This window comes from Myxine glutinosa, chromosome 8 (genome assembly GCF_964187855.1).
Source record: "Myxine glutinosa chromosome 8, kmMyxGlut1.1, whole genome shotgun sequence".
Lineage (NCBI taxonomy): Eukaryota > Metazoa > Chordata > Myxini > Myxiniformes > Myxinidae > Myxine > Myxine glutinosa.
In genome coordinates this window covers 120,997,180-121,058,127 of record NC_136268.1, presented here as the reverse complement: position 1 = coordinate 121,058,127, position 60,948 = coordinate 120,997,180, and the positions used below count along the sequence as shown (strand labels likewise).

The 60,948-nt window shown below is 43.7% G+C and overlaps 1 protein-coding gene across 1 annotated transcript; it reads left to right on the top strand.

Annotated features, from left to right (window-relative positions):
• The first annotated feature begins 230 nt into the window (after window positions 1-230).
• On the top strand, window positions 231-53,208 carry LOC137432891 (transmembrane 9 superfamily member 2). Its single transcript, XM_068125197.2, has 17 exons — window positions 231-508; window positions 9,248-9,315; window positions 15,559-15,652; window positions 16,466-16,596; window positions 20,325-20,454; window positions 20,546-20,673; window positions 22,669-22,780; window positions 24,135-24,214; window positions 24,613-24,721; window positions 25,006-25,138; window positions 35,255-35,374; window positions 42,111-42,168; window positions 45,615-45,774; window positions 48,369-48,520; window positions 49,724-49,835; window positions 50,859-51,030; window positions 51,204-53,208. The coding sequence occupies exons 1-17, from the start codon at window positions 383-385 to the stop codon at window positions 51,269-51,271; spliced, it is 1,953 nt and encodes a 650-aa protein (XP_067981298.1). The 5' UTR covers window positions 231-382; the 3' UTR covers window positions 51,272-53,208.
• The last annotated feature ends 7,740 nt before the right edge of the window (window positions 53,209-60,948 follow it).

Sequence of the window (60,948 nt, the reverse complement as noted above, 5' to 3'; positions counted from 1 at the left end):
ACTTACTTTGAAACAACAACAACAACAAAGAATATTCTGAGTACGCACTGGTAGCCCCACACATTGTGCTCCAAATAGCGTGGCAAATGGTGCCAAAACAACAGCAAAATCACTGATGTTGAGGTCCGCAGGTTTTGCTTGTATACTTTGCTGATTAAAAACGAACTGAGGAAAAACTAAAATTTATTTTTAAAGAAAATATCGAGGAAGATGGAGGTGACGAAATTAGCGAAGAAGAAGAAAACCAATTATGGAAGGAGGAAGAAGAACTCCAAGGAAATCACCGAACCAGTTTACGTACGTGACGTACCGTTGCGGACGTGGAGGTTTTGGTGACTTTAGGTTTAGGAGCACCTGAGGTCGTTGGACGTGTTGGTTCGTCATGATTAACCGCGTTTTTCATCTCTCCAATGTGTTTCTCCTCCTGGCGTCCTGTGAAGCCTTCTATTTGCCCGGATTGGCGCCTGTCACCTTCTGCGAGCCAAATAAAGAGAAGAGCAGTTGCCCGGTAGGGATGTAGTCGCGGCCCGTGTTTTTAGGCTTCAGGAAGTACGTCCTGATAGTTGCGGCATCGACCTCGGCCTTTGCTTGTGTCCTGCCTGTTTGATAAACATTGTTGCTCTATATATTCCCAGACAGTAAATATGACTATGAGCGACGACCACTCCCGCTTGATATCTCAAATATTTATCATCTATCCACGGACCATTGTGTTCAATTTGGTGGTACTTTTGGTAAATGCTCATCGTGTGTTCCTTTTTGAGAAGGTGGACGTTTAGCACAGCATGCCTGTGTTGTACTTTATTACTATGAGGCCCCGACCCAGAGACGACTGTAGGTTTGCCGTCCGATCATCCGTCCGTTTAACCTGTGGTTTTCTGCACTTTTTCCCCACACCCTTTAAGTTTAAGTTTAACATATTCAACTGAAATTTGGTACATGACCTTGTAAGTTGCATAACAAGTTTGGGTTCTGGGGCGTTTCAACCCTTTTTTTTTTCTTTTTTTTTTCAAGGAGTTATGTCCTCTTTGAACTTGGAAAATATCACATATATTATATATGGGTCAGTTCCCCAGACTTAACCCCACTCCCGTCCCCCTCCCCCCCCCCCCAGCCCTAAGAACAACTAGGGAACATGTATAACAAAGCAATTGTCCCTCTTGTTTATCAGTTTACTCTTTTTGCCACGAACCCCACTTTTGCTATTTAACTTGAGTTGATCTAACCTATTACATACACTTTATTTTGTCATTTGGACTTTTCAAACTTGTTTAATCTCTGAGCAGGTTAGACAGGCAGGACTGGTACAGAATGGTTTGCCTTTGCCCTTTGAGCTACCGGATGATCCCTTGACTTACATGTAATAAAAACGTTTTTAAGAAATGTGAAGGGATGTAAGGATGAAGTATGTAAACAAGGTAGGGATGATCACAAGAAATGATCATGTGAAACCATGCCGACAACTTTCTTTGGTGTGTGTGTGTGTGTGTGTGTGTGTGTGTGTGTGTGTGTGTGTATATATATATATATATATATATATATATATATATATATATATATATATATATATATATATATATATATATATATGAGATGACATGCCCAAGACATATGAATACAACATGTCATGCATAACACGTGTATGCAATGCAACATGTGCACAGTATAAATATCTGCCCTATAAAACAGTGTATTTCTGTGTTTGTCCCTCTTAATAAGGGTAGGTTTTAAAGGCTTTGAGTCGTGCTTTAGAAGGGATTTGAGTGGGGTTTTAATGGGAAATCTTTGAACACGACTGTGTGTCCACTGGTTAAAAGACAACCAAAATACCCCAAGGATCGAAAAGACCCAAACAACCTCGAGGATCTAAACCAACCCAGAGGACCCAAAAGACACCAAAGACCCAATGGACCCAAAATTTCATAGGTAATATTGTCGTGCCTGCCCTGGGGGAGCCTTAAGTGTCAACTATAAAGTGTGGACTGGTGCTGTCTGTGGATCAGACCATGTGAGACCTCTGGGTTTTATTGTTGAGCCCCCTGGGTTTTACTGATAATGTGTTGGTAGCATGGTAGTCGTTCTTCTGCATCTGGTTCATTTTGGCAGATGTTGACACAAAATCCTTCATACTTCTGCCCTGATTTGGATCCAGTGTCTTAACCAGTTTTTTTTTTGTTTTGTTTACAGAATCGAGGCTCGTGAAAGAGCTAACATTTTTTTTTTTTTTTTTTTTTTTTTTTGTATACAAGATCGAGGCTCGTGAAAGAGCGAACATTAATCACACAGAAAGACAAACAGACGCATAAAACAAATAACATCGGGAGCGGTAGACAAGATGGGGAGAGAGGGGGAAGGACACAAACACAACATTTGAGAGCAGGGACCGAGAGACACGGAGACATCGAGAGATCTGTGGGAGGGAGAGGGCTTTGGGGGGGAGGCATGTGAAGGGGGGGAGGCATGTGAAGGGGGGGGGGGGGTGGGAGAGGTATAAACATATGGACACTGCCAGGATTTCCAGGAAAGAAGTTGGAATTTCAAACAAGGTGGATCTGGGGTGAATTAGTGGGGGTAGAAAAGATCAAGGTTATGGATGGGGGAAGATAAGAGATGGTGGTGAACAGCTGTTTTAAAGACCTGGAGGGAGGAGAGGGATTGAAGGGAGTGTGGGAGTTTGTTCCACAGGCGGGAGAAAAGAGGAATGAAAGAGTGAAGGTGAGCAGAGAGCCGAGATTTCGGCAGTTTAACCATCAGAGGGTTGCAGGCAGATCTTGTGTGACCTGTAGGAATATTTGGGGGACAGAGCCCATAGAGAGCTGAGGGAGCAAGGCCAGAGAGGAGTTGGTAGAAGACGGAAAGACCACCAACCTGCCTGCGGTGAGTGAGTGAAAGGCCCTCAGAGATAGCTTCATCGCGGGAGATTCCAATGATTTTGAAAGCTTTGGATTCAACAGCGTGAAGCCATAATGTGAAGCCACAACACATCACACAAACAAATCAAACAGACAAACAAAGTATATAAAAAGGGGAGCGGTAGACAAGATGGAGAGAAGGGGAAGTACACAAACACAACATTTGAGAGCAGGGACATCAGGAGATGTGTGGGAGGGAGAGGGCCTGGGGGGAAGCAGGATAGGTATAAAACGCAAGGACACCAAGGACTTCCAGGAAAGAAGTCAAAAGTCACCTCAAAAAAGTGGATTTGGGGTGAAATTAGCGGGGTAGAAAAGATCAAGGTTTTGGATGGGGGAAGATAAGAGATGGTGGTGAACAGCTGTTTTAAAGACCTGGAGGGAGGAGTGGGATTGAAGAGAGTGAGGGAGTTTGTTCCAGAGGTGGGTACAAAGAGGAATGAAGGAGTGAAGGTGAGCAGAGAGTCTTGATTTTGGCAGTTTAACCATAAGAGGGTTGCAGGCAGATCTTGTGTGACCTGTAGGAATATTTGGGGGACAGAGCCCATAGAGAGCTGAGGGAGCAAGGCCAGAGAGGAGTTGGTAGAAGACGGAAAGACCACCAACCTGCCTACGGTGAGTAAGTGAAAGGCCCTCGGAGATAGCTTCATCGCGGGAGATTCCAATGATTCTGAACGCTTTGGTTTCAACAGCGTGAAGACGAGCTGGGTGTGAGGCAGGAGCACCAGCCCAGAGGGGAGAGCAGTATTCCATTGAGCTGCGGATGAAAGCCTTGTATGTGGTGAGGAGCTCAGGTGTGCCAAGGAAGGACTTCGCACGACGGAGGATGCCCAGTCGGCGACTGGTTTTGGAGGCCAGATTTGAAATGTGGTTTTCCCAGGAAAGGTCATGGCAGATAGTGAGACCCAAAAGCTTGAGTCACAGAACTTCTTGGAGAGGATTATTCAGAAAGTGGATGGGAGGGTTGTCCAGTCAGTCTTTTCGGAGAGACATCGTAAGAGTGTGAGATTTGTCAGGATTGAAAGACATGTTCCACTTGTTTGACCAGTTTGTGATTTTGTCCAGGTCTGCAGAGAGTGAGGAGGCTGCAGACTGCCGATCTAAGGGATGAGGAATGGAGCAGCAGAGAGTGGAGTCATCAGCAAAGAGATAGAGAGATCATTGATGAAGACCAGAAAAAGCACAGGGCCCAGAACACTGCCTTGGGGAACTCCAGCCAAAACAGGAAGAGGAGATGAGAGAAACCCATTCAGGGCCACACGTTGACTATGATTGGAGAGGAAGTCCACCAGCCATGCGTGGAGATTTCCATGGATACCAAAGGAGGAGAGTTTGGTGAGCAGAGCGGGGTGCCAGACCGTATCAAAGGCACGTGATATGTCAAGGGAGACGGCTCTAATTTCCTGTTTGGCATTGAAGACCTCCATCCATTGTTGAGACAGCAGAAGCAGCATGTCTAGAGTAGAGTGACCTAGTCTGAAACCAAATTGATGATCAGAGATCAAGCCATTGGAGAAGAGGAAAGATTTCATATCCGAAGCAATGATGGATTCCATGACTTTGCTGATAATTGGAAGAAGGCTGATTGGTCTGTAGTTGCTAGGATCTGTTTTGGCACATTTTTTGTGTAAAGCGTTGATGTTGGCTGATTTCCAAGCAGATGGCAGATGACCTTGAGCAAAAGAGAGGGTGAAGAGACCAGAGAGAGGGAGTGAAAGAGCGGAAGAACACGATTTTAGGACCTGTGGGCTGATGCCGTCATGTCAAGTTGCAGAATCAGAGTCGAGGGTTGACAGAAACTTTTCCACCTTGTCAGGAGGAAAGGACACAGAGTCCAGGAGCAGCTGGGTACGACTGGGTATGGTGGGTACAGAGAGGGATGGGTTTGGGACACAAGATTTAGAGGCAAACACAGAGTTGAGGCATTCAGCTTTTTCACGTGCGGTGTCAGCCGTTAAGCCGTTTGAGGTGAGGGAGGGGATGGAGGGGGAACAAACACCAGAAACAGATTTGACCAGACGCCACCAGGATTTGGAAGAGGGAAACAGATAAGAGTTCGGTCTTGAGAATGGAGAGATATTGTTTCCTGACTCTCCTGAGGGTGGACACACACTTGTTTCGGGCTTTGTGAAAGGAAATGAGATTTCTATCTGTTGGATTTGCTTTCCAGGAGACAAAGGCAAGTTGTTTCTGGGCAACAGCCTCACCACAGGATTCCGTGTACCATGGACGGGAGGAAGGGTATGACAACTGAAGACGAGATGGGATAAATCTGTGCATGAGAGAGAGCAATTTACTTGGGAAGAATTCCTAGGATGAGTTGATGTCAGAGGCGGTAGAGATTGGAGACCAGTCCAGATGATTGATGGCTGCTTGAAGACCGTGCCAGTTGGCCTGAGTGAAATGCCAGACTCATCGACGCTGAGGAGGCTCTTTGAGAATTGTCAGAGAGATGTCCACTTTAATAAGCACATCAGATGAGCCGATTGGAGCAGAAGAAGAGCTGCAGACATTTGCAGGGAAGTTAGTCATAACCAAGTCCAGAAGAGAAGATGCTCCGTTGAATGAGATCCGGGTCGGGAAATTGACAGATTGTGTCAGTCCCAGTGAGTCGCAGAAGTCCTTTGCTGAGGAGCCATGGCTGGTGAGAGAGGTACCCACACCCAGCCAACTGGCATGGTGACAATTGAAATCACCACATATGAGGAAGAGAGAGTTGGGATGAGTCGATAGAAGTTGGTCCATATTATCAGACAGCGAGATGTAGATGGAGTCATCACTGTTTGGTGGACGGTACAACACACATATGAACAAAAGGTGCAAGCGAAGGGGAAGCCGTAGTGTTACGGATTCGTCACTTCCGTTGTGGTGGTTTTCATCCACTGTGAACATTTTTGATTCCATGTACTATTATTGTTTTCAAAAGGTTTATTGTTTATGAACTATTTTCAAAAGGTGAAAAAGTTAGAGTTAAAAGAAACAGGAAACTGGATCGGGAACCGGACGATGACGAAGAAGAAGAGGAAGAAGAGAAAGAAGGCGGAGCGAATGAGTCGGAGAAGAAAGCCGAGGTGCTTTGCGGTCCGGAGCGAACATTGGCGAGCAAAAGTCACGAGTGAACTTTGGGTTTCCCAGGAAAGGGATTCCTGCGACAGAGTTGGTGTCGCTGTGACAGATCAACCTGCGTGCCAGGTTTTGCGGTGGATTCTGAAGAGAATCATCGTGATCATCGTCGTGCCGTTGCGCCACGAGACCGGGCCGTCGGCCATTTTGACTCGCGCAGGACTTGCGCTTCGCTCAAGGTTTCGTCTCGTTTCGACCATTTTCACCGCATTCAGACATCGATCTGGGGTATGTGTGTGTGACGTGGCTTTCGAGTGGAAAGTCTGCGTGTCGCCGACTGTGAGCCTTGGAACGTCCATACCCGAGGGTGTGACTTCCCAGTCGCCGGGAGGGTGCCTTTGGATTTCCCAGTTGCCTTGAGGGCGCCTTTACGCAGCTTTGGCCACGTGACTGTGACTGTAATCCGAACGGGATTCTGATCGATTGGACATCGTTCTGACGATCGAGGTTCAACTTGGGTTTGAAGCCGGGAAAGAGACATTGGGAATGTTCTTGTTTCACTCACTTGGAGCACAGTGAGTTATATATTATGAAACTGATGGTACCATCATAGGATATTGATTGTACTTTGGTTACTATTATTGTTGTACTGTTATTCTTGTGTGATCTTAATACAATATTTGTTTGTGAGTAACAATTGGTGTGGCTTCACCATTGATCTTTAACATACAGAATAACACATTTTTCTGCCATGACTCCTCTCGGGGCTCGGAGGAACACTGTGACCAGGGGGTCGGGGAGGAGCACGTAACAGTAGCCAGAGGTATTCCTGGGGGTGAGGTGGAGAGAGGGCAGTGCAGGGCGAGTGAGGAAGAGAGTTTTTGATAAAGATAGCAACCCCACCTCCAGGACGAGGCTCAGGTCTATCATACCGGAGAAGAGAGTAACCCGGGAGAGATACTAAGGAATCAGAGACATCATGAAGGAGGAAAGTTTCTGTTAAGCAGATCACGTCTGGTTTGTCAAAAGCAACCTGTATGGAGAGATCAGTCAAGTTTGAGGGAAGGCCCCGGATGTTTGAGGTCCATACCGTTAATGAAGAGGAAGGGGGAGCATCGGATACAGAACAAGGTGGGGGGGGGGGGGGGGGTGGGGGAGGGGTAGGGTAAGATGTGGAAGAGGAGGAAGAGGTTGGGAGAGCTGTTGAAGGTGTGTCAGAGATTTCAGAATAGCTCGGAGAAAGGGAAGGATGGGGCGGACAAAAGGTTTGATGGTGATTGGGTGAGGCACATTGAGGTGTTATTTGAGGAGGGGAAGAGCGAGGCAGAAGGTTGGGGGAGATGGAGGTGAGAGTTGGAAGGGGGAAGAAGCGGGGAGGACACTTTGAGGAGGAGGGTGAGAGGGGGGAAATGGAGAAGAAATGAGGGTGGGGAGATTTGAAGGGGAGGGGCGAGGGGGAGTTTATGAGGGGAGGGGCTAGGGGGGGTTTAGGAGGAAAGGGGCAAGGGGGTAGATTTGAAAGGGATGGGTGATGGGGAAGATTTGGAGGGGCAAGGGGGTGGATTTGAAAGAGATGGGTGATGGGGAAGATTTGGAGGGGAGGGGAAAGGGGGGAGATTTGGAGGGGAGGGGTGATGGGGAAGTTTTGGAGGGGAAGGGTGATGGGGAAGATTTGGAGGGGAGGGGTGATGGGGAAGATTTGGAGGGGAGGGGTGATGGGGAAGATTTGGAGGGGAGGGGTGAGATTGGATTTTAGAAAGTGTACGATTAATGGGAAACGAACATTTATTGCAAAATGAGTTGCTTGTGACCTTCGAGTCAAAAATACATATAAGGACGCTGGAGAGGGGGGGGGGGGGGGGGGCGGAGTGCAGGTGAGTTTCGGGAATGTAGGAAAGAGGAACTGTAAGAGATGGAATTTTTTCTTTGGAATGAATAGGTTTGGTGAGCAAGTCGAAAGCACCCTTTTAAAGAAGAAGAAGAAGAAGAAAAAGGTGTTATAATATACGACAGAATACAGTACTTCAGGGGAAAGTTTAAACATTTTAAAATTTAACCGTGAAAACTATCTGGGGAAATGGGGGTGAAACACGTGGTCGAAGAACGAACGAACGAATAAGAACAGAGAAAGAAATGTTTTTTTGGTTTGTTTTTTTTGAGTTGTGATTTTTAACAAGGAAGTATGGGGTGAAAAGACTGGGAAAAACTGAGAGAACGAAAGTAATTGGAGCACAATCGACGGACCGCTGAGAGAAAAACAAAGCCTCAAGGTAGGACACGGTACAAGGCCTCAAAAGACGCGGCACGAATTAACCGACGATTTTCTATACAGGTATGAAAGATGAACACCGAGAATCCTCCTAGGGACACACCACAGGCACACGCACCGAAAGATAAATACAGTTTCGACAAAAACACAATTGTGAACAATTACTTAACTTCGAAAGTGTGAGAGCGTGGACAGCTTCGAAAAGACGTGACCTCACCAACAAAGATCTCGCGAGATCTCTCTGTGCTGTGCTGTTCCCATTAACAGAAACAGCCCTGTTCAGGATCGCTTTGAACCAAATTTTTGAATGTCCGTATGACGTTTGCACAATGTCCCTTTTCGGTGGCGTTCCAAGGTAGTCCACTCTGGATATCTTGCCTCGTCTGACTAGATTATATTCCATAATGTGGCTGCTTGACTCTTTCTATCCAACTTTTTTATTCCTTCCATTAGCTTGCAAGCCAACTTGGCATTTTGTTTTGAGCTCTTAACAGTAATGCCCGTTTTTCTGTCTACAAATGAATGGGCGTCACTACCTCCACCACCGAAGTTGTTTTCACCCCTGTTTGGCTCCATGTCTGTAAGCAGGATATGTCAAAGTTGTGGATGGATTTTGACAAAACGTGGTCGACAGATTGGGTGTGTGACAAGGACGAATTGATAAATTTGATTTGGGTGAAGATCCAGATCTGAGGATTTTAAAGTGATTCTTCACCATTGAGAAATAGTAGTAGGGGTTTCAAGGCCCAGAATCTGAAGGGGTTTCCAGGAAAGAGCAGGAGAGGAAGCCGTAGCCAGAGGTACTCCTGGGGGTGGGGTGGAGAGAGGGCAGTGCAAGGAGAGTGAGGAAGAGTTTTTGATAAAGATAGCACACAAGATAGATATTCGATAAAGATAAAGACAGATCTGAAGATAAAGATAGATACAAGATAGATAAAGATAGATATTCTTCATTAAAAAAAAAAACTTTTGTTGCGCAACAATGTTTGCTTGTCGTTTGCAGAGCGTCATCGAGTTGTTTGTGAACAGGCTGGACTCGGTGGAATCGGTGCTTCCCTATGAATACAACACGTGAGTAGATACCTCCTTGCAAAAGTTTTCTGGCAACAATTATTATAAATCCGACTTCAGACTTCCACTTCCGGTTCCTCCTGCAAGGAAGCGTCCTTCAGGCTCTCCACGTCATTAAAGTTTAGTATTTTCCCATTTGTGTCTTGTCAAATTTCCACTTGTTATTTTACTGTGTATGTGTTACTGTGTGCTTCTTGTTAGTTTCGGTGTTTAATTCGTGCAAACTTGTGTGTAATTGGTCGATTTCTGTTCGTATTGCCTGCGCGGCCTGGTCCCTCTCGGCTTCCCTCCCCACCTCGGCTTCCTTTTGTAAATGCATGTTCTTTTCTTCGCTGTATTGCTTTTTTTCTTTGATTTTCTTTTCTCCCCATACCTCTCCCTAAACATCTTACCCTTGGCCTAATGTGTTAAATACAAAAAAAAAAAATACAAATTATTATTACCTTCTCTCCTTGCAGTCCCAGCCCATGGCCATGTGCGTGTTGTCTCGCCCTGCCCCCTTTATCTCCTTTCTCTTCTACCTCTCCAGCCGATACTCACCTTTCCAATTTTAGTTTCCACCATACTCATTCAACCCTTTCTCCTTCTTTCTCAGATCACGCCCTCACTTCAGGGACCTTTGCCAGATTGTTTTTCACGGTTTTGTTTAAATATTATTTATGTATGTTTAAACTTCCATCACAAACAAACCTTTTTTCCTCCTCATCCATCCCTTTTTCCTTTTTCTGACACACCATCAACTGCTCTCCCTACCTCCCCCTCTCAACCTCATTTTACCCTACCTCTCCCCTCCCCTGTTCTGTACCCGCTGCTCCCTCTTCCTTAACAGTATGGACCTCAAGCATTCGAGCCCTTCGTTCAAACCTGATTGACCTCTCCATGCAGGTTGCTTCTGACAAACCAGACGTTATATGCTTAACAGAAACTTTCCTCCTTCAAGATGTCTCTGATTCCTTAATATCTCTTCCTGGTTACTCCCTCCTCCAGTATGATAGACCTGAGCCTCGTCCTGGTGGTGGTGTTGCTATCTTTATCAAAAACTCTCTTCCTCACTCTCCTTGCACTGCCCTCTCTCCACCACACCACCAGGAGTACCTCTGGCTATGGCTTCCTCTCCGCCCCCACCTTTTGTTCATATGTGTTCTGTACCGTCCTCCACACAGTGATAACTCCATTTACATCTCGCTGTCTGACAACATGAACCAACTTCTATCCGCTCATCCAAACTCTCTCTTCCTCATATGTGGTGGCTTAGACTGTCATCATGATAGCTGGCTAGGTGTGGGTACCTCTCTCACCAGCCATGGCACCTCAGCAAAGGACTTCTGCGATTCGATGGGACTGACACAATCTGTCAATTTCCTGTCTCGGATCTCAGTCAATGGAGTATCTTCTCATTCAACGGAGCATCTTCTCTTCTTGACTTGATTATGACAAACTTCCCTGAAAATGTCTGCTTCTCTTCTTCTGCTCCAATCGGTTCATCTGATCATTTGCTTGTTAAAGTGGATATCTCTCTGGCCATTCTCAGAGAGCCTCCTCGGCGTCGACGAGTCTGGCATTTCACTCAGGCCGACTGGCATGGTCTTCAAGCAGCCATCAAACATCTGGACTGGTATCCCATCTCTACTGCCTCTGATATCGACTCTTCCTGGGAATTCTTCCAAAGTAAATTGCTCTCTCTCATGCACAGATTTGTCCCATTTCGTCTTCAGTTACCATACCCTTCCTCCCGTCCATGGTACACTGAATCTTGTGGTGAGGCAGTTGCCCTGAAACCAACTTGCCGTTCCGTTCCTTTCTCCTCCTGTTGCCCTTTGCGCGTCCCTGTGCCGGCGGACCTCTCATTTTGGTTCCGGACGGGGAGGCGACTCCGGTGGACGAGTCCTGGCACGGCCGGAGGAGCGAGGCTGCACGCGACTCGTTCGGGTCGTATGGAGGGCCGGTGGAACGCCAGCAGACGGGCCGAGCGGTTCGCACCAACACCAGAGCCACGTCTGACGGAGTCTGCCCGACCTGACGACTGTTCGAGCTGACGTACAAACATAAACACAACGATTTATTTTCTTCATCCTTCCATTGTTCTGTATTTGAAGTGAGGTGTGGGGACGTCCCAACTAAGGATTTAGTTTTTACCATCGCATCCTTTGTTATCGGGCACCATTTAATAAATGTATTTTTTTGTACATAATTCCGTTTTCGTTCGTGAGTTACTTTCCTCAGGTTGAAGACGCCTGCGGGCGTGAAGGTAAGTTGGCATCCTTCACTCCGTCTCGCGTATGATCCGCCATTGAATTGGATAATGCCTCATTCAGCTCGTTTCCATCCGCGATTTCCCCGGTCTTAACCGAGGGGGAGTTTCACGACGATATTTTGTTCATAAATGTGAGGAATGAAAGATAACCTGTTTAAAAATAAATCTATCTGTACACATGGTTTTAAACACCGTCTAAACCAAATACTGAACTTAAACCAATTAGGTTGTCATAAGAATACGAAGAATTGCAAAATGGATATTTTGTGTCAGTCAGTTTTGTAGTTTAGCTATGCTGTCAAAAAGTCACATGAGTGTTATTGGTTGTATTAAAGACTGGTAGGTATTGTCGCGCGATTCCCCTGGGTTAAGACCAGGAATCGCGGATGGCCAGGCGAAATTTAATGGAGGCGTTTATTCAATGACGGATTTGACTATGCAAGCACGGGAGGAAGAAGGGGAAGAGGAAGTAGCGGGATTTTACCTGACGCGATCCGAGCAGTCTTCAACCCTGCAAATTAATCTCACACGAACACAGGATTTGGAATGAAAGGGAAAGTAATAAAAGGGTTTATTCAAAATATATATCGGGACAGGGAAACACGATGATCAAACCAGAACCTAGTTTGGGACGTCCCCACTCACACTTCGGATACAAACAATGGGAGATTGAATAAAATAAATGTCTCGTCGTGTGTGTGAAATGTGGTGCGTCTTATCTGTGTCTGGCAGTGTAGCGTCGGGTCGATCAGGCACCGTCCGGTGCGGCTCTGGTCAGCGCGAACCGCTCGGTTCCGTCTGCTGGCGTTTCACCGGCCCACCCCCGTTCACCAGGCCTCTCGCGCCAAGCGAGCGAGCTTGCAATGGTCTCCAGGCTACTGCAGCTCGTGCGCTCGCCGTCCGCACGTCAACGCCGGGGAAGATAATCATCGGCGCTCCAATGTCTTTCCACCGTCTTTCGAAGCGAACTCCAACCGGGAAGGAAAGCAAGGGCAGAAGGGAGGTCCAAGCGGGAAGGAAAGGCAAAACAGAAGGAAGGTCCGGTCAGGAACGAAGCCAAAATGAGAAGAAAGGTCCGGCAGGAACGAAGCCAAAAGCGAGAAGATCAAAATGCCGGCGAGCCAGTTGTTTTGTCGCTCGCAGTGTGACGTCAGCCCTCCTCTCCCCCAACCAGCGCGGTGCCCCTCGACTTCTCGAATCCTCTAATCGCGTTTGTGTCCTCCCATTGGGCGAGCGCTTGGCTCCCTGCTCTCATGCCATTGGTCGGTGGCCAATCACAAGTCCTTCTTTACCCTCCAATCACGGGGAAGCTCTCTGCCCTTCTGTTGACCAATCACTCGTCCTCCTCTACTCTGCCAATCGGTGCCCTGCTTGTTGCTCGCCCTTCCCCTTGGCCAATCAATAGTCCTCCTGGGCGTGGCTCCCAGCCTGCCTGTGCAATGTCTGAAAGCCATGGTGTACCACTGCGCGGCCGCTGCCTGCTTGTCTTTCCGGTCAGTTTTATCGTAAGGGAGGGGATTTAATTAATGTGGTGCACTAAGGGCTTATCTAAGTGTCTATAAGAGTGCATTGCCATATGGGACAAAGGAATGATCACCAGGTCTGACAAACGATGGAGTCTTATCTTATCCCCTAGAACTATATATCACAGGTATACACTTACCCCGACAAACCGGGCTAAACACAGAACTACTTATGGTACATTGAGGTGGTTCTAGCTATCACGACAGACGAAGCATGATACCTATACAGATCTACCTAGATCTACAAATGCCTATCCCAAAATTAATATCAGTATGTTATGGGTTGATAAGTTTGTATCTTGGTACATTCTTTTTTAGGATTTGTGTTGTAATAAACCTATGGAGTGTTCGTGCCATCCTGACATGGGAAGTCCAGAAACTTCCTGATTAGCTGTGCTCCTAAATACCTAGAGGCTGCTGCCTTTCTAACCTTTACGCTTATTTAAACTCCTAATGGGAGGCTAAATCCGTTCCTCGTTGGAGATAGAAATGGCACACTAATCCAGGAAACAGGTTTGCAGGAAGCGACTTTCTGGGTTTGCTTCACCACCTTTTCCCGTCAAAGGCACATCACACGTTCACTGGTGACTTGAAGGTCATGTGCGAACTTCCAGAAGCAATGTGCCAGGAACATATTTTGTTCATAACTGTCAGGAATAAAATATTGTTTGTTTTAAGAAAAATATAACCTGTATAGCTCTGGTTTTAAAGCTTTTAAGTATGAAATTTGCACTAAATGCAGGGGATGGTTTGTTGGCAAATATTTTGCTACTTTTCTTACACAATTTAGTGTATTTGAGGTATTCCATTAAACCCTAACCTCTTCCCCTCCTCCAAACCCCCATTATGCCCTGCCCCCTCCACACCACCTTGCTATTATCTAATCCAAAACCACGCCCTCCCTTTCTTTCTCTTCTGCCATACTCCCTTACCCTCCCTTCTATCTCTTCCATAATCTCCTTCCTCTTTCCCTTTTCACTTCTCAATTGTTATTTCTTTTTCTACTCCCTTGTTTCCTCTATTCCATGCACACATGATGAATAAATTTATCTGGGCAAAGCTTTTCCTCCTTCATATTACTTATTGATTGTGAATAAGTAACTGTTACCATTAACCAGTTTGCTCTGAATTTGTTTTGTATTCCCTTTTTAAGGGAATTAACAATTTTATTCCTTAGGAATAAAATACATATTTAATGAAATAGGTTAAATGCGACAGGTAGTGCACAAAATAAAAATTGAAACACCAACAGAATGTCACTTAGTAGTGTGTTGGGCCACCAAGTGCATCCAGGACTACAAGGCATGGAATCAACAAGGGTCTGGAATTGTTCTGCAACAATGTGGCATCATTGTTCCACGAGGAAGTCCTCCAATTTACATTTGTTCGATGCAGGCGGAAACCACTGCCTTAGGCGCCTCTCCAGACAGTCACGCAAATGCTCTATCGAATTGAGGTCTGGCAATTGGGAGGGCCATGGAAGATGGTAACTTCGTCCTTGTGCTTCTCAAACCACCCAGTGTCAACATTTCCCTTTGTATTTGTAGCTTTTTTTTCATAAATAATGTAGCTGTCTCTGGTGCTCTACCTGAAGGATAGGTTTGGGGCTGCCAATGCAGTCTCATGGCAAGGATTAAACTGGGTGGTCTGCCTTTGCCTTCACAGAGATAGTCACCCTGAAAGACCACCCCTCCCATCAGTAAAGAAATGCTGCATCATGGGAAGCAGATGATTGCTCAGGACGGTAACGTAGCACACGTGTTATCTAACTGTAACGGTAACGTAGGACGGTAACGTGTTATCTCAAAAAGTTGTGGACGGATTTGGACGGAACTTGGTGGACCGGTTGGGTGTCTGAAAAGGACAAACAGATTCGATTTTGGTGAAGATCTTAATATGGATTTGGATATGAGAATTATTTAATTTTCTAAGTGATTCATCACCATTGGGAGATAAGGCCAAAAACGATACACAACAGGATATCTCAAAGTTATGGATGGATTTGGACGAAACTTGTTGGACAGGTGTGTGTGTGTGCCGAGGAAGAATCGATTCAATTTTGGTGAAGATCCGGATCCTAGTAGAATTTTTTAAGTGATTCTTCACCATTGAGTGATATGGCCAACCAGGTGGAGGTATGCTCTCTACTGAGTGCCGTTCTAGTTTTAAAAGGTTTTGTTATTATTTTTTATATATATACTGTATAGAAGTCTAGGCTCATGCAGGAGTGAATGCCAGAGGGCTGTGAGCAGTGACAGGGGTCAAAGGGGATAAGCAGACAAAATAAACACCTATACACATCATAGATGGATAGTGGAGCAGCAGGAAGGGGTGTTAGGATGAGGGGTGAGTGGGGGGGGGGGGGGGTGTTTTGCCAATATGTTAATACGTATATGCATGTGTTCAATGGTTCATTTTTCTTATCTTTTGTTATTCTCCAAGCCTATTTGCCTCTCTTTTTCACAGGTTTGATTTCTGTCAAGCAAAAGGAAAGGGGCGACCTTCAGAGAATCTGGGACAGGTTTTGTTTGGAGAACGTATTGAACCTTCACCCTACACTGTGAGCTCTCTTTTTGTGCTTGTTATGATCTGGAGTTAGGAACTTGGTGGGGGAGCGGAGATAGAGAGCGAGAGGGGAGTGGGCTATTTCTTCCTGCCATCAATATCAGGAGAAATTATGGACTTGTGTTTTTTTGAGATGGATAATCAAGCTTTAATTAATGTTTTTTCCTGCTACTAAAATTTGCCAAGTCTGTACAAAATGAAAGGCCTTGGAATTGTTTTGCATTGGGGTTATTTAATAATTTGAACTGATTCGGTGTTAGAGAGCGTTGGTTCTGCCGAAGCAGTTTCTTGGCCAGAGGCCTTGCTGGGAAGTTTGCCATTCCTCTCTCAGCAGTAGTGATGGCAGGAATCTTCAATTTGTTTATTGTGCCAGTGATAGCTCACCTATTCTTCATGAAGGACGTCGTGGGATCTCTAAAGTCCACCAACTAATACCGTAGATGGGACGCCAGGTGTATCGCCCATCCAATGGACGGCACAAGCATTGATGAATTGCTCTGCCTGTGAAACGACGTGATGAATTGCTCTGAAACACCTTTATGAGCTGGGTCAGGCTTCAAACCCCGGCTAGGCAGCTGAGAGGCGAGTAAAATTTGATCACATGGGCTCTATTCCAAAATGATCTGGAAAAATCTGTACAATGCTGGGCAAATAAGAGTACAATGCCAGGAACATGAAATCCGTGCAGCTTTGCACATTCACTTCTCGGTTGAACAAGTCAAGTCAAACGTCCTGGAACCTTAGTGACGTCAACTGTGAGAATTATGTGCATGATGTACACAATGCCTTCTGTCTGTTTGCTTTTCAGCTGAAATTCAAGGAGAATGTGGAATGCCAAAAAGTGTGCGATGCAAAGGTGTACAATCCAAAAAATGACGAGGATAAGAAGAAACTAGAGTTTTTGAATAAGGGAATGCAACTGAATTATCAAAACCACTGGTTAGTTTTTTTTTTTTTTTTTTTTTTTTTTTAATATCTTTCCCTTCCCACTCCCAATGTCAATGAAACAAATACACATTATATGTATATATATATATATATATATATATATATATATATATATATATATATATATATATATATATATATATATATATAATTTAGGGTGGTCCTCAAATGTACACCAAAAAATAAAAAAAATTGGACTTTTTTCAGGTGCTTGTTGCTAAAATTGTTCCTTATTGTGAAAAAATGAAATGTGCCAAAGATGGTTTCTATACGACTTTATTTACTACTGTCACACATGGGTTGAAAATTACGTTTCAGTATCGACACACCAAATTGTTTTTAATAAACTAACACTCAGATGTAATCCCAAATCGGTAAGAATGTATGACAATCATCATAAACACACAGAGTAGGAGTCCTCCAGACCATTGTTTCCTCATTAATAAGTTATGTGGTAAATTATTTCCTCCTTATCTTGTTTGCGTCGGGGAACTGATGGCGATGCCACTCAACAACTTGCAACAACAGGTACTGGCGCTGCTGTTCATCCTTTGTCAAGACTTGATTGTAGTCCTGTATTAATGCTACACCACATTCTGCAAAGTCGTTGACAGTGGCAATACCGTGCAAGACTTGCTGTGATGACTGAAATGATGTGTCATCGGCCCACTCACCAGGGTCCTTTTCTAGGAAGTCAGTATTGACTTTGAATGCAGTAAAAATTCGCAGTGAGGCAGAAGTAACAAAATCTGCAACAGTCTTGGCAGCGATGGCTTCTTTTGCTGTAAGATCCACATGTACCCGTGGTTGAGGATTCTCTTGGCATTCTTCTTTAAGAGCAGCTACTATCATTCGCTTGACATCAAGCTCAACACTATCGTCAAACAGAGCAAGTCCTGCCAGTTCTTCGCTGAGGTACCACAAGTGATTGGAAAGCTTTTTGCTGGTGGCTTCGGCAATCACTGAATCAGGATAGAAAATGAGTGCTTTTAAGAGAGCTAGGTCTCCAGCGGGAGCACCATTGGCAGATGGAGCGCTGAACCAGGCTTTGGTATACACTGCTCCAACAAATGCTGTAAAACGCTTTATGCCAGTGAGTTCCTTTGGGTTCAGTCGAAACTGATCACGGAACAAGTAGATCTTGATTCCATAAATCACACGGGCCATCCATCTTGCCCGATGCATGGCTCCTGGCTGCATGAACCTGAATCCTCTCGGAGGATGCTCACCAAACAGAATAATAGTCAACTCAAGAAGTTCACGGTAGTCATCTCGTAGTTGGCCCGATTCCAGTTTCTGGATGTAGAATGAAACGACATCTTCTTTGCAACTTAAAAATACACCTGAAACTACAGAGTCCAGGTCATCAGGCATCATTGGCTTAAACTTGCTTTGGTCAATGGAATTCCAGTTTGACTGGAAACGCTTGAAGACGGCTATCTCAGGTCCTTTTGATGGACCAAGAAATGGTTTGAATGCTGCCATTGCTGCCTCTACCACTAGTTCCAAAATGTGATGCCGGCATGCAAAATGTAATAGTGGTCGTCCAAGCTTTTGCTGCAAAATAGTGCATGCACCAAGTGCTGAACTAGTGTTGTTGGCTGTCGTGTCAAAGCTCATACCTGCCACCATGTCTTGCAAATGCCATTCTTCGAGGCATTGCATAACAGCAGCAGCTGTTGCTAGTCCAGTTCCTGCTGGCAGCTTTGGCACACCCAGAAGCTTTCCAGTTCCTTGTGGGTCACTGACAATGACAGGAAGGCGATCAACTTTTTTAGTCCCATCGTCTGGAAGGAGCTTGCCATCCCAATGAACCACCAGACTTGTGTTTGGAGCATAGGATGCCTGGATGTCACCTGCAATTGTCTTCCGTTGGATCCGCCTGGATTTCCTGATCGATGTGCGGTTGATGGCCAACTCTGAAGGGTCGTGTCCCAGAGCAGAGGCTGCTGCTGACAAGATGTGAACAGCTGATCGATCGCTAACCTTGGTGCGGTCGAGAGCTGCTGTTAGGTCCGGTGTAACAATGCTACTTGCACGCTTTCGGCTCTGCCTCTTTTAAGCAGATAGAACAGCAGAGTCGTCATGATCACTGGCTTCAGCACTGCTGTCTGTTGATGATGCTAGCTCAAGAGTCTCCTCTCGGGCTGCTTGCTTCTCTTTTTCATGCTGCTCTCTTTCAGTCAACACCTTGTCGCGTTGATGTGCCCGCTCCTCTTTTCCTGCTAGCACCTTGTCAACACCAACCATAAAGCCCCGTCGACCTGGCTCCCGTTGTGCCTTAAGGAATTCACGGTCCTCTGGTATTTTGATCAGATCAAGGACATCAACATGAGCAATGTCAAATAAGTCACGTAGACCGGTTTGAAAGTGCTCTTCTTTCTTTATCTGAGGGACAGATCGCCGGCTCTTTCCTTTCAGGATGGATCTGTATTGTTCTACTTTTCTCTCTAGTTTTGCAATGATATTCCGCTCATCTGCAGTGGGGATCCGTGCTTTCTCCCAGATGCATAATGTCTCAAAAACAACAGTTGTTGCGGCACTGCTTATGTCCAATTTCTCAGCATGATGTAGCTTAAAGTATCGCTGCAGAATCTCTTGCAAGATGGGAGCCGAGTTTCTGGTAGTTTTTCAATATGGCAGCCTATCAGCCACACATGGTTCTTTTTTTCAGGTTGCTCTTCTTGAAGTACTTGCACTCGCCATCATAACTGAAACAAACCGAAATAATTTCTTTTTTCGTGCTGAATAGCAGATTAGCAGGGGCCATGTGACAGTGGTAAAAGTTTTCAAAATGAAATGAAATTTTACCCAATTTGTTCTCTCTACAGGTGTAATAAAAAAATGGAAAGGCACTTTAGAAAAGTTAATGTTTACATTTGAGGACCACCCTAATATATATATATATATATATGTATATATATATATATATGTATATATATATATATATGTATATATATATATATATGTATGTATATATATATATATATATATGTATATATATATATGTACCATCTCCAGAGGAAGCGGCTATAACTTTTGGAGATGTGCAGCAGTTGTTTTCCACTAATACAGAACGCAACAACCCTTGTATACCTGACTGTGAAGCCAATCATCAAATGCACCTGTCCGTACATTTTGCCACGCCACCTGTGATGTAATCCTGTTGTTGACTTCTTGCTGCGACAGACAATCAGTGACATGGTTCTTTTAACAAATAAATCACCAAAGTGTAAAAGAAACTCACCAGATTGATATACTGAGTTAAGAAAGTAAACCCAAGTCAAGAAAAAAAAAAAAATTCCATATTAAATGTCAAGTCTGTGTGTGTGTGTATATATATATATTTATATATATATATATATATATATATATATATATATATATATATATATATATATATAGATAGATATATATAGATATATATATATATATATATATATATATATATATATATATATATATATATATATATATATATATTTTTTTTTTCCTTGACGTTTGGGATTACAAATGGTGGTCATTGAATGTGATGCATACTGATAACATCTACCACACTTCCTCCTATTGACCGGTCCTTAATACTGTCATTTTCTTTCCCCTCTTATTTCACTCTCGTCTTTATATCTCATCTGATGCACCTTATTTCACCCTACTAACCTAACCTTTATTAACATGATGGATGTGTTAAAAAAAAAATTGTTCCTTTTTTTTTCCAGGATAATTGACAATATTCCAGTTACATGGTGTTATTCAGTTGAGGACGGAAGTAAGTATTGCAATCCCGGCTTCCCTATTGGCTGCTACGTGACTGCTGACGGCAAAGCTCGTGATGCCTGCATCGTCAACGTAGGTGATTGCCAAGATGGTCTACTTTCTTGTATGCTTAGGTCGAGAGAAATCGCTGTTGATGTTGTTTCTTTGCCTTTATCCTTTGCAGTCAGAGTTCAACGTAAGGAATACATATTACGTCTTCAACCACGTTGACATACACATTACCTACCACAGTGGGGAAAATGAGGCCTGGGATGGGGGCCGTTTAGTATCTGCCAAGTTGGAGCCCAAGAGGTGGGTTGTTTGCACCTTGTAAAGGCAAACTTTGACTGGACAGCCTCTCTTTGTACATCTCATGCACTTCTTGTCAAAATCCCCTGTATTTCTTATACAAGCAATACCTGTTCCCTCTGGGAACCCAGTATGTATGGAAATTTTGGTGGAGATTGGCCGTGCGGTTTATTTTTTATTTTTTAAATAAAGTGTGGAGATAATGATAAAGATGCTGTAATCAGTGGAACAGAGTATGTACAGCCTATGCATGTCGGGGAGAACTGAAACTATGCTGTTGCTTGCATTCCACCTAACCCGACCCCATTTCAAATAAGGTTAGCTATCCAATGTAGAAAAGCTCTGGTGTATTTGCTCTGCGCGCGTGTGTGCAAAGCGAGGGAAAGCCATTGTGTCTGTCTTTCAAAAAAATGGAAAATAATTCCAAACAGGAAACCTACTGTTTTTAGGGACTTCAAAAGGACACAAACAACAGGCATGAATAACTCATTTAACGTGTTAAATAAGGTGGTGTAAAAGACGACACATCCCAAATGCATCGACGGCTGTAAACTTCCGATTTGATGAAGGTTTTCTTTTCTGCATGCAGTCTTTAAAACTTCTTACACTTCAATGTAATGACTTATTTTGACCACTAGACCATGAATCGGCTTGTTGACACTTCCAGAATCCTTCAGGTTAGCAGTACTTTGGCTCTGAAGGTGTGAAAATTTCCACCGTCTCGACCAATCAAATTTGCCGTGCTTCACTGCTTCAACGGTTTAGTGCGGACACTAACAGCTCCTGCCACCAGATCAATACCGTGCTCAAGTGGGAGGATTGAACAGCAAACAGAAGCAAGTAGTTTCCTTCTGCAGAAGATGTTGTAAGAATGCTGTAATTTCCATAAAGAATGGTCAGACTTTTGAGCCGTATCCAGTTGTCCTCCATGCACCCTTCTCATGTCCTTTTTCCCAAGTATTCTATGAACTGCGTGTGGTAAAGTGTTCTATGAACTTCAGTTCATTTTGCTTTCGACATGGTCTTGGCACCACACTTTGCCATCAAATCTCTCCAAGTCTGAACCTTGCATGCAAACAAGCAAGTAATTGACAGTTAACCAATTCAGTTTATTACCTTCACCACTTGGTGGGCAAAGGTCATGCATTCAGCCCTGTTTGTTTGTTTGTCTGTCTGTGAGCAGGATATCTCAAAATGTTATGGATGGATTCAGACAAAACTTGATGGCCGGGTTGGGTGTGTGACAAGGACAAATTGATTATATTTTGGTGAATATCTGGATCCAGATCCAGGGACTACAATTCTTCATGTGATTTTTCACTTTTGAGAGATGGGACCAAAAACGACACACAGTATACCGTGATATTTCAAAAAGTTGTGGAAAGTTATGACAAAACATTGTGGATGAGTTGGTTAGGTGATGAGAACAAGCCGATTCGATTTTGGTTGTGGTCTGAATCCAGATTCGTCCCATCACTGGGATACAAAACGTAGACTGTTCAACCTGGCAGAGGTAAGCGCTACTACTGAATGTCGTTCTAGTTCCCATATACGTTGTGCATTTTGTGTGTTCAATCTTTGCTTCAAATAAGTGAACTATATTGATTTTAATAACTGTTTGTTTTTGGGCTGCAAAACTAAAAACTACCTCCCCATTTTGAGGCATACTTCTCCAAACAAATCCTTTTTTTATTCGCCTACAATTTTTTCATTGGCTGAAAAAGCCTTCTCGGATTGTCAAATGTAAATTTAGCTCTGGGCTGTAAAATAGTTTCTCTTGGCAATCACTTTGACGTCCTTTGACATGTTGAACAAAGACATGTTGAGAGTAGCTCAGTGCTGTAACTTGAGAAGAGAATTGCTTTCTCAATTCGATTTGCCTTTGAGCGTGTGGAGGGCTTTGTGTTTTGTTCTGATGCTGAAAGCTGTGCACTTGCCGTTATGGGTGCAGACATTTTCTGGTGCCGAGCATTTACAGTATGGTATGTGCCGCAACAGCATAAAGCACGCGGACGAACAAAATCCCACATGCAAAGGACCTCCGATGGACATACCTGGAGACTTTAACAAGGAAGTGCGCATTCTCTACACTTACAGCATCCATTTCCTGGTGAGTAATATATATTTTTTCCTGTAATTCCATCTCGTGTACCCCCATCATGTGCCGTCACAACATTCAGAATCCAGACATTTATAAGTAGATTTCATCTTCTGTAAGGTGAAACGTAAGGTCACCAGGTTAAGGCAAATAATATGCTGCTGGTAAACTAAAACCACAATTGGTGTCCATTGCATTCCTTTTTACATTTAAAAACACAATATCCATTTTTTTTTATTGAAAAGTAACAAACTGTGCAATTACATTTACAGGAAAACAAAATAAAAACCATGTGCTGTCTCCCCTCAATGCAATCGCGATGGACTGAATCACCACTGCTTTCGGTGCATTTACCCTCCGGTGTGATGATGTTTCCCTTCCAAATTAACTGATGTGGTGACGTCAACATGGTGGCGTTATCAGCCGTTTGTGATGGGCCCTGGGTATTCGAGCGGGTGAATCTAGCTGCTCGACGAACTTGTTGACCAATTGGAGGTGGCGTGAACCACGGACAGTTGAATGGCAAAGGGGGGACAGGGGGCAGAATTTATTTGAGGAGAAAAATCATAAAGGTTTATATTAGACTTAGAAATGAAACGCGTGGACCGAACATCAAATTTGGGATAATTAGAATTGTTTTTTCAACATCAAACTCCGATATACATACATTATTTTACAAATTTGACACTTTCTAGCAAAGCCTTAAAGATTATTTTAATTAGTTGCGATACCGAGAATTAGCAATCGTATCAATTAGTAGTAGCGGGCTGCACAGCGCTATTGCTATCTTAGCACATTGCACGTAGTTCTATGGCAGCTGTAGGCTTGTCGGGTAGCGCCATCCACTGCCAGGATACGTGCAGTGTCTTATTGCAACAAAAATTGACTAAATACAGGAAAATTGGAATCCGTGAATCTTTTTGAGGAAATTCCAAGGTCTGCCTCCTGAACGCCCCTAAATACATGAGGACAAAATGACTGCCAGTGAAAGGATGTGATGCATTTTAGAAACCTCTCACTCTCTCTTTTAGCTCAGTGATGTTGTCAGACTTTTTCGGGTGTCCCCGTGAAAAGGTACTTTTTGTACACCGTCTGCCCCACCTGACAAAAGGCCCCGATGCCATCCCGCTCTGGCTTCCCAGGTGTGAACGGAACCTCATGACGCCCTGCCTGTTCCCAAATTTCCATATAGGCATGGTGTAAACAAGCTTAATGACAGCCTTGAAACGCCAATCAAAGGAAATGTTGGTTCCTGGAAGTTGTTTCAGGCTTTTTCCATATAATGGTGCCACGTTATCTCTGCATGCTTTGGCTTTGATCATGCAATTTACATAGTCATTACAAATGTATGTGTCTCATCCTTCAGCAAAATGATACGATCAGATGGGCTTCTCGCTGGGACTACATCCTGGAGTCGATGCATCATACAAATATTCAGTGGTTCAGGTAAGATTCCCTGCTTCTTGAATCGGATTGGGTTTGGTGTTTGGAATGATCCTGCAGCTGGTAGATCAAGACCCACCCATCTACAGTGATGGACATATACAGGTTGAAGAGAGACATGTGCAAAATAATTTAATGAAGCTTGTTAACAGATAGTTACAACTGATTTGTGCCAGGTGCCAAATATGAGCCCCTCCTCCTGATAATTTATATTTTTCTATGCAGGCACGTGACCTTGTGTGCATATTTCATTGGTAATTGTCGAATCGATGAATTGCACCTAATGGCATCCTGTTCGCTTAAACTGACTGCTTTGTTTTCTAACATGTCTCCATTATGAAATGAATATCTCGTGATGAAGATTCGGTACTTTTGATGTGTCGACTCTTCATTTATTTCAGCATTATGAACTCGCTTGTGATTGTGCTTTTCCTCTCTGGAATGGTGGCGATGATAATGCTGCGGACGCTCCACCGTGACATTACTCGGTACAACCAGGCTGAGACAGCGGTTAGTGGTCGCATCAAAATATGGGACGTTATGGTGTCTGAACATTTCTCTTATTGTTTCTTCAGCATCTTATCTTTCATCCACATTGGAGGGTGCTCAGTGATTATCAAATAGCGCTGTTGTGGATAAATTAAAGGTTTGTAGACATGGATATTTCGTTTTTGATAAAATGAGTTATTCTGGATTACAATTTTTGGCTTATTTGTTTGGAAGGGTGGGGAAGAGCTTTGGATAGGTAGCATTGCTAGGAAGTTGGCTGATGTTGCATTCTTTGAATGTTTTAGGAAGAAGCCCAGGAAGAGTATGGCTGGAAGCTGGTGCATGGTGATGTGTTTAGGCCACCACGTGCTGGCATGTTATTGTCAGTGTTCCTTGGCTCTGGAATGCAGATATTCATCATGACTTTCATTACTTTGTGTGAGCATTCTATTAATCATTGCATTTGCTCCCTACCTCCCCTTCTATTCTACTTCCAAGTGGCCTTCATGGCATGTGGTGTCACATAGTACAGGACGTCCTCACTATAAATCTCCCTGCTATCTGTCCTTTCACAGATAAGTCAATAAGCCTGGAGGCTGGGTCTGTAGGGGAAACCATGTAGCCCAGAGGGAAGGATAATTTAAAGGGCCAAGGACTGATGCAGGCAGCTTGACACAGACGATTAAAGATTAGGGATTTTCAAGGTGTATGAACGCTAAATTATTATTATAAAATAGTTAAAGGTTATGGTAAGTAAGATAAAAAGGTGTTTGGGTTTTAAAAATTAGTTTAATTCATTGTATTTTGTCCTATGTTTCGTGTGTTTCATACATATTATTGCTTGCTAGGCTTGTTGACTGGTGTTGTATAGGATGTACTGTGCCTTTAGAAAGTATTCACACCCTTTGACTTTTTCACATTTTGTTGTGTTATAGCCTGAATTTAAAATGGATTAAATTGAGATTTATTTTTTTTGTCACTGACCTACACATACAACAACACAACAACAGGCATTTTAAGGCCATTTTCCCTGCTGGAGCGGGGGTTAGCCTTGTCGGCCCCATGACAATCTTCTCCATTTTGCCCTATTTTCTGCATTTCCCCTTGTTGACCCCCTTACCCGCATGTCTTCTTCCACCACCTATAGCCAAGTCTTTCTCGCTCTACCCCATCCTCGACTTCCTTCTACATTCATTTCCATCACTCTTCTCAACCAGTCACTTTCATCCTTCCTCAACACATGACCAAACCATCTCGACCTGTTTCCCTTCACAGCATCTATCACAGGCTCTATTTTTATTTTTTTTTTTTTTTTTTTTTTTGTATACAAGATCGAGGCTCGTGAAAGAGCGAAAATTAATCACACAGAAAGACAAACAGACACATAAAACAAATAACATCGGGAGCGGTAGACAAGATGGGGAGAGAGGGGGAAGGACACAAACACAACATTTGAGAGCAGGGACCGAGAGACATGGAGACATCGAGAGATCTGTGGGAGGGAGAGGGCTTTGGGGGGGAGGCATGTGAAGGGGGGGGGGTGGGGGGTGGGAAAGGTATAAACATATGGACACTGCCAGGATATCCAGGAAATAAGTTGGAATTTCAAACAAGGTGGATCTGGGGTGAATTAGTGGGGGTAGAAAAGATCAAGGTTATGGATGGGGGAAGATAAGAGATGGTGGTGAACAGCTGTTTTAAAGACCTGGAGGGAGGAGAGGGATTGAAGGGAGTGTGGGAGTTTGTTCCACAGGCGGGAGAAAAGAGGAATGAAAGAGTGAAGGTGAGCAGAGAGCCGAGATTTCGGCAGTTTAACCATCAGAGGGTTGCTGGCAGATCTTGTGCGACCTGTAGGAATATTTGGGGGACAGAGCACGGAGAGAGCTGGGGGAGCAAGGCCGGAGAGGAGTCGGTAGAAGACAGAAAGACCACCTACCTGCCTGCGGTGAGTGAGTGAAAGGCCCTCAGAGATAGCTTCATCGCGGGAGATTCCAATGATTTTGAAAGCTTTGGATTCAACAGCGTGAAGCCGAGCCAGGTGTGAGGCAGGAGCACCAGCCCATAGGGGAGAACAGTATTCCATTGAGCTGCGGATGAAAGCCTTGTATGTGGTGAGGAGCTCAGGTGTGCCGAGGAAGGACTTCGCACGACGGAGGATGCCCAGTCGGCGACTGGCTTTGGAGGCCAGCTTGGAAATGTGGTTTTCCCAAGAAAGATCATGGCAGATAGTGAGACCCAAAAGCTTGAGTGACAGAACTTCTTGGAGAGGATTGTTGAGAAAGTAGATGGGAGGGTTGTCCAGTCGATCTTTTCGGAGAGACATAGTAAGAGAGTGAGATTTGGCAGGATTGAAAGACATGTTCCACTTGTTTGACCAGTCTGTGATTTTGTCCAGGTCTTCAGAGAGTGAGGAGGCTGCAGACTGCCTATCTGAGGGAAGAGGAATGGAGCGGCAGAGAGTGGAGTCATCAGCAAAGAGATAGAGAGGATTTTCCAGAGAGTCAGAGAGATCATTGATAAAGACCAGAAAAAGCACAGGGCCCAGCACACTTCCTTGGGGAACTCCAGCCTGAACAGGAAGGGGAGATGAGAGAAATCCATTCAGGGCCACACGTTGACTACGACCAGAGAGGATTCTGGACTATTCCCATCATCTTTCGCAATTCATCATTTGTCTTCCTCTCTCTCGACGATACTCTGCACATTAGGGTGCATCAAACGCCCCATGATTTTCAAAAAGTTGTTGTATTTTAATGTCTATTCCCTCAAATGTTACACTTGTTGGTAGAAGTATGTATGCAAAAAATAGATGAAATCAGAGGTGGTCCTGGGTGGCCACCGGCCACTTTTATATATTTAGGGCCATTTAGGGCCACAGCTAAACTACTTTACAAGATAATGTAAAATTAACTACAAGATAATGTAAAATTAACCATTATACCTATATACAAAAGTAAAGTCCTACTTTTACTAAATGCCTAATATCAAACAGTTAAAACAACCTTACATGTCAATGTAAAATTAACCAAAATCGTTCTTCATATTACAAAGTTGTAGTACAGTGTTGTAGTATTGTACTTTCATTGATTAAAAGTTTGAAAATGTATTAAGCACAACGCCAATGTCACTACTCCAACTTTGCTCGTTTCCGCAAATTTGGCCTCGCTTTGCGGTCACATTCAACCACTTGAAGAAGATTTTGGAAGTGGTCTTCTCTTCTTGCAGTTGAGACAAAATCAGTTGCGAGCTTTACTGCTCTCTCCGCAGGGTCATTCACAACATTAAGCCCATCCAAAATGGACTTGGCTGCCTTGAAGTGCTCATTGTTCTGCCAAGTGTCAACATCCTCTGTTAGGAAGGTCATATCTAGGTGAAGAAGGTTTACTGTAAACCACGAGTCCTCGTTCACAAGATCAGCCAGGGTTGTCGCTTCTGTAATTTTTGGAAATGACGGTTTGCCATATCCAGAACCGTAGCGGTGTTTTGGAGTGCTTGGCATTTCATCTGGTTGTATGGCCAGTAACACATCTGCAAGGGTACGACGATCCTTTTGAGGAATTGCATTGCTGAACAGTGCCAAAACAACCAGTTCTGGGGTTAAATACCACAAATGTCTATCAAAGGCTTTCACAGCGCTGACTGAAATGGTTGAGTTGACAGCTTTATAGTTGAGCAGAGTCTTGTAAAAGCACAAATCAAACCATGGGGCATTTGAAGCAGACTGACATATGAGCCACCAATCACAATAAATATAAACAACAAAAACAAACTCCTTCAGTTTTTTCTGTTGATGTTGTGTTGTTACAGTTCCTCGAGGTAGTAGAGAAATTTGCTCTTCAAGTAGGCATATTTTGATGGAATAAAGAATCTTTGACATCCACCTTGCTTTATGCATGGCCCCTGGTCTGTGGAGTGTTCCTTGTTTTGTGACATCATCATCGAGGACTACCTGGCAGAGTTGTGCCATTTCCTTGTAGTCTTCCCTACAGTATGAAGCGCTTGTGCGGATTGTGCTTAAAACCTTGTTTTTGCAGGATAAAAGCAGCTGTTGTGCATAGTCATTGTACATGGAAATGTCAATTTTGGTTAAACTTTCATTCTTTGCATGCGATATGCGTTCCCAATTCTTCTGGAATTTTTGGAACAAAGATACTTCTGGAGACTTTGATGCCTCAATTTTGAGAACGTCAAACACATGATCCAGGATTACCTCTCCAACATGATGGCGACATGCACACCACAGAAGAGCACGGTCCAGTTTTGATTGAATGGTAACACAGGCAGCTGTAACGTGTCCAGTGTTTGATGCTGTTGTGTCAAAACATAAGTTGACAACTGATTGTTTGCACTTCCATGAATGTAGATACGTGTAAGTGTGCTCGGCAATGATGTCACCTGATGACCTATCACTTCCAGGAGGATATCTAGCCACCCCCAGTAGCTTTACATCAGTGGCATTCCCAACCAACACTGGCAATCTTTCTTCCTTGACATTCTTGTTTGTGAGCGTTGGTATCTGCTTGCCATCCCAGTGAAGTGTTGCAGCTGTTGGGGCGATCCAATTTTCTTGAATATCTTTGGCGATAGCACTTGTTATTGATCGTCGAGCCTTATCAGCAGTTGAGTACGACTTGGCCACACGACGTGGATCACCTCCTGCCTCTTGAATTACAGCTTTGGTGAGCGCAACCTGTTGAACAGGAGTTATGTTTAGTCGAGTAGCAACAGACACAACTGAATATCTTTTCAGAATATCATGAGGAATAAAGGCAGATGTACCTGCATATGTTGATCTGTGGTGACTACGCTTCCTTTGAAACTCTGGAATCGCCTCTTCTTCAGTTTCTTCCAAGCTATCTGCAGAGTCACTATCATCAGAGCATACAGAACTAATTGTCATCTCTTGTACACTGGATGATTCATGACGTTCTCGTCTTGAAGCTTCCGCTAAGAGGCGTTTTTCTTTTCTATGATCTTTATCAACTTTCTTCTTGTCAACACCACCAAATGAGGCTACTCTGTCAGATTTCATTGACTCTAAAAATACTCTATCTTCCTCATTCTTAATGTTTGTCATTGCATCTTTTGTCCATACACCAAAGGTCTTATCAAGACGTTCATTCATGGTTTGCAACTTAGCCAAAGTGCTTGGAGATTCTCGGCGAGAAACAGGTATTTGACGCAATTTGTTATTGTCATTAAGAAGGTCAAGTATTAGTTTGCAGCATTGATGGTCTGAAAGCATAGGAATATTTGCTTTAGTGTAGAATTTTTTCAGCTGGATAAGGACGATGCTGGCAGATTTCCATTTCAGTGGCTGAGTTTGTTTGCCTTCACATATTTCTTTCTGGATGTACCACATCACGCATCGAAGAACCTGCCGGCAAGTTGGGAGGCGGACTCCTGTCAATGTACCATCTGCTTCTGTAAAAGCATTGCCAAGACCAAAAATGGCACTTGCTAATCTGGTCTTCTTATCTGCCATCTGAAAGAAAATAAAGGATATTATTAGACTACTAGTATGGGACCCACGATTAGACCTCCGATTTCATTCATGTAAAAATACAAACTAATTATCAAACCATCGTTTTTTGCATAAAATTGTTATATTTGTATTCCTCTCATCAAGACCTTCAATTTGATACCAAACATGACTAGGTTTGGGTGTAAAATAACAAAATCAAACATTTTTACATAGTGCGGCCCCGAAAATGGCCCTAAATATATAAAAGTGGCCGGTGGCCACCCAGGACCACCTCTGATTTCATTTATTTTTTGCATACATACTTCTACCAACAAGTGTAACATTTGAAAGAATAGACATTAAAATCCAAGAACCTAAGGGCGTTTGATGCACCCTACTGCACATCCACCGAACCATTCGCATTTCCACCCTTTCTAGCCTTCGTTGCTGCTCTACGTTAATTACCCATGTCTCCCTGCCCTACATATAATACCCCATAATATCAAAGTGGATTTAAAAAAAAATTTTTTTTATACATTAATTCAAAATGAAAATCTGAAATATCTCGTCAATTTAGTATTCAATTCCTTTGCCATGACACTCCAAATAGACCTCAGGTGCATCCAATTTCCTTTGATCATCCTTGAGATGTCTCTACAACTTGATTGTAGTCCACCTGTGGCCAATTCAAATGATTGGACATGATTTAGAAAAAAACACAACTTTCTATCGATTATAAGGTTTCAAAGTTGACAGTGCATGTCAAAGTGGAAACTCCATCATGAAGTCCAAGGAACTGTCCATATAACTCCGAGATATAATTGTGAGGAAGGATAGATCTGGGGAAGGGTATAACATAATTTCTAGAGTGTTGAAAGTTCCCAAGAGCACAGTGAGCTCCATCATGAGGAAATGGAAAGAATATGGAAATACCCAGACACTTCCTAGAACTGGCTATCTGAACGAATTGAGCAACCAAGGAAGAAGGATCTTGGTCAAGGAGGTCACCAAATAACCCAATGACCACTGATAGAACTACAGAGTTCCTTGGCTGAGATGGAAGAACCTGCCAGAAGGACAACAGTCTCTGCAGTACATCACAAATCAAGGCTTTATGGGAGAGTGGCAAGACTGACGCCACGCCTGAGAAAAAGGCACATGACAGCATGCCTGGAGTTTGCAAAAGGCATGTGAAAGACTGAGAGCATGAGGCAAAATATTATGCAGTCTGAATGAAATGAATGAATGATCGTTTTAAGGCCATTTTCCCCGCTAGAGCAGGGGTTAGCCTTGCGGGCCCCATGACAATCATGGTTCCCTGTTTGAGGCAATGTTTTTTTTTTATTTATTGTTATGTCTGATGAGACGAAAATTTTACTCTTTGGTCTGAATGCAAAGTGCTATGTCTGGTCTGGTGGAAACTGAGCACAGCACATCACCCATCCAATACCATCTCTACCATGAAGCTTGGTGGTGGCACCATCATGCTATGGGGATGCTTTTAAGCAGCAAGGACTGGGAGACTTGCAAGGTGCAAGGACAGAGGGAGCAATAAATTGAGCCAAATCCAGGCAAATCCTTGAGGAGAACCTGCTTCAGAGTGTAAAAGATCTTTGACTGTGGTGAAGATTTACATTCCAACAGGAAAATGACCCCAGGCATACAGCCGTATCAACACTGGAATGGCTTCAGAACAAGAACGTGAAAGTCTTTGAGTCTCCCAGCCAAAGCCCAGACTTCAATTCCATTGATAATCTGTGGAAAGATTTGAAGATTGCTGTTCACCTATGTTCCCCATCCAACTTGACAGAGCTTGAGCAAAGCTGCAATGAAAAATTGGAGAAACTCCCAATTCCAGATGTGCAAAGCTGATACAAACAAACGCAAGAAGACTCAAAGCTGCAATTGCTGCCAAAGGCACTTCTACGAAGTATGGACTCAGGAGGTTGAATACTTGTATAAATTAGATATTTATGTACTGTATTTCATTTTTATTTGCTTTATAACAATTTCTAAAAAGGAATTCCACTTTTACATTGTGACAAAAAAAATCTCAATTAAATCAATTTTAAATTCAGGCTGTAACAACAAAATGTGAAAGAAGTAAAGGTGTGTGACTACTTTCTGGAGGCACTGAAAACTAAGTGTTTGAATGCATCCCCCCTTAATTACACTAATTCTTATGGGGAAAACTTCCCTGCGATCTGTCATTTTGTTACAAGTCATACTTTTCTGGAAAGCATCCTGGACGTTTAGTGAGGGACCCTCTGTATACAGACTATCTGGTGGAAAGTAATTTATCTGGAAAAGGAAGGAGTAGCTGATATTTTGGACACTAACCATTCATCAGAGTTTCTTTTTATCTCCTTTCATCCGACGAAGGGTTAATACCCAACACGTCAGCTTCATCTTGTTTCCCATGGTGGTCAGCATGTATCTCGTTCAACTTTCCGTTGATTTACCTTCCAGTTGATGGAGAACAGTACTTGCCTTTACAATCAAGACTAGTTCATCATTCTGGATTAAAACAGTTTATTATTACCTTCGGTGGACAGAGGCTATGTTGCCCTGTTTGTCTGTGTGTCTGTCAGTCTGTCAGCAGGAAATCTCAAAAGGTTGTGGACATATTCAGACGGAACTTGGTGGACAGGTTGGGTGTGACAAGGACGAATCAATTTGATTTTGGTGAAGAATGTGGATCTGGATCCGAGAATTTTTTTTTTAAAGTGATTTTTCGTCATTGACGGGGCTAAAAACGATATACAGTATATATATATATATATATATATATATATATATATATATATATATTAGTATATATATATATATTAGTATATACAGTATGATATTTTAAAAGTTGTGGTTGGATTATGACAAAACTTGGGGATGAGTTGGGTAGGTGCCAGGAACAAGCGAATTCGATTTGAGTTAAGGTCCGGTTGCAGATCCTGCCTATCAGTGGGATACAAAACGTAAACTCCGTCCTGGTGAAGGTATGCACTCTACCGAGTGCAGTACTAGTTACCTTTGCCAGAGGAGAGGGTATTGCATTTGAGTCCGTTTGTCTGTCTGTCTGTTTGTCCGCACAGAATAAATATGATTTTCTCTGCAACCGTTGGTCCGATTGACAGGAAATTTTCACCATAGGTGAAACTCAACATGTATAATTTTTTAAATGATAATCATGACGTCATAGGTCACATAGTACGGGCACCATCTTGGAAAAACCGAAAATTTCTGCACCTCTATATCTCCGAAAGCGCTGCATAGAAAAAATTGGGACATGGCTCATTGTAAAGAACACTCCATGTGGAATAAAATATGTTAATGATGATGTCATAGGTGCCTCCATTATGACGTCATAATTCGACAAGTATAAAACTTCATCCGATCAAGATTAAATTTCTTGAGCGCCATGTCGGCATAAAGTGGTGGAGCGTTATCAACTTAACTTTTTTAACGGACCAGGCACATGAACATTTTACACTAACAATAAGTTCGGGATATTGTGGGAGTGAGTTTATTTTTTTTATAGGGGTCAGGTTTATGCTATTGAAGTCAAGAATGCTGTGTTTTTTCACACATTAATAACCATAGAATTAGGACCAACAACATTTTTCAACATAATTAATACACAAAATCAACCACACCGAAGAACCTGCCAATATCCCTAACTTATTGTGAGTAGTGTACCTTGTTGTCTACACATATAATTGTTGTCTCCACCTTGCTGTCTACCCAATAATACAACCTGTGCTTTCATATCAATCTGTGGATCTGCCCTCATTAACAAGTAAGGATCCTTGCCTTCCTCCTTCGCATGATGAAACTTCACAGATCGGCATTGGTCTTTGCGACAATATGCAGAAATGGCAATTTGGACTTTATTTGCAAGCACTTCGTGAGAATGTGGAAGAGATATGGCCGATTTAACACATGATCTAACTAGAACGCGACTCAGTAGAGCGCATACTCCCGCCGTGGGTGGCCGCTGCTGAGCCCTATCTTCCAATGGTAAAAAATTCCTGGATCCGGAATAATATCCTGAGCTTCACCAAAAACGAATTAATTCTTCCTTATCCCAAGGGCAATCATCCCACCAACTTTCATCCAAATCCGCTCAGAACTTTTCCAGATATCTTGTTCACAAACACACAAACATACAAACACACATACGCACGCATACACACACACACGGACGGACACAATCAAATGCATTACTCCCTGGTGGGAGCAATAAAATATGTTACTGATGATGTCATAGGTGCCTTCATTATGACGTCATGATTAGGCGAGTACAAAACTTCATCCGATTAAGTTGAAATTTATTGAGCGTCATCTCGGGATAAATTGGTGGAGAAAAAAATAATAATTATGACGTCATCGGTCACGTGGGTCGGCCGCCATCTTGGAAAAAACGAAAAAAATTGCACCTCCATATCTCCGAAAGCGCTACATAGAAAAAATTGAGACATGGATCATTGTAAAGGCTTCTCCATGTGGAATAAAATATGTTAATGATGTCATCGGTGCCTCCATTATGACGTCATAATTATACAAGTACAAAACTTAATCCGATTAAGATGAAATTTCTTGAGCATCATCTCGGGATAAATTTGTGGAGAAAAAAAAAAGGACGACGTCATTGATCATGTGATTCGGCCGCCATATTTGTTTTACTACAAAAACCTTCAAAACCACGGAAAATGCGTCCTGGCGAGGGAATGCAATCTCTGCAAAATCTGTTCTTTCTTGTTATTATTGTAATGTATTTGTTTTAAAATGCACGTAAAGGGTTTAATGAAATTTGGAGTGAATCATTTTTTTTTTTCCTTGAAGGGGATATTTTATTTGAATATAATTGCTCACCTTTGTTATTCATATTTATTTATTTTTGAATGTTTAATTTGATGTTTATTTTTATATCCTGAATTATTTAAAAATATTTTTAGTTAATTATTTCTAATTGCAATTTACTATTTATTATAATTACAAATTTTGATATAACTTTTTCCATACCTTAATTATTTTCAATATTTTTCTGATTCAAAATTATTAAATTTTTAATGCTGTTATATTTTCACCCACAGTCTTTGCCTGCCTGGGCTTCCTATCTCCAGCAAACCGTGGCGCACTCATGACATGTGCAGTTGTGCTGTGGGTTTTGCTGGGCACTCCTGCAGGCTACATCTCTGCGCGCATGTACAAGAGTGAGTCGCACTGGTGACAAATTTGACCTCACTGAATTTTACATCACCTGCACAGTGCACGTGCTCTTTACCCTGAGAGAAAATGTGATACCTTGCAAAGTGGTTTTCATGATGGGTTTTTTTTGGTTGCCATGTCATTTTATTTTATACACATTCAGAATTTCAGGATTAACTAGAATGGCACTCAGTAGAGAGCATACCTCCGCCCGGTTGGCCATATCACTCAATGGTGTCGCACTTGACGCGATCAAGACGAAAAGTCAAACTCAAGTTGCACGAGACCTCGGGATACCGGAATCAACACTTCGTTGCTGGAAATCTCGAGAAGAAAAGTTACGTGCGTCACTTTGCAAAGTTGAAGAAGAAGCAGGACTAAAAGCCAAACGCCTGAAGACAGCCAAAGATTTCAGCCTCGATGACTCCCTGTACGAGTGGTTTGTTCAAGCTCGCTCAGAAGGCCTTCCAATGTCTGAATGGAGCAAAGAAGAGCTACACCAGTGGCACTCTGCCGACGACGAATGCCCAACATATGAGCACCTGACAGACGCCGAGATCGTCCGTAACGTAACTATAGCACCGGCGGAGGCAAGTGTACCGGTTCTCGAGCCACAAGAAGATGATAATGAGCCTCCACCCCCACCCCCAAAAGGGTCTGAAGCCATTGAACACCTCGAGGCTAGCCTCCGTTGGCTGGAGACCCAGGAGGTGGACCACATAAAAATCCTCCAACTCAGAAGCATTCTAGATTTTGCTCGCAGCCAGAGACTTGCTACTTTCAAGCAAGGAACACCCGATCACTTTTTTAAGAAATAAACTGTAAATGATGATTGCTAATTTTCTTGAATGTTTTTATTTGTTGTTTTGGGATGTTTTAGGATGTTAGGTCAACATTGGGTCAGTTTGAACGCCGATTTTCTTGAACCCCGATTTAGCGCGACCCCGCTTTTTTCACGATTACATTTTATGGACCTCAACGATCGCGTTATAATGGGGCCACACTGTATATATATATATATATATATATATATATATATATATATATATATATATATATATATATATATATATATATATATATATAAATAATTATATATATATATGTATGTATATATATATATATATATATATATATATATATATATATATATACATATACATATACACACATATATATACATATACATATACATATACACACATATATATACATATACATATACATATACACACACACACACGTCATCAACATGACATAAAATATCCTTTAGAATCTTGACAATAGTATGGGGACAAGTCATTGAGGTCCCTCCAAATCTCTCATCCCCTTTCTACTATGGATGGATTGAAGTTGAGGGGGCAAGTTGCAGCCCAACTTCATGACACCGAAGCCACTCGTGAAAGGCTGCACCATCCTCATAACATGTTCTTTTAAAGGGGGTTGCACGAACAGATGTGGTTGTAAGAAATCTTGGCAAAAAATATTGAACTTTGCCAGTGTAGGGAAGGGGGAAACTGCAACAATTCTTGAGTTAGGAGAAGTAATGATCTCTTGAGATATGTATGTATGTAAGTATGTATGTTTTCTCTCTATCTTCTATATAACCCTATTTGTGAACGTCTGTTTCTTCGGTTGTGCCTCATGGAGAGCCAAAGGAAGTGACTTGGAGAGGGAAGAGGGGGTCGATGGGGGGTAACTTTTCACGACAAAAAACATGGGCGCATCAGATTTAGACTAGGGGCGTGGCAGCAGGGTGTGGCTTCCTCTGACTATTAATTGCGTGACTGACTTTATTTTCCGGGCAATGCCGGGTAACTCTGCTCTTGTATTATAATTGAAACCATGGTTTTTTGGTTTTTTTTGGTTTTTTTTAAAATATAAGATCGAGGCTCGTGAAAGAGCAAACATTCATCACACAAAAAGTCAAACCGACACATAAAACATATACTAAGGGGAGCGGTAGACAAGGTGGGGAGAGATGGGGAAGGACACAAACACAACATTTGAGAGCAGGGACATCGAGAGATCTGTGGTAGGGAGAGGGCTTGGGGGGAGGTGGGAGAAGTATAAAACACATGGATACTGCAAGGACTTCCAGGAAAGAAGTTGGAATTTCAAAAAAGTGGATCTGGGGCGAATTAGCGGGGGTAGAAAAGATCAAGGTTTTGGATGGGGGAAGATAAGAGATGGTGGTGAACAGCTGTTTTAAAGATCTGGAGGGAGGAGTGGGATTGAAGAGAGTGAGGGAGTTTGTTCCAGAGGTGGGAGAAAAGAGGAATGAAAGAGTGAAGATGAGCAGAGAGTCTTGATTTTGGCAGTTTAACCATAAGAGGGTTGCAGGCAGATCTTGTGCGACCTGTAGGAATATTTGGGGGACAGAGCACAGAGAGAGCTGGGGGAGCAAGGCCGGAGAGGAGTCGGTAGAAGACAGAAAGACCACCAAACCTGCCTGCGGTGAGTGAGTGAAAGGCCCTCAGAGATAGCTTCATCGTGGGAGATTCCAATGATTCTGAAAGCTTTGGTTTCAACAGCGTGAAGCCGAGCTTGGTGTGAGGCAGGAGCACCGGCTCAGAGCGGAGAACAGTATTCCCTTGAGCTGCGGATGAAAGCCTTGTGTGTGGTGAGGAGCTCAGGTGTGCCAAGGAAGGACTTCGCACGATGGAGGATGCCCAGTCGGCGACTGGCTTTGGAGGCCAGCTTGGAAATGTGGTTTTCCCAGGAAAGATATTGACAGATAGTGAGACCCAAAAGCTTGAGCGACAGAACTTCTTGGAGAGGATTATTCAGAAAGTGGATGGGAGGGTTGTCCAGTCAGTCTTTTTGGAGAGACATCGTAAGAGTGTGAGATTTGTCAGGATTGAAAGACATGTTCCACTTGTTTGACCAGTTTGTGATTTTGTCCAGGTCTGCAGAGAGTGAGGAGGCTGCAGACTGTCGATCTGAGGACTGAGGAATGGAGCGGCAGAGAGTGGAGGCATCAGCAAAGAGATAGAGAGGATTTTACAGAGAGTCGGAGAGATTATTGATGAAGACCACAAAAAGCACAGGGCCGAGAACACTGCCTTGGGGGAACTCCAGCCTGAACAGGAAGGGGGAGATGAGAGAAATCCATTCAGGGCCACACGTTTACTACGACCAGACAGGAAGTCCGCAAGCCATGAGTGGAGATTTCCATGGATACCATAAGAGGAAAGTTTGGTGAGCAGAGTTATGTGCCACACCGTATCGAAGGCATGTGATATGTCAAGAGAGACAGCTCTGATTTCCTGTTTGGCATTGAGGACCTCCATCCATTGTTGAGACAGCAGAAGCAGCATGTCCAGAGTGGAATGACCTGGTCTGAATCCAAATTGGTGATCAGAGATCAAGCCATTGGAGAAGAGGAAGGATTTGATATCCGAAGAAATGATGGAATCCATGACTTTGCTGATAATTGGGAGCAGGCTGAGTGATCTGTAGTTGCAAGGATCTGTTTTTGCACATTTTTTGTGTAAAGCGGTAATGTTTGCTGATTTGCAAGATGATGGCAGATGACCTTCAGCAAAAGAGAGAGATGGGTTTGGGACACAAGATTTTGAGGCAAACACAGAGTTGAGGCATTCGGCTTTGTCATGTGCGGTGTCATCTGTGTAGCCATTTGAGGTAAGGGAGGTGATGGAGGGGGAAGAAACACCAGAAACGGATTTGACCAGATGCCACCAGGATTTGGAGGAAGGAGACAGGTTTGAGAGTTCATTCTTGAGTGTGGAGAAATAGTGCTTCCTGGCACGCCTGAGGCTAGACACACTTGTCCCGAGCTTGGTGGAAGTAACTGAGATTGCCTTCAGTTGGATTAGGCTTCCAAGAGGCAAAGGCAAGTTGTTTCTGGGCAACAGCCTCACCACAAGATTCAGTGTACCATGGACGGGAGGATGGGTAAGACAACTGAAGACGAGATGGGATAAATCTGTGCATGAGAGAGAGCAGTTTACTTTGGAAGAATTCCCAGGAAGAATTGATGTCAGAAGCAGTAGAGATGGGAGACCAGTCCAGATATAATTGATGGCTGCTTGAAGACCGTGCCAGTCGGCCTGAGTGAAATGCTAGACTCGTCGATGCCGAGGAGGCTCTCTGAGAATGGCCAGAGAGATATCCACTTTAACAAGCACATGATCAGAAGAAGCGAGTGGAGCAGAAGAAGAGCAGCAGACATTTAAAGGGAAGTTTCCCCACTACCCCCACTAATTCACCCCAGATCCACCTTGTTTGAAATTCCAACTTCTTTCCTGGAAGTCCTGGCAGTGTCCATATGTTTTATACCTCTCCCACCCCCTCCCCTTCCCATGCCTCCCCCCCAAAGCCCTCTCCCTCCCACAGTTCTCTCGATGTCTCCATGTCTCTCGGTCCCTGCTCTCAAATGTTGTGTTTGTGTCCTTCCCCCTCTCTCCCCATCTTGTCTACCGCTCCCGATGTTATTTGTTTTATGTGTCTGTTTGTCTTTCTGTGTGATTAATGTTCGCTCTTTCACGAGCCTCGATCTTGTATTCAAAAAAAGTTTGTCATAACCAAGTCTAGACGAGAAGATACTCCATCGACTGAGTTCCGTGTCGGGAAATTGACAGATGGTGTCAGTCCCAATGAGTTGCAGAAGTCCTTTGCTGAGATGCCATGGGTGGTGAGAGATGAACCCACACCCAGCCAGCTGGCATGATGACAGTTGAAGTCGCCACATACGGTATGAGGAAGAGAGAATTGGGATGAGTGGATAGAAGTTGGTCCATGTTGTCAGACAGTGAAATGTAAATGGAGTCATCACTGTTTGGAGGACGGTGCAGAACACATATGAACAAAAGGTGGGAGCGGAGAGGAATTCGTAGCCAGAGGTACTCCTGGGGGTGGGGTGGAGAGGGGGTAGTGCAAGGAGAGCGAGGAAGAGTTTTTGATAAAGATAACAACCCTACCACCAGGATGAGGCTCATGTCTATCATACTGGAGGAGGGAGTAACCAAGAAGAGATATTAAGGAATGAGAGACATCTTGAAGGAGGAAAGTTTATGTTAAGCAGATCAAGTCTGGATTGTCAGAAGCAACCTGAATGGAGAGATCAATCAGGTTTGAGCGAAGGCCCTGGATGTTTGAGGTCCATACCGTTAATGAAGACAGAGGGGGAGCATCGGGTGCAGGGCAGGGGAGGGGTGGGGTCAGATGAAGGATGAGAGGGGGAGGTAGGGAGAGCTGTTGATAGTGTGTCAGAGATTACAGAAGAGTTACAAGAAAGGGAAGGATGAGGACAAAAGTTTTGATGGTGATGGGATGAGGCACAGTGAGGGGTTGTTTGAGGGGGGTGGGGGTGCAGAGGAAAGTAGAAGGTTGGAGGAGGTGGCGGTATGAGATAGAAGGGAGACGAAGTGGGGAGGAGGCAGCTTTGAGGAGGAGGAGGGAGGAGGGAGGGGGTACGGGGGAGAACTGGAGAAGGATGGTCGTGGGGGAGATTTGAAGGGGAGGGGCGAGGGGGGAGTTTTGAAGGAGAGGGGCGATGGGGGAGTTTTGAAGGAGAGGGGCGAGGGGGGAGTTTTGAAGGAGAGGGGGGAGTTTTGAAGGAGAGGGGTGAGGGGGAGTTTTGAAGGAGTGGGGCGAGTTTTGAAAGAGAGGGGCGAGGGGGAGTTTTGAAGGAGAGGGGCGAGGGGGAGTTTTTAGGGGGAGGGGGGGAGATTTGAAGGGGAGTGGCAAAGTGGGAGATTTGGAGGGGAGGGGTGAGGAGGGAGTTTAGGAAGAGAGGAGCAAGGGGGAAGATTTGGAAGGGAGGGGCGAGGAAGGAGAATTGAAAGGGAGAGGGGAAGAGGGAGTTTTGGAGGGGAGGTGTGAGGGGGGACGGGGAGTCTAGAAAGTAGATGATTGATGAAAAACGAACATTTATAACAAATTGGGTTTTTGGAATGCTGTTGCTGTTGAACAAAAAGCTGTTGAAAACGCAATGTCACACTCTTTTAGTCTTTAATTATAAAACTACAAACCAGTTCCAAACTATTCCAATGGAGTGGAAGATTTTGAATGTGTATGAAAAACCACCAAGATCCTCTTTCCTTCGGAACCATTTCAAAACGATGAGATTTGCATTGCATTTGCTTGCTGCGACGGCCGCCACTTTGATTTGTCCGGATGATCTTCTCGGATCATCCAAACACCCATTCTAATCATTTTAGAATGCCAAAATCAGTATGGAAAGATCCCAAGATTGTCCTTCTAGCCCTATTGGTTCAAAAGTTATGCGATGTTCTAAAATGCTATTTTAGGTGTCGGCCATCTAAAAATCGGCATTTTTGGATATAAAAACGAGGTCGGAGAGATTGGCAACCAGGCTCATTGGATTCAGCAGGTTAAAATCCTTTTTAAAAAGTTGGTTGCCTGATTTTGTCAAAGAATGCCTACTACTACTTGAATTTCTATTAGATTTGTGCCAGAGTAGGAATTGGTCTGCAGGAGATTCTCGTTGTTCAAGCTCAGCCTTCTTGCAGTGATGTAAAGTGTGATTCGGTCAGAATTGTTGGAGCCAAACATAAATGGTAGGAATCCATTTATGTTTGGCTTCAAAGGTTATCAACGTAATTTGGGCATTATAAAAATTGATGTTTAGAATGGAAAAAAATAATTAGAGCATGATTTTAGAATTGATTTTAATACTTCAACATAAGGATGTTTTGGAATCTTTAGTTTGTTGTTGTTTTCTCACCTTTTTGTGACATTTTTCTTAACGTGCAGCATTTGGTGGGGAGCGATGGAAGACAAATGTGATTCTTACAGCCTTTCTCTGCCAAAGGTGAGGAAGTTGTAGATGGAGAAATGCTTGTGTTTGTCCGCATTGGTGGACAATTTGAACAGTAGGCTTTATCAACTGAAAGTTGGCAAAGGTACGTTAACCGCTACGGGAAGAAAAATGAAGCTGACGTTTTGGGTATTAGCCCTTCGTTGAAGCAAAAGAGGGATGTGAGGATGGAGAGGGTGTTTATCTGTATATTGTTTGAAGGGGCCGAGTAGGTGAAGGTGAAGCATCATATGTGCCATGGGGTTGGGGGATGGAGTAGTGTGGGGGGTATCCTTAGTTAGATTGTATGAAGAATAGTGTGGTCCGTGTGTCTGCGTAGGTTATGTTACTCTTGTAACAGGGAAAAATGTCAGAGCAAGTCATATTGCAAGTGTCAGAGTAAGTCACAACAGGATGGGCAGATTTGTCTCCTGCAGAGAGGTCCTTGATGGGGTGGAGGAGTGTGGGGGGGGGGGGGGCGGGAGAGGCAGGGAGAGGTGAGGTGGAAAGGATGCTGAGGGAAGGAAATCACCACCCCCATCCAGTGGAGTGGCCAATAGGGACCATCTGTGGGTGATTCCAGGAGACAATAAAAGCTGTTGTGATTACCTGCACACTCTCTCTTCTGTCGCTGGCCACCCAAGGCTGTGAGGAGAGTCGCGAGACATTGCCTTGCATCACCTTCGCATCCCTCACCTTTGCAGCCACAAACATCGCCGTACTGCAGCCACAACCATTCGTCGCCCCTCCACGCCCCAAGCTTCATGCCTGCCGCAAGCCCTCGTCTGTCCCATGTCCCATTGTTTTGTGTGCAAGTCTGGTAATCGGTGGTACTAGGGGGGTTAGGCTTTATTTATTCTCTGCATACAGTAAATCCTTAAATATCGCGGGTTTGAATATCAATATCACAGTTTTGACCAATCATGGGCAACCTCTTTGTGTACCAATTTGGTTATTTGCTTATCGTGCAGCTTGGTTTTGACCAATCGTGGTGTTCTAGCTGAGCTGTGATGGTTATCTCGCACCATGAGGCTTTCGCCCACATTCATAATGGAATGTCAACTAGTGTAAAACGATAGACAAAAGTGATTATTTTAATTTTATTTATCCGTTGGGTTACAAAGCTGCAGAACTATTTGTAAAATAAACACATCGACAGATTACAAAGGAAAACAATCTGAGAGATGAATATGGGGAATGGTGGGGATGAGGGGGCATGTTTAATTGCTTTTTACGTTTAATCTGCCTCACTGTGGGACGAGACTTCATCATAAAGTCAATTTATGTTTACCAGTACACATACTCCCTACGGAAGTGGCAGGAAGGGTCATGTTATTATCAGGAAGGTTATTCTTTGTGGGGTATACAGATTACTGTATATCTACGCTCGGGGGCGTTTATCTGTGGTGGACGGGATAAACACAGATTGTCTCACGGATGTCGGGATTCCTCCAAATTTCTGTCAGTTTAGTGTTAAACAGCATTAGCGACTGTTTAGAAAGGTAATCATAACGTGCTTGTGGTTTATAATATTTTTTACTTCTGGTAGAGGAAGACAAATGTGATTAGCAGGCGTTGGTGCTTCGATGGAAATGGCACGAAACGCTATTTATTCACGTTTAACACATTGTTTGTTCAAGAAGGAAAAACCCCTTGGGGAGGTCGGCGGATATTAGTATTAATATTGTTTTGTAATGACATTAATATTATGCTATTAACATTGATGGTGTTATTACTTTTCTTATTGGATATGGCCTTGGAAAAACGCCACGATAAAGCTATCTTAACACGGATATACACTTCAACACGCAACCCCCTTGGCGGGGAAAGCCCCCTTGAGGTGGGGGAGAGGGAAGTTAAATCACTACAACCTCTGTCGTGTGGCCCTTAGGCTCCATGTGAAGTTTGGTTGCGATTGGATAAGTAATGATCAAATGTATGGCGTCAACATAATCAGACAGTCAGTCAGACAGACAGATTTTTTTTTATTTGACTGTTGTCCACCTTCCTCAATTTTATTGAAGCCCAGGAAGCTAACCCTCTTTTTCCTGTCGGAAATTGATGGTGGTTGTTGTTATTGTTGTATAGCCCCGGACAGTTTTCTCGAACAAGCCCGCAGTACGGAGACGGCCGATCAATCCCCCAGGAGCGTCCCAGAGATCTCCCACATCCAGGACGGTGTACCCCCACTTTCACAATGTCAAGGCCATGAGAGGGAGAGACAGACCCACAGACAGGAGGGAAAGCGCTGGTCCATGGGGACCGAACTGTGACCACGTTGTCCTGACGAATCCGGGCAGCAGGGAAGAATGGGGAAGATTTGGTCCCCGACCTCCTTTGCGGGGTTGGGGTGCAGGGGTCGAGGGGGGGGGGGGTGGTTGGGGGTAAAACTACCATGAAGAGGCATCCCCAATAGTAGTAGGAAATTGGATTTAACTGTTGTGGTTTTGAATATAGTGGTGTTTTCTTGGAACGTAACCCCCACTATATTTAAGGGTTTACTGTATACGTTTGCGTGTCCCTCATCCCTACTTGTCTGTCGACCGCTTGGTTTGTCCCATGTATTTATTCATAGCGTCATGTCCACTAATATTGCCGTATCCTCTCTTGATAAACCTCATTTTAATTATATGAAACGTTTTCTCGCTTTTTGTTTCCCTTGCATTACACCGCCAGTTTCATCTACGATTGGGTAAACCTTGGGTAATCTTAGGATTAAGAGAATGCAGTATCTTTGACACCATTTTGGGATCTGCAGATGGTCTTAGACCATCAAGCTCAGAGCAGTTTGTGTTAACGGACCCCGATGACACGCCAATGTTGTTGGTTGCGGTGAAAGTTTGAAGGATCATAATGGGGATGGATACATGAGTGGTTGAGATTTGGAGGGAGGTGAATCTCTTTTGAAGGTCGAGGTGTTCTTGGGTGTTCTGATGAAGGGCCGATGACAGAAACGTCAGTTTCACTTTGCTTCCCATGATGATTGGCATACCTTTGTTCACACTCGTTTGTTAAAACCTGCCGTTGGAAGTTGTCGTCAATTGCCAGTAGCCTGAGTAAAGATTGGTGTCAATTTCTGAGTTAAAAGCTTCTACGAATATTTGTCCATACACGTCATTAATGCCAAAGAAAGAGCAAAGTTAAATTACATTAAAATAAACTTTTCTTTCACCCTATCATATGTTTGTTATTTGCTGCAGTTTTCAGACTTGTGTAAGTGCTAGCACTCAGTTAAGGATTCATCACGTTTTTATGCACTTTGTGTTGTGGAATTGAAGTGATGGTACCGTGTGGTGGCCAGATGTGTATTTTTTGAAAGCCTTTGTCGGAAATTTTCTGAACTTTAATTTTCACAATTAGTGGAGTTGGGTTGTGGGTGGCAAATGTAAATTTTGTTGAAATGTGTATATTCTGTTCATTAAATTTGAATGTAAATTGTTTCTTATTATTATTCCCTGTAGCCTCGTGTTCTCTGACTTCTTCGTCATGAACTTGATCCTGTGGGGTGAAGGTTCTTCTGCCGCCATCCCCTTCAGCACACTCGTTGCTATCCTCGCCCTTTGGTTCGGGGTCTCGGTTCCACTGACCTTCCTCGGTGCCTTTGTCGGGTTTCGTAAGGAGGTCGGTGAATTGCTTTTAAGATTGTATCGCTATGTGGATTGTTTTCCGGAGATTGATATAGATCCCAGTACACTGAATACTGTGCATTTGGGCAATTCCACGGTAACTCACGTTACATTTAATGGGGGTCAAACTTGGTTTCAGGGTTGTTATTTTATAATCATAGATGCTATATCCATTCAATGATTTCACAAGGAGTATATTAACTTGTGATCCAGTGATGGGATTTTGACCAAACTTGGTACAGGTATATATTACAATACAAAGATGAACTGATTAGATTTCGGCATCAAGAGGTCCAAGGTCAGAGTCTGTAATAGGTTTTTGTTACCCTGATAACTTAAGAATGGCATAAGTGAATAAAGCAAAACTTGGTACAAGTATGGATAACGATGTAAAGATAAACAGATTAAATTATGGGGCGAGGTTCTTTTCACCTTCTCTTTTGCTCAAGGTCATCGGTCAGAATCTTAGAAATCAGCAAACATCACCGCTTTACACAAAAAAGGTGCAAAAACAGATCCTTGCAACTACAGAGCAATCAGCCTGCTCCCAATTATCAGCAAAGTCATGGAATCCATCATTGCTTCGGATATCAAATCCGTCCTCTTCTCCAATGGCTTGATCTCCGATCATCAATTTGGATTCAGACCAGGTCATTCTACTCTGGACATGTTGCTTCTGCTGTCTCAACAATGGATGGAGGTCCTCAATGCCAAACAGGAAATCAGAACTGTCTCTCTTGACATATCACGTGCCTTCGATACGGTGTGGCACCCAGCTCTGCTCACCAAACTCTCCTCTTATTGTATCCATGGAAATCTCCACGCATGGATTGCGGACTTCCTCTCTGGTCGTAGTCAACGTGTGGCCCTGAATGGATTTCTCTCATCTCCCCTTCCTGTTCAGGCTGAGTTCCCCAAGGTAGTGTTCTGGGCCCTGTGCTTTTTCTGGTCTTCATCAATGATCCCTCTGACTCTCTGGAAAATCCTCTCTATCTCTTTGCTGATGACTCCACTCTCTGCCACTCTATCCCTCAGATCGGCAGTCTGCAGCCTCCTCACTCTCTGCAGACCTGGACAAAATCACAGACTGGTCAAACAAGTGGAACATGTCTTTCAATCCTGACAAATCTCACACTGTTATGGTCTCTCCGAAAAGACCGACTGGAAAACCCTCCCATATACTTTCTCAGCAATCCTCTCCAAGAAGTTCTGTCGCTCAAGCTTTTGGGTCTCACTATCTGCCATGATCTTTCTTGGGAAAACCACATTTCCAAGCTGGCCTCCAAAGCCAGTCGCCGACAGGGCATCCTCCGTCGTGCGAAGTCCTTCCTTGGCACACCTGAGCTCCTCACCACATACAAGGCTTTCATCCGCAGCTCAATGGAATACTGTTCCCCCCCCTCTGGACCGGTGCTCCTGCCTCACATCTAGCTCGGCTTCACGCTGTTGAAACCAAAGCTTTCAGAATCATTGGAATCTCCTGCGATGAAGCTAACTCCGAGGGCCTTCCACTCACTCACCGCAGGCAGGTTGGTGGTCTCTCTGTCTTCTACCGACTCCTCTCCGGCCTTGCTCCCCCAGCTCTCTCTGTGCTCTGTCCCCCAAATATTCCTACAGGTCGCACAAGATCTGCCAGCAACCCTCTTATGGTTAAACTGCCAAAATATATGCTCTGCTCACCTTCACTCTTTAATTCCCATTTTCTCCCACCTCTGGAACAAACAACCCCCCCCTCGCTTCAATCCCATTCCTCCCTCCAGGTCTTTAAAACAGCTGTTCACCACCAACTCTTATCTTCCCCCATCCAACACCTTGATCGTTTCTACCCCCGCTAATTCACCCCAGATCCACTTTTTTTTAATTCCAACTTCTTTCCTGGAAATCCTTGCAGTGTCCATATGTTTTATACCTCTCCCCCCAAGCCCTCCCCCTCACTCAGTTCTCTCGATGTCCCTGCTCTCAAATGTTGTGTTTGTGTCCTTCCCCCTCTCTCCCCATCTTGTCTACCTCTCCCCTTATTTTGTGTTTTATGTGTCGGTTTGACTTTTTGTGTGATTAATGTTCGCTCTTTCACGAGCCTCGAGCTTGTATACAAAAAAAAAGAAAAAATAAAAGAGGTTAAAAGCCAGAGGTTATGTCAGGTAAAAATGTGATACTTGAGAACAGCCGAAGGGATTTTAATAAAACTTGGTACAAGTACTGTATGTATAATGATGTGGGTGGAGGCATATTGTTCGCGTTGAAGATGTATGATTGTATGTGTGATGTTAGTATGATTATATTCAACTAGCTGAAGGTGTTCAACAGGCACTTGAGTACTGTTCTTGTCAAACAGCTCATGTTCTGTGATAGTTGCATTATTTAATTTGTTTCAAATTCAATTATTTCGCATGCACATATATCTTTACAATTGAATTCTAGCTTCAGTTTCCCATCAACTCTGGACTAGCACACACATACCACCAGGGGGCGATATATCCCCATCCACACTCACCCACACCCCTGTCCCCATGATCTGATATCCTCTCGCTATCTGGAAGTTATTCATTAACCTCCCATTTTCATGAGAATGTTCTCATTTCTTTGCAGCCAATTGAATTTCCAGTTCGTACGAACCAGATTCCTCGTGAGATTCCTGCCCAGACATTCTATACACGCCCAATCCCAGGCATAGTAATGGGTGGAATTCTTCCTTTTGGCTGTATCTTCATCCAACTTTTCTTCATTCTGAACAGCATTTGGTGAGCTTTGCTGTAGCACTTGTGTTGATTGTGTGTGATTGACTTATTTTGGTGTATTGCTCCTTTACGATTCCCGATTTCAAACCTGCCTGCCTTTTCAGATTTTCCATAACTTTTAAACAAACCACACTGAAATGGAGGTATGGATTAGTTATTAAGCTTCCACCTATAGCTGGGGTTCCCAAACCCAGGGCCGTGACCCAAACTTGAAAACCTGGTTTTTGAAGGGGGTGGGGTACCCCCAATTTTTATTGGTTCCTCAGTTTCTTAGACTTGGACTCCTCGGAGTATTAAACCATTACTTAGGTTTTGTTTTTTCCTTTTTTTTCTGCCAATGTCCGAGCTGTATCATGGAGCTGTCTGGGAATTTTGGAATGGAAGTTTGCATCAATAATGGAAATACAAAGTATACGGGGGTAAAATCATTATTTTTGACTTTGATCAATTAATTTTTAAGGTCATGACCCAATTAGAGACATTTCACATTTTTCACCACTGGCAAAGATAAAACATCCCTATACACTAATACAAACAAACACGTGTCCGTGAATTATAGTAAGGATGATACTCCGGTTAAAGGTCAAGGTCCAATGGCGGTCTGAAAAAAATATGTTCATCATTCGATCGCGGGTGCTGGGGGAGGTTAACCCTTGGCGATCGCTTTGTGATCGCAGATGTCTACTGTCACGTTCAAATGTGATGTTTGTGCAGGAATTCCTACAAATTGGCTTTTGCCACTGGTAATCAGTGATGATGCAAATCGCTCGTTTCCCTGGGTGAAAAAAAAACAAAAAAAAAAAAAAAACGTTTTTGATCAGAAGAAGAATACTCACAAGGTAGTTGCGGAAAAAGTAGCCATCCCTGTGGTGCTGTGGAAAGTGAAACTATGCCCTTGTCGAGGTCATTTCTCGAAGGTGGTGATTCTTTTGTTTTCTCTGTTTAAAAGAAACTTCCAAGAAGAAAAATGCAGAAATTTTGGTATTCCTGTGGTAACATTTTCAATACGTTACGATTTATTGAACAGGTGGTTGAAAAACTGGCAGTTATACTAGTCTTGTGGTAGCAAGTGAAACTGCACCTGTGGAGGTCAATTCAGGAATTTAAAGTGAAACCATTACGAGAGAACTTTCACACAAATATTTATTACATGTTATTAGTAAATAGTGAGTAAATGACACAAACAAGCATTTCCTGCTTTTCCAGGTCCCACCAGATGTATTACATGTTTGGCTTCTTGTTTTTGGTGTTCACCATCCTCGTCGTCACATGTTCGGAGACTACTATTCTGTTGTGCTACTTCCACTTGTGTGCTGAGGTGAGCATTCCATTTTCATGTTATTAGGATTTTGCATCCTCTGAACAAGCTTGATTTGCTCTCTTTTGGTTTTTAGGTCCTTTTGATCGTAGCTTTTTGTTTCGTCGATGAAGCCTCGGCCCGTGGAAGAGTGAGGTAACAGAGAGGCAGTGGGACAACAAGGGGACGAATGAACACGAGAGAGACTGGGGAAGGAAATGTAGCAATCTGCACGTACAATTTAGATTTGTATATGGAAAGATGGAGGGTAGAAGGTTTCGCCCTTCAGGAATGCCCCAGTTGATTTGAGTGATTACATCACAAGTAATTGGGTAAAACAATCTGATTTGGAAATGTTTTGCTAAAGCAGCTCGTTGACACTGGATGATCTCTACAGTCTACTGCAGATGTCTGGATAGTGCAACCTTTATGAACGATGCAACACACTTTCAACATATTTTGGTACAGCTTGAAGCTCTCTGGTGGATAACCTGATTATGAAGGAATTGGAATGCAAGATTCTTCTGGCTGCTGCATTTTTGGAACAGATATGCTGACTGACACGTTTGCCATTGTCCATAAGGACAAGGTCGACTGTGTTGTTCAGCAGCTCTGCCGGGTCTTTCCCAGCATAAAATTTACAAAAGGAATTGAGAAAAGAAAAGTCGCTCTTCTTGGATGTGGAGGTTTGCCGGGAACCAGACGGCTCACTGAGGATGTCTGTACAGGAAACCGACGCGTGCCAATAAATCGATTTTAATTTGTGCAATCCCAGTTGCCAAAAACCTACTGTTGCTTTGTACACTAACCTCCCTGACGGGGAAAAAAAAAGTACTGAAATTTTTCAAGAAAATGGGTAAGATTATTGAAGCTTACTCCCTGTCCTAAAAATAAATAAAAACCCACCAAAACAAAATAAATAAATAACCCAATAAAACGTGTGTACACACATGCATGGGCATAAACATCGCATGCAAGTCGATATTAAACATGTCATTTATTACTTCTATTGACCAAGTGTAATCCATGTGATGATGTTGCCAGGATTACAGGTGGTGGTGGAGGGCCTTCATGACTAGCTCATTCACGGCGGTCTACCTTTTCTGTTACGCTGTCCATTACTTCATGTCCAAGCTACTCATCACAGGCCTAGCAAGCACGATCTTGTACTTTGGCTACACACTCATCATGGTTTTGATCTTCTTCCTCTTTACTGGTACGTACTTCATGCTTGGCCACGTGTCGTGCTACGAGAAACCCAGCGTTTGTTGCAATTTTCTTTGTTGTTGCCAGAATTGAGCCACCACCCCATCTCATTTTATTCAATTTGTTGTCATTTTTATCCACTCTCCCTCCCTCCAATCCACCACCCCTACTTCTTTGCTTCAGGAACCATTGGGTTCTTCGCCTGCTTCTGGTTTGTGAGGAAGATCTATGCCGTAGTCAAAGTCGACTGATTGTTACAAGACAATGTTTTGAAGGACAAAAACCACAAAGGAATCGAGCTGTTTATAAAACCAAATTGGATGTGAACTTTATTTTGTATGGAGAATAGGTTGTTATATAATTGGTTTTTCATTCCCAATCCACAATGTTTGATCCATTTTCTCATGCACACCCCATAAACGGACAACTAACTTCAAATTTATGGAAGGATAAGAATATTTATATGATCCCATACTAATCAAATCTTGACCTTTGTATTTTTTGTAATATCGGTTCCTTCATAGATATGCATTGAGGAATGCTATACGTTCGCACCGTAGGCACGAATGACTCTCTTTTGCGACCAGTGTCCTGGGCATACATTTTGTGTCGATAATATATTTTTGATTTTCGATTGTTATCTTTTTTTTGGTAGAAGGGGTGAATTGCCGAAAGCGTTTGATTGCGCCTTCTCGATTGTGTGAAAACCTGCCTTACGTAGTCACCTTCTTCCCTGCAAAAAAAAATGGCCTTTTGATGTCAGGTACCACGTATCATCGGGAACAACATTGAGGCGTCGCCGCGGCCGTTTTTTGATTCAACGTTTTGCTGAAACCGCATAAATTTTCAGGTGAAGTTACAAGACAAAAGTCGAACTTGCATACATTTCTAATTTCATTGTAATTCGTTACCTTTGCGTAATTCACATCGTGCCTGACCCAAGGTTGGAAAATTATTTTAATTGTACTCGAACTGCTGAATACTAATGATGACGAAGCCGTCTCATAACCATGTGATTGTCATTTTGGGTACAGGTATGCTGAGATAGCACAGGAATAATGAAATTGGATTTGAATGGTTTGTCCGGCCTGCAGTTGAGGTCATGCCATCCAAAGCATAAATTGCATGACAAAAACTGTTATGGAATTCAAATGGCTTTTGATGTCATGGTTGGTGGTCGTGTGTCGCGGTTGCCGTCTGAGCGATTGCAGGACGATCTGCAAGTGGGTGGAATTGGCACAACAGGTGATGAGGTCGTCACGGAAATCCTAGAGTTAAAGTTTTGCAAATGCGAATGTTACATTTTGTTATGATGGATTAACGTTTGGACTTTACAGCGCCTTTACCCATGTGGTCAGTACTTGCTGCAAGATGTATATAGATTCCAGTCCCAAGTCTTTCACTTCTTCTCCTTCATATGAATTTCCTACCTCCTGCATCCTTTTTGTCCTCTCTGCTTCGAACGCTGTTCGTGTCGGGTTTAAACAGCACGTGAGGGTCTCTATTGAGAAAACGAACGTCGTTTGGTCATTTGCACAACTGTGCTCCGTCCCATACTCATTTGAATGTACTTTGTTTTGTCATGGACCAGGTGCGGGGTGAGGGAATCGTTCATGTTCTTACCTTCAGCGGTGGCATGTTGTAACTTTTTATTTTATTTTTTATTATTGTTTATTCCCCAAAACCGCTTTTTGTCCTTTGTCTCTGTGGAAGTGATCTTATTGGGTTTTTTTCTGGGCAGGGGGACGGGATGGGGATGGTGCGTTGTTGAGCTGTGAATTATAATCCTTGTTTGTTTGTTGAACAAGCAGCATCGTTTGTCCGTAGTTGGTTGTATCATCAAACAACTAAACATTACTTTTGCTGACTTGTTGAACAAACTACGTTTTCATCACAAAACTTTGGGGCATGTTGCCAATATTATGCTTTGTTTGACTTTTCTGTGTTGTACTTTCATTAACCTGCTTTGTTTTATTATTTTGGCCAGCTCTTAGTAACTGTACGTTGGATTTATGCGGGTGGAGGTTGTCAATAAAGGAGGCATTATTATATGTTCCTATCGCTTTTCAGGAAAATACATACATTGCTCTTTTATTTTGGCGTGTAATTTTCATTTGCTGAATATTTGACATTCACCTATGGCGTTACTTTGTGTTCACAATGAGCTCAATAAATAATACAAAATCAATGTGAGGTATATTTATCCGTTGTTATCCATTTCTTAATTGTGTATGTGTGGATGGGGTTAAGAAAGGGGAGGACCAGAGGAGGAAGCGTGTGTGTGTTTTTTGGGGCACAATTGTTCACTTCGACATGAGACGCCAGCCAACATTCCCGTCGTCCTGATCTTGCACTTAAATCGTCGTATAAAAATTCGTGCTTCAGCTTTGATGATCACGTGATCGTATAAGTGCACCATAGGTTTTATCAGCAGGCTAACATCCTCAGTTTAGAGTGAATAGCAAGTTGCCCCGTGCACGCACGGGATTCGAAACGGGGTGTGCATGAAGTTGGCAAAAATGCAAATGGCATCTTTTGATAGGGATCAACAATCCAGACAGATAGAGCCGGCAAGCTGGGATCAACAATTCACATTTTTTGCCACATCTGATGCAATATAAATGCTCCAATGGTGGCGAGGTGCTCCATTTGAAACTGGTTTGATATGTGTAGCTTTTTGATGCCTAGGGCCCATACTAAAAAGTTGTACTATATTGGTGTCAAAGCCAGCAACCAATTCAAGACCCGAGCAGAAGAAAGTGACAAAATAACTATGCAAAATTATTATGGACATGGCATGCATCAGCTGAAATAAGTTTTAGCCAATAGGCCGTCAGCAATAGACATCACTTCCGCTGTGACAACGGGAATGCATAATTCTGCCACCATTATTGGAGACAGAGCGAGGTGTTTACAATGAGAAGCACATTCAAAGTGAAAGGGCCGTGCTTTTGTGCCATCTTAGTGTGTTCTAACCATGTTAAGAGACTAGGATAGATAGTGTGCTGGGAATTGGAACAAATCAAAGAACTCGCTGAGGAATGATCAAGAAAAACGCAGGCCAAACTGGACCAACATTTCACACACCGACCTCATTGACGACAGAACGAAGGAAATGTATACATCGCTATATGTATACATTATTGACCATTTCATCAATAATGAGTATTTCCGCTTGCTCGATTCAGAATTAATAAATGGATTTTGGTGTTTATTTGCGATTTGCTGCTGGAGTCACAATTTGAGTCAGAAACAACGAGCATACTTGGTGAAGTGCATTCCTCTGCCAGGCTGAACAGTTTACGTTTTGTATCCCACTGATCGGCCGGATCTGGATTCGGACCTGAACCAAAATCCAATTGGCTTGTTCTCAACTCGTCCACCAAGTCACTTCCGAACCTGTCCATAACTTTTTGTGATATTATACATGGTGTTTTTGGCTTTATCTCTTAATAGTGAAGGCTCACTTAAAATAATTATAGCATCCAGATCTTCACAAAAATTGAATCAATTCGTCCTTGTCACATCACAGTGTCACACACCCAACCAGTCCACTAAGTTTCGCCTGAATCCGTCCACAACCTTTTGAGATGTCCTGCTCACAGACAACCAAACAGGGGTGAATATATAACCACTGTCCACCAAATGAATGGAGAATGAATGCTGTTTTTTTTTTTGTTTTTTTTTTGTATACAAGATCGAGACTCGTGAAAGAGCTAACATTAATCACACAAAAAATCAGACACACAAAGTATATAATAAGGGGAGTGGTAGACAAGACGGGGAGAGAAGGGGAAGCAGAAACACAACATGTGAGAGTAGGGACATCGGGAGATCTGTGAGAGGGAGGGGGCTTGGGGAGAGGAGGCGTGGGAAGGGGGGGGGGGGGGGGAGAAGTATAAAGCACAATGACACTGCAAGGACTTCCAGGAAAGAAGTTGCTATTTCAAAAAAGTGCATCTGGGGTGAAATTGGTGGGGGTAGAAAAGATCAAGGTTTTGGATGGGGGAAGAGAAGAGATGGTGGTGAACAGCTGTTTTAAAGACCTGGAGAGGGGTGGGATTGAAGAGAGTGAGGGAGTTTGTTCCAGAGGCGGGAGAAAAGAGGAATGAAAGAGTGAAGGTGAGCAGAGACTCTTGATTTTGGCAGTTTAACCATAAGAGGCTTGCTGGCAGATCTTGTGTGTCCTGTAGGAATATTTGCGGGACAGAGCCCAGAGAGAGCTGGGGGAGCAAGCCCGGAGAGGAGTCGGTAGAAGACAGAAAGACCACCAACCTGCCTGCGGTGAGTGAGTGAAAGGCCCTTGGAGATAGCTTCATCGCAGGAGATTCCAATGATTCTGAAAGCTTTGGTTTCAACTGCTGAAGCCAAGCTAGGTGTGAGGCAGGAGCACCGGCCCAGAGGGCAGAGCAGTATTCCATTGAGCTGCGGATGAAAGCCTTGAATGTGGTGAGGAGCTCAGGTGTGCCAAGGAAGGACTTCACACGACGGAGGATGCCCAGTCAGCGACTGGCTTTGGAGGCCAGATTGGAAATGTGGTTTTCCCAGGAAAGATCATGGCAGATATATATAACCATATAATAACCACCTTTAGAGGCCATTTTTCCCCGCAAGGCGGGGGTTGGCCTTTTTCGGGAACCGTGGTTGTTGTTTTTTTGGTCCCCTTTTTGAAGCAATGTTTTACGGCCGGATGCCCTTCCTGATGCCAACCCTTTTTGCCGCCTTTAACGACAAACGGGGAATTACCAGTGAACTGGTACTCAATTAGCCGACCTCGGAAGGATGACAGGCTGAGTCAACCCCCCTGGCGTTAATTCAGCGATCGACCGGGATTCGAACCCAGGATCCTAGGATCCTAAGCCGGCACCCTAGCCGCTAGCCCAACACCAGGATGTGAGACCCAAAAGCTTGAGTGACACAACTTCTTGGATTGGAAAAAAAAAAATTCATTCTGTTCACAAAAGAATGAAGAACTTGAAGATGACGATAACTTACCCTTGCTATCGAAAAAACCTTTTCACTTAAAAAAGCTTTCACGGTGACTTCCTGCACCCCCCGCTTATAAAGTAGTTGTCGGACTCCATAGATTTGAAAGCTTTCATTTGTTCGTTTTCCACGGAACTTGTCAGAATTAGATAGTTCATGATATCTGGATATTCAATACTGGGCCACAACTTCACATCATCTTCCAAGCCGGTTTCTTCAAGCGATACAGATCGATACCATCACAGAGAGATATTTTCTCACGGTATCTGTTTTGTATCCTGGAGTAAGTCGTCAAAGTACTTGTGAAAATTCATTCTGTGTCTGCGAGGCCAGCTTTGCTGTCACTTGTTTTTTTGGTCTCCTGTAATTGGCTGATGGGCTTCGTATCCCAGAGTGACGTGACGTCATTGCATACGACCTATAAAAACCCTCCTTGTCAATCTTTCAAAGTGGATGTTTCTTGGTCACTTGCATTCCTTTGTCCCTCTCTTTTACTATCTATGGAATCACCTTCCTGTGCCTGAAGTTAAATCCCTCCTTGCACTGTTTCAAATTTGTTGCTGACCATCATCTTCCATATTTTTTATTTTTATAATTTTTGCTCTTGCCAAAATCCACCTTTTCTTCCAGGTTATATATCTATATATCTATATATATATATATATATATGTATATATGTGTATATATGTATATATGTATATATGTATATATGTATATATATATATATATGTATATATATATATATATATATATATATACATATATATATATATATAATGTATATGTGTATATGTATATATATATATGTGTATGTATATATATATGTGTATGTATATATATATATGTATATATTGTTACTGATCGCGGTTTAGATGGTATGATGGGCCGAGCGGATGGTCCAACCGCGACCGAACAGTTACTCCCCGATTAGAACCCGATTCCACCCGACGTTGACCAGATCGCACCGCGGCTGCTCAATGAGGGAAAAGACTAAAACGACGAATGCAAAGAGGAAAACGAAGGCAAAGAAAGGTTTGGAAATACTACTGAATTTATTGACTATTTACACACATAAGCAAAAAGAAAGCAGTCACGTTTATTTACAAGCACATAAGACGCAGGTGACACAGTGAAAATACTAGCTTATACAGACTTAATTAACCCAGGACAGAACAAACAGAACAAACTCACGTACACAAGAAGGATGGAATGGCAGGAGGTGGATGGCTGGAGGGAGAGGGAGGTCCAAGGGGGTCCTGCAGCACAACCGGCGCGTTTAGCCGCCGCCGTTCCTTCACGGCCTTGCTCAAACCCCCGTTCAGGCCCCCAAGCTGCTGTTGTGGCTGCTGTGGACGTCGCGTGCTTTGCCAGGCCTTGTCCGACTCGTCTGGTCCAACCCTCAACTCTTTCATGGCCCACTCACTTTACCACCGACTCCTCACCGCAACCAACGCAACCAACTGACCACCACCACCGACTCCTCACCGCAACCAACTGACCACCGACTCTACTGACTGACTCTTCACCACTCTCCCTTGACGACCAACTCACTCGCGTGCGCGCCTTTTATAACGCCTCCGGCGATTAAGCCGCCGGCCTTTTGGACACGTCCATCGGGGTGCTCACCTCGGCCCTGGTTGGTCGCGCGACCCTCTGGCTCCGCCCTTGATGACGACGGGCGGGCACGCCTTTCTTCTCCGATTCGAGCACATGTTCAATGGTGGTTTTGGAGGGGAGGTAATTGGGAATCGAGGCTCGGCAATGACGAAAGGGGATGTGAAGGAAATGGGGATTTTGGGGATGGGAATGAAAGGGGATCTATTCTCTTTCACTGGTGCAATGGAGTACTTCAATTAATGGGAGACACAGCCTTACCCTAAAACACAGAATAAGAGATAACTATCAACAGGGGTATTCTATTACTTGGCTGACGTGTATGCTTGTGGACTAATTATGGGATGCCCTTTCACCTTTACACAGCTCCGGAGGCAGGGGGGCGCAGAATAAACAATAATCATCACCAATTTACCACAATACAACACAATCAAAAAAATACAGGCCTCATATCCGCAACAATATATATATGTATGTCGGAAAGGGACTTAGAACTTGGGACTCAGAGAAAGGAGCAACGGATATATTAATTAGAACTCGTTACACAAGCTTGCGGAAAGCAGGATGTCGCAGGAGGCTCACACAAAATGACCAACACTACAACAAGATGCTCTGAAATAATTCGATTTAAACTTGCTATATATAAAGAATATAGGGTGTGGCTTTAGCTCACAAGATACAGAGAAAGAATGGGCTCATCGGTCCTCCCACCATAGTCCCATCCTGTTGTTCAGTTAGTTAAAGGAAGTTCATCCAAGGCCACTCATGGGTTAGCTCAGATAAGGAGATGGTCAGCAATATGTGGCAACATGTTTACAACTTTCTGTATAGAGACCTTGGTTGGGAAAGTACAAAGGGAGTGGGCACTCATAAATGTGTCAGCCCACAGGATATTGGCAAAGTCAAGTGGGAGGCTGAGAGATAGCAGCTGCCACCAAGGCCAAAAAGGGGAACAAGAGATTATGCAAACACAGGGCAAGAGCTCACAAGCACAGAACTCCTTATTAGGGTATTACACATCCTCAATGCACAAGAAAGGACTAAGTATTGTAAAAGAACACAGCAATCAGTCAAAACAAAACATATAATTGGTTATACTTGGTAATTGGTAGAGCAGCAAGAATTAACAAAGGGGGAGGGGAATAACAGCTCCCTACATACCGCCCTTTTGGATCTAAGATACAAAGTTATCTACGAGCCAATCAAAGGCCTTTATTTCAAACAAGCAGAAACAAAGCAAATCAGAAAAGTCATTCAACATATCACGCGAAGGCAGCCCAGTGAGCATGTAGTGCCCAAAGCACTCCACATCGCACCCAGCAGGATGATTCGCGTCTGTATGTGAGTATGCAATGTAAGTCCGTAAAAGCAGGGTGATCAAATGGCATGTAAAATCCTCCGAGTGTATTGAAATAGACAGTGTAAAAGGTTCACTAAACATACCACGCGAATGCAGCCCAGTGAGCATGTCCCGTACCCAAAGTACCACACATCGCATTCAGCAGGATGATCCGCGGGTATGTGGGTGTATGTGGGTGTATGATGTAAGTCAGGTGTGGATGGGTGTATGATGTGAGACCGTAGAGGCATGAAGATCGAATAGCGTGTCGGATCCACAACGAAGACCTCTGGTTCCGCCGGGGTCCACAACCAGGAGGATCTCCCGACCCACCCTTGGTCCACAGAGGTGCGGCCAGGACTCCCCCCCGACTGGAGCTCGCCCAAGCTTCCCCAGGTGAAATCCTTGTAGATCTTCAGCGCTCAATCGATATTCATGTTCATGAGGTCTCTTATATGCTGGTGATCTGGGGAAGACACAACGTCATCAGTATCAGGTGGCTCAAACCTATGGCCAAAAAACAAAGCATAACGGTCCAAAGGAGGGAGAGAAACTTCCTTTGGGTCAAAGTCGAGGTCGTCCGAGGCGATGCTACTTCCACCGCTGTTATCCATGGACGAATCTTCAAAACAATCCGATTCGGAACTCAAAGTATCTCCAAGATTGAGTTCCTCACCATCCAGGCTTGGGGTTGCAGTTGGGTCCAAATCCAGAACTGGGTCAGTGACGTTTGACTCACTGTGTGCTTGTGAGACATAAAGGTGAGCTCGTGAAACATAAAGAGGCAAAGCCTGCATTGAGACATAAACATCAGTCGGGGACCCTTGCAAGGGGCCCACATCATCATTGGTATCATCATTAGTAACATTATTCTCAGGTGGCGTAAGCCTGCGGCGTCGGCGGCCAGCAACAGTCATAGCCTTACACATCGAGAAAAAACGAGAGGACTCCCTTAGGAACTCGTTGGCGTCTGCATGCGACATGTTGGGGTCCAGAGTAATCGGCGTCCTGGCAGCCTGAAATGCTCTGAGGTCCGCAACTGTGTAATCAAAATCATTATCGGTAATATCAACAATGGAAGAACAATCTTCGGAAGCGGAGATCTCATTGTCGCGGCCCAGTGCCTCATTCGGGTCGTCGTTCCAGGATCCGCGATCTGCAGTCACGTCGACGGCCGGTGTGTCATCGGGACCCGCGGTCAGCTTATCGATCAACACCATGGCCTTTTCTGTTGTCGTCTTCAGTGTCCATCCTGTGGTAAACTTTCTCACACACGCAAGGACTAAAGCCTTGATTAGTACACAACAGACCACGATTCCAAGGACTATTGCCAAGGCGGTCAATATCCACTTTACTATCGTCCCTGTCCATCCTTTGAACCAGTCAGTAAGCCACTGGTGGGAGGCTTCCCGATCCATTCGATCCTTTGTCAGTATATGAGCACTTTCCCTTAACCTTATAATAGCAGCACTGACCCCCTGTGAAGGATCAGGAATAAAAGTACAACATCTACCCTCAATTATCCCACATACCCCTCCTCGTTCTGCCAGTAGCATATCTAACGCAACCCTATTTTGCATAACCATTGTACGCAGGTGGACAACCGTGTCCAACATTTCGTCATGTGCTGTAGCGGTGTCGTTGGCCACCTGTTCTAAGATTAACGCAATTTTGTCAATGCAGTAACTGCTCATGACCGTCCCAGCCCATGGGAAGAAGAAACCAACGGCCTTCTCCCAATCAGCGCCGTGTAAGGTGGTGGTGTCGTCGTCGCGCCAATAGGTGCTTCGTTGTGTCCTTATGAGTGCAGGGGTATTATGCAAGTGTTGTCGCATTTCCATTTCTGGGAAAACTGATCCTAAATAGCAAATTCCTCCCCAATTATCAGGTAAATACGGGTAAGCTTTGTTCCCGCATACAAACATGGTCCCGTGCGGAGCCACTAAATGGGTGGTCATGTAAGTGCGAAGGTCTGGGATAGTGTTTGTT

What these genes read in the sequence shown, in the direction of transcription:
- LOC137432891 (XM_068125197.2), top strand. Translation starts at nt 383, where the DNA reads ATGATTAACCGCGTTTTTCATCTCTCCAATGTGTTTCTCCTCCTGGCG. An exon ending in GTGATGCCTGCATCGTCAAC is followed by an intron (nt 20,455 to 20,545) that starts GTAGGTGATTGC and finishes TATCCTTTGCAG; the next exon opens with TCAGAGTTCAACGTAAGGAA. An exon ending in ACTTCCACTTGTGTGCTGAG is followed by an intron (nt 49,836 to 50,858) that starts GTGAGCATTCCA and finishes TGATGTTGCCAG; the next exon opens with GATTACAGGTGGTGGTGGAG.